General features: G+C 33.9%; 6 protein-coding genes across 11 annotated transcripts; 4 read left to right on the plus strand and 2 right to left on the minus strand.

Moving 5' to 3' along the window:
* Positions 1 to 343: 343 nt before the first annotated feature.
* Positions 344 to 6,296, plus strand: Herc4 (HECT and RLD domain containing E3 ubiquitin ligase 4). Of its 4 annotated transcripts, none has more exons than XM_035090538.1 (11): positions 344 to 667; positions 1,158 to 1,291; positions 1,554 to 1,995; positions 2,242 to 2,517; positions 2,784 to 2,935; positions 3,109 to 3,492; positions 3,568 to 3,695; positions 3,940 to 4,108; positions 4,186 to 4,482; positions 4,762 to 6,021; positions 6,092 to 6,296. In XM_035090538.1, the coding sequence occupies exons 2-11, from the start codon at positions 1,283 to 1,285 to the stop codon at positions 6,242 to 6,244; spliced, it is 3,270 nt and encodes a 1,089-aa protein (XP_034946429.1). In that variant the 5' UTR covers positions 344 to 667; positions 1,158 to 1,282; the 3' UTR covers positions 6,245 to 6,296. The 4 variants fall into 4 exon arrangements, with proteins under 4 accessions (XP_034946429.1, XP_034946431.1, XP_034946432.1 ...); XM_035090539.1 differs by lacking the exon at positions 344 to 667 and adding an exon at positions 849 to 867; XM_035090540.1 differs by lacking the exon at positions 1,158 to 1,291.
* Positions 6,297 to 7,048: 752 nt separating this feature from the next.
* LOC118071400 (uncharacterized) lies at positions 7,049 to 11,773 on the minus strand. Of its 3 annotated transcripts, XM_035090543.1 has the most exons (7): positions 11,663 to 11,773; positions 10,262 to 10,448; positions 9,482 to 9,585; positions 8,411 to 8,493; positions 8,023 to 8,223; positions 7,738 to 7,827; positions 7,049 to 7,485 (listed from the first exon to the last, which is right to left on the minus strand). In XM_035090543.1, the coding sequence occupies exons 2-7, from the start codon at positions 10,387 to 10,389 to the stop codon at positions 7,207 to 7,209; spliced, it is 885 nt and encodes a 294-aa protein (XP_034946434.1). In that variant the 5' UTR covers positions 10,390 to 10,448; positions 11,663 to 11,773; the 3' UTR covers positions 7,049 to 7,206. The 3 variants fall into 3 exon arrangements, with proteins under 3 accessions (XP_034946434.1, XP_034946436.1, XP_034946435.1); XM_035090545.1 differs by lacking the exons at positions 10,262 to 10,448; positions 11,663 to 11,773 and adding an exon at positions 9,668 to 9,815; XM_035090544.1 differs by lacking the exons at positions 7,738 to 7,827; positions 11,663 to 11,773 and having other exon boundaries at positions 10,262 to 10,538.
* An 898-nt stretch (positions 11,774 to 12,671) lies between these two features.
* On the plus strand, positions 12,672 to 14,944 carry LOC118071396 (zinc finger protein 543-like). The gene is given in 4 exon segments (XM_035090536.1): positions 12,672 to 13,019; positions 13,649 to 13,927; positions 13,929 to 14,430; positions 14,516 to 14,944. Coding segments are annotated over 4 exon segments (1,311 nt in total). The 5' UTR covers positions 12,672 to 12,854; the 3' UTR covers positions 14,881 to 14,944.
* Positions 14,945 to 15,931: 987 nt separating this feature from the next.
* Positions 15,932 to 20,423, minus strand: LOC118071397 (S-adenosylmethionine synthase-like). The gene is given in 9 exon segments (XM_035090537.1): positions 15,932 to 16,515; positions 16,587 to 16,903; positions 16,983 to 17,201; positions 17,294 to 17,437; positions 17,993 to 18,105; positions 19,082 to 19,204; positions 19,287 to 19,364; positions 19,899 to 19,932; positions 19,934 to 20,423. Coding segments are annotated over 9 exon segments (1,221 nt in total). The 5' UTR covers positions 20,021 to 20,423; the 3' UTR covers positions 15,932 to 16,409.
* A 36,040-nt stretch (positions 20,424 to 56,463) lies between these two features.
* LOC118071401 (uncharacterized) lies at positions 56,464 to 57,492 on the plus strand. The gene has a single exon (XM_035090546.1). The coding sequence runs from the start codon at positions 56,464 to 56,466 to the stop codon at positions 57,490 to 57,492; it is 1,029 nt and encodes a 342-aa protein (XP_034946437.1).
* A 123-nt stretch (positions 57,493 to 57,615) lies between these two features.
* Positions 57,616 to 58,878, plus strand: LOC118071402 (uncharacterized). The gene has a single exon (XM_035090547.1). It carries the CDS (start codon positions 57,616 to 57,618, stop codon positions 58,876 to 58,878), a length of 1,263 nt encoding a protein of 420 aa, XP_034946438.1.
* Positions 58,879 to 60,559: the final 1,681 nt, after the last annotated feature.

Raw genomic sequence — 60,559 nt, forward strand, 5'->3', positions numbered from 1 at the left:
TTACGTTTAGATATCGTAAGCTTCAGGCTTAGTAACAGAGGGTGGGGGAATGTGCTTGCTCGTCAACTGTTCGAACTCGCAGTCTTCTCTGAAAAATAAGACGGAGATAGATAGACATATTTTGTGCTCTGTCTTGCTCGGAACAGATTATTCTGAAATTTGTAAATTTCTTGGTACCCTAAGGCTCCCTTTTTGTAGTGCATCCCTGAAAATTATCATTTTTCGAACGATTTCCCTGTTACCTACTCAATTTCAGTTGACGTCAAGCTTCGGCCTTTTGCCGCACAACACGAGGGCGTAAAGTCAACTCCGGGAAACTTTCTGACTTCAGCCCAGCCTTAATGAAGCCGAGTATATATCAGCTTTACGGACTTTGTAAGAGTGATAAAATTGAGTGTCATTGTCTTTAATGAATGATTCATTTTACAATTAAGATTTTACTTTTGTTTTATCAATATAAGTAAACTAAAAGTTAAAGTACTTATTTGTAACATCAAAAATCACCTAATGTGAATTAAAGTAAAATCTGTGTAATTATAAATATTCAAGAACTCATATGAATTTAGATAAAAAGTTTCAGATACTTTAGCTTCATGATTAATAGAAATACCCAGAAAAAGGGAGAAATAAAGAGTATAATATATTTGTGAACATAAATATAAAAGATGTAAGTGATCGATAGAATAGGTTAGAATTCGTTATCTCAATTTAAGATAAATATAAAACACACATACGTGTTTAAATTGATCATTCTTGAGAAGTTTCATACCTTATGATAGTAAATATGCATAAATATTCCTATAGTTGAAACATTTTTACTATTTTTTTTCGTTTCAATAGTTTGTTTTCCGAAATTTGTGTAAAATTGTAAGCTATTTTTCACTTTATATATGCAATTTCAATTTAAATTATTATCAACTAAATTGAGCAAGTTCTTGAAATTTGAAATAATTAATTAATATAGTATACGTTTTAATTATTCTCATTTTTATAAACAATTTTTTTTTTTTTAATTTATGGAATTGAATATTCAACTTGGAATTTCTATGTTTTACTTCTGGTGAATGTATCAAATTTTCATTCATTTATATTATAATTATTATATTGTCTTATTGTTGTTTTTAATTTGCAATCACTAGTTACTCATTATTCTCTAGGTTATTCCGAAAGAAAATTCCGTGGGATGTAAAATTGAATTAAATACTCAATTAAATATCAAATACAAATACATAGTAAGCTAAAATAAAATTAGTATTTAAAAAAAACTATTTATGGATCTGCTATGAATATGGTAATTTCTACTTTTAAAAATTTTGAAAACGTTGAATAATTTCTATTTTTTGTTGAGCATGTTTTGTCATTTTCATATTAGTAATGTCGTATTTAAATAGAATACAGATGTTAAAATATTGCTCTTTATATTAAAAAAGAAAACACACTGATATGACAATTTTTAGAAAAATTTTCTAGAATCATTAAAGAGCATTATCCAAAATTTGTGTTTACATGGGCAATCTGTATAAGTTGTAATTGTGATTCTGTAATATTTTCAGGACACTTTGACACAAAAACGTTTCTTACACAGAAACAACGATTTGGAAACACTGGAACCACCTATAAAGAAAATTACTCTAGAATTCATTGACATGTTTTGTTGGGGAAGTACAGCTCATGGAGAATTAAGTTTAGGTGGTATTGAGGAAGAGTCCATTCTTGTACCTCGTGAAGTTGACTTTCAAAAAGCAACAAAAATCAAAGAAATTGCGTGTGGAAATAATTATACTATAGTTATAACTGAAGATGGTGAAATTTTTTCTTGTGGGAATAATGATTATGGACAATTAGGTCATGACAAACCTCGGAAAAAATTACAACTAATATTAGGACTCGAAGCTTTTGTCTTCAGAAAAGCTGCTTGTGGTGCTTGTCATACATTAGCTGTGAATGAATGGGGACAATTATTCAGTTGGGGTTGTAATTCTGATGGCCAATTAGGTATTTATTATGCTTTTTCATAATAATAAGCTAATTTTTGCAATTAATTCGAATGATTAATTTTTTTTTTATCATAAAATATCAATAATTAGATGTTATAAAGACATCAATCTACAAATTTTATATTTTTATGCTGATTGGCTGTTTAATTTATAAGTGAAAATGTCAACTTTTTTCACAAAGACAATTCCAAATCGTGCTATTGATATCTAATGATTTAACAAACGTTGGTTATGAATATTTTAGGATTAAACTCATACGTACAAATAGAAACAACGCCAAAAATGGTTAAAGCTCTTGGTACAAATGTAGTGATTCAAGTAGCTTGTGGATATAAGCATGCCATAGCACTCACAAATAATGGAGAACTGTATGCATGGGGCTCTAATGATGAAGGCCAGTTGGGAATTGGTCCAGAAGTAAAAGCTGAACTAAAACCAAAATTAGTTTCTAGTCTTGCAGCTATGCCTATTGCATTTATTGCTTGTGGAGGATCTCATACGATTGTTGTATCCAAGTCAGGTAAATATCGGTAAAATCAATTATTACTGTGTTATTTGTAATTGGCTTTCGTCATATCTGTTAAAAAATTTATTTTATAACTTTGCTTCGTAAAATTTAACTTGATCATGTAATATCACTACGTTCGTAAAACAAGCATCCTAAGTTTTTAATTTTAAAAACATGTATTGCTATTCTATCATATTTTGTTTAAGTGATTACATTCAAAAAATTTATTTCAAAACTTTTATATAAATCATAATTGTAATTGTGAAATATATTGACAGGAGCAATTTATGTATGGGGTAAAAATACATTTGGCCAATTAGGAATTAATAGTACGCAAAATCTTAGTTATCCTTTTCAACTAAGAACACTAAGAAATTCTAAAGTACGGCATGTTTCCTGTGGTGAAGATTTTTCAGCCTTTCTTACAGCGGTAACTGTTAATAATTCACTATTTTATTAAAATATATTTCCTGGCTATTGATATAAAATAATTATATTTTTTTTTGTTAAATATATTTTTCAAATGCCAATAATAATACTTGTCAATAGTTGAAATTCTTAGGTAATAATGGAATGTAATAAATGATGTAATTTAAAAAATAGGATGGCGGTGTATTTACATGTGGTGCAGGTATGTATGGACAACTTGGTCACGGAACCACAAGTAACGAAATACTTCCACGTCAAATCATCGAACTAATGGGGAGTGTAGTAACGCAAATTTCTTGTGGAAAGCGACATATGCTAGCGTTAATACCTTCAAGAGGTCGAGTGTATGCTTGGGGATTAGGTGGAGCTGGCCAGTTAGGAATTCGAGTCGTACGAACTGTTGCTACTCCTCAAGTTGTTCTGGGACCATGGGTATCACCAAATGGAACATCAATATATCAAAGCGATATCCCTCCTAGTGAGCATGGTAAAAATGGTGTAGTTAAGCATATTTTTACTGGCGGTGATCATTGTTTTGCCACTGTTACTAAACGAGAGGTAAAAATGCAATTTACTTAATTAATGAAAAATAATGAATTATTTGAATAATTATGTCTTCATCATGTTATTTAGAACAATATTCCTCCAGATGATTGTAGAGTATTTGAACCATCATCTCAAATATTAGCAGTGACCGAAGAACAACTATTGGTTTGCCAAAAAATACCAATGGGTGTTTCATTAGATCATGATTTAATGATGTAAGTGTAATAGTATATTTCACACCTAGGAAGGAAAAGTAGACTAGCTTAAACCACGTGTAAAATTACAACCCAAGCTGAAGACATAATTGTCTTCCCTAGAGCTGAATATGATTTTTCGTCATACCTGTGTGGAAGGTTCAACTCCTCTCCGAATGGAAAAGTGAACTTTTCGCGCGGGTATGACGAAAAATTAATTTCAAATCCGTAAGAAATAATTTCTTATTATAATTTTCCTTAATAGGTACTTAGAAACAGTTTTTCGCAGCCAGGCATGCGTTAATGCATCATTTTTACTATCAAATGATGCCCATTATGGTTGCTCAAGTAAACATTCTGGTGTTGACGGTGAATTAGCATCTCGGCTTTTTGGAATTATTTCAGATTTACACAACAATACAATTCAAGAATTAGTAAGTTATTAGGTTGTAATTTTTATTTAATTTGATATCATCAATATAATCAATTAATAAATTATTTCCCTCTTTAGATTTTTACTTCTATCACAGAAGGACTATTGCCAACGCTTACTTTATCACCACCAGATATAGAAACTTTGCGAGTTTATATTACTCTTCCATTATATCACGAATTCATCGATCCAAGAAATTGTGAAAAACTTCAATATCCATTTGCAAAAGCTTTAAATAATTTAAAACCTGAAGCCAAAAAAGTTGTCGGGATTTGGTTGAATCGATCACCAGTTCAAATATTTTATCGGCTAATTAGATCGTATAAAGCTGTCGTGTTATTTATTATGAAGAATACTAAGAATATCGATAATATGGTAAATATTATATTCTAATATATATTTAATAACAATATTAGTCTGTATATTTCATCCATGGGGAGAAAAGAAACTAGTTCAATGCAAGTATAAAATGATCACCTGTGCCGAATGCTAATTTTCCTCCCTAGGACTGAACATAATTTTTCGTTATACCCGTGCGGAAAATTCGACCTCTCAATTAGAAAAGTGAAGTTTACGCACGGATATGACGAAATAGTAATATATTTTAATTTTATTATTACAAAAGTACTAATGCATATAATAAAATGTTAACAGCGATTCCTAACAAATTCAAATCTAGAACAAAGCTTAGAACTCTTAAAATACATCAACAAGCTAAACCAAACTGATGACGGTTTACGAGTACCTTATGAAATTTTTCATTTATCTGAGTTAACATCAATAATAAATATTCGAGGAGATTATGTAAAATGGTTGCGTAATTCAGATGCTAGTAGTGTTGGAGTTGCATTAATTTGTAATTATCCATTTATTTTTGATGCTCAAGCAAAGCTACAACTACTTGAAACTGATCAAGCTATTCAAATGCATTCAGCAATGAACGAAGCCGCAACAATAGCAATAACAAATGTAATGTTTAATCCATTTTTACGTAATGGAAATCATCAAGCATCACAATTTTTGATATTGACTGTTTCTAGAGAAAATATTGTTACCGATACATTAAGAGAATTATCTGAATATGACTCTAATGATTTAAAAAAACCATTAAGAGTGAAATTTCATGGAGAAGAAGCAGAAGATGCTGGAGGAGTTCAGAAAGAATTCTTCCTTTTATTATTAAAAGAAATACTTGATCCTAAATACGGAATGTTCAAACAATATGAAGAAACTCATAATATTTGGTTTAGTGAAGATTCTTTTGAAGACGAGATGATGTATTTTCTTATTGGAGTTTTATGTGGATTAGTGATTTATAATTTTATAATAATCAATTTGCCATTTCCATTAGCATTATATAAAAAATTGTTACATGAGCCAATAAGCTTAAATGACTTGAAAGATTTATCACCAGTTACTGCAAAAAGTTTACAAAGTTTATTAGATTATAATGGAAATGATTGTGAAGAAGTTTTTGGATTAAATTTTGAAGTAACTCGACAAGTATTCGGAGAACAACGAGTTTATGAATTGATTCCTGGTGGTAGTAAAATTCCTGTTACTTTAGACAACAAAAAGGAATTTGTTAATTTATACGTTGATTATATATTTAATAAATCTGTTGAGTCACATTTTAATGCATTTTATAAGGGATTCCATAAAGTATGTGGAGGAAGAATATTAAAACTATTTCATAGTCACGAATTGATGGCCGTTGTTGTAGGTCATGAAAATTATGATTGGAAAGAGCTAGAAGAAAATGCTGCGTACAAAGAAGGATATCATAAAGATGATCCTACAATCGTGTTATTTTGGAAGATATTCCATGAACTTTCATTGGATGAAAAAAAGAAATTTTTATTATTTCTAACTGGAAGCGATCGAATACCTATTCAAGGAATGAAAGCTATCAAGGTAAACATTGTATTTATCTAGAAAAAATTATTTTGAATAAATTATTTTAACAACCAATTCACGTTTATAGATCACAATACAGCCAATGTCAGATGAAAAGTTTTTGCCTGTTGCTCATACTTGCTTTAATTTATTGGATTTACCTCGTTACAAAACAAAAGAAAAATTAAAATATAAGTTATTACAAGCTATACAACAAACTCAAGGATTTTCATTAGTGTAAATATAATCAACTCACAGATAATGAAATAAAGGAGAAAATTATTTTGCTAAAATGATGTTCTTTTTAATTTTGAATTATTTTTAATTAAAATTTTTTTTAATTTTTAAGACATTAATTATATTAATTCCTGGTAGCTAATACTTTATTTGATATTATTAACTTGTAATAGTAAAAATAACAGATAAATAAAATAACTTACTTCTATACACTTACGAAACTTAATCTAATTACTATACAAAGTTTTATAATCTTATTTATTTATTTATTATTATTGTTGTCTATTACTAAAGAACACTTATTGATTGTAGCATGTGCCTTTGTTATTGCAGTAATGTATTTTAAAAATGAAAGAGAGTATGTGTATTTATGCCGATTACTTGTAAGTAATATATTGTAAATGATATGTTAATATTTAAACATGATAAATAAAATTTATAAATTCGAATATTACATATATATATATAGTTAAATTAGTTTTTATGAAATAATTCAAACTATCCAATATGCATAAAATATTTATTTATTCAAAATAGCAGTACTTTTAACAACTAATAAATTTGATAATAATTTAATTTATTTTATTTATCAATAATCAAGTAAAAAAATACATTTATTCTTGATAATTGTTTAAATTAAATAATGTGAATTAAAACATAGCCATTTTTATGATTAAATTGAATTTTTTGTTCGAATAAAATTAAAAAAAAAAGTTATTCAATAACTGAGCATATTAATGAATGAAAATTTATTAATATTTTTCTGTCATTAAATGTATATAATGATCTATTTTAGTTATGCCGGATATTTCGTTATTTCGTTTATTCGTTTAATTTATTTTCTTTCGTAGTTATATTAATCACTGAATTTCATATAAACGATCGATAAATTAATGATACAAAGTTTTACATTTTAAAATAAATTTTTCAATAAAAAATTATAATTGTAGCTGATCGAAAATAAAATTAACGTTGATATGATGGAGTAAAATATTGAGTTCCAGGTGGTGCTCTATAACCAGGATAAGAACTATTAAGCGCATGTTGAGCGAAAAATCCACTGTAATCCTTATGAACTCGTCGTGGTCGGAAAGTAGGTCCTTTTGCCAATTCCATTCTTGCACGATTTTCTGCCTCAGTTTGTTGTTTTACTGACTCTGGAGGCCATTTCATATCTCCTCGCATGACTCCACTTGTTGGTGCCATTGTAGCAGCAGGTTGAGCTTGATAAACTGGCGCGGGTTGCTGAAAAAATGTTTTTGTTAATTCAGTATTATTTTTAGTTATTCAAGGATTTTTATTAATATTTTAAGTTTTCTCTCGTCAAGTTTCCTTGACAGTTTTAAACTTGAAATCACTGCAAATTTATAAATAAATTTTTGTATTTCCAGCTTAACATTTTGATAAAATGCCAAACTTTAATATTTACAATGAATTTGTAACAAATCTTTATTTATATTTATGATAATGATAATGATGATGTTAAAATATTGTTACCTGATTTATTGGTGCTTGTGATCTAAGAGTTATAGTTGTTGGTGGAGGTTCAAAATGACTTTGAGGATAATAATTTGACGATGATCGTTGCTAAAAAATGACCATGGAAATGTTTAGTAAATACATGATAATATTTTTACTGAGTATTAGAAAGCATAATAATATTTGAGAAATTGTAAAGATTATTAATTACAAATTTGTAATTAATAAAGGTTTATATTAATATAAACCTTTACCTCCCTTTTAAGTAATAAAGAATTTTTATGTTTAGAGTCAATGATTTACCTGTAAATTTAATTGTTGTTCTGAAGGAGGTAAAGGTGAAGTTGAAGGAGATGGTGTGATAGGAGCCCAAGATTTAGAACTTGATTGTTGTTGGAAATGCTTGGGTTGTCTCAACGTTCCACCGGGACTAATCGGTTGTGGTGATGGTCCCAATGAAGAATTACTGCTTTGATATGAAACGAAGTCGCCAATCCCTCGAGTCTTTTAAAAAGTATACCACATTATAAAAGACAATTTTTTTATTCGTTTCATTTTTTTCGTTGAGCATTTCCGGCTTTAATGTGATAGCCGTTGTGGGGAACCACAATAGCTGGATAGTCACAATCATTGGATCAACCACAAGCTTCAACTACTAAATTTTTAAATTATGAATAAAATTAAAATTTACCTTTGCTTGAACTGGACTTTGTTCAATGTAATCAACTTCGTCGTGATCTTCAGGAGGAGGTGGCCAAGTCACTCTTTTTGAACCTGAATTCAAATTTCAACTATCACAATTTGAAGTTTTAAAAAGTTACAAAATGTTATACTTGGCACATGTTAATTTCAACAAAGTTTGCAGTACACAATATAAAAAAGAAAAAAGGAATAATAAAAAATATTGAAGAATTTTTTAAAATAACATTTATTTTTATTTTCACTAATTAGAAAGAAACAATTTATTATTTAAATAATTCACTATTGAAAAATTATTATGGAAATTAAAATAATTATTCGTGATGAAATTAATCAAATGAATGTACAAAAATGTCGTTTGATAAATGAGAAAAAGATATAATTGGCTAATAATGTAAATCGACCAATTAACCAATTGTTCTATGAAATAAAAAATTATCATCAATAACGTTTGGTGTTAAGTGACCGACTTTGCCAACAACTAATGCTAACCCTAAGTCTAGATCCCAGCTTGTTACCCTGGACTGATGAATAATCATTGTAAAGATTCAGTAGCAAACGATTTTAGAGTTTGCACGGTATGTCGTGCCAAAATAGTGGGGGATTAAAACATTCATATATATTGGAAAATTTATGCATGATGTGATTAAACATTCCCAGGCGATCTCAAAATTAATCATTATCTAATAAAATGTTCATTAAGATATTTTAATAATCATAAAATTTCTAAAATTATCTGCGATTCAATGAAAAATTGGACTACTTATACAAAATGATCAATCTGTAAAATAATTATCAAGACATTGAATTTTTCATGAAGTTGATGATTCTAATTGTTTATAGCTTTTTTCTTCTTTTTATTATTACCTTTCATAGAAGTTATTTGCAACGTACATTGTTGACCATTGTGAATATAAAATAACGACCAATATTTACGAACAGGATTTTTGGATTTTACTATTTGTTGAAATTCTGTTGATGATTTTATAAAAATTTTTTTTCTATCACCTTTGCAGATTGCAGAAGATGCGAAGAAAAAGCAAAAATTTTAGATTATAGTTACCAGGTTGTCCACCGTTTCGAATCCTTGCTTCTTCCTCTTCAAGCATTCGTAGAACTGCACTGTTTTGGAGATTAGCAGGCTTGGCTATCTGATTGAAATCAATTCTATTGAATAATTCAAAATGTTAGTAACAATTCTAATTTCTTTATATAAAAAAGATATAATTAATATTTCGTAATAAAAAACCTTAAATCTTTGACAATCATTTTCTTTTTTAACAAGTTGTCGTGTCCAAAAAACCAATCTTTCTATGAATGCTTTTAATAACGAAGCTAGTATTGAATTAATTAGAACAATGAAGCATACTGTTATTAAAAGTTTCAAGTCAAGTACAGAATGACTTTGATGCAATTTTCGAATGAACCTTGCCGATTTATTTATGCTATAAGTGATTCTCTTAGCTTAAAATAATTCGGTGAATCACTAGCGTGTCGCCAATTAACAATCTCGCGGATACACTTTACGAAGAAAGTCTTTGACGCAAGGTGGTTACATTGCTTTCTTGCCAACAGCTCCATTAATCGTTTATTGATTATTATTGATATTTAAAATAATTTTTTTTTTTTTTTAATTTTATTGAAGCAAACTCAATTTTATAAATAGATTTGATTTTTTTTTCTCGTAAATATTATAAGTCCTTCAAGAAACAGTTTTCTCTCAAAGAAAATTAATGATACGTCAAAAAATTGAAAAGACAAAAAAATTGATTGATATGTATACATTTATTTCTATTGATTGAACAATTGATTTTTGTTATTATTGCTAGTGAAGAAAACTTACCCAACTGCACCATTGGCCAATACTTTAGTCTGTTTTTCCAAAGTTTCCTGAATAGCTTGAGGAGAATACAAATTAATTGGAGAATTAAATTGTTTATTTACAAACTTTGGTCCTTGACCCGTCAGCATTTTCTTTATTTCTGTTTTATATTACTTGTCAATAATTTACCAATAAAATATTCCAGTCACTAAAAAAAAAAAAAATACGAAAATAAGCGTTTGAAAAATTCGATGTTTCTTATTCGATGTCACAAGTGTTTATGGCAACATTCTAGCGTTACGAGTTGATTTTAGCTTCATATTACTGCAGTTATAGTTATACATACATATAGATTATATGTCGACCAAGTATATCTAAGAACGTGGCCTACTGCCTCTCTGGTTATTTTAAAATCAAAATTCCTCCCAATATATCTCCAACATCCAGCGCAAAATTTACTTTCCCCTTGCCCCGGTTTATACTTTTTTTAAATTTGCACTTTCTTTCTTTTCCGGTATAATACACGAATAAAAATTAACTTTACATTCTGATCTATTCAACATTACGTAAAAATAATGACATTGAAAATTCTGATGGTAAAACTAGAATTCGGTAAGTAAGTTTTTCTAAATTTTGTTAAGTTGTCTTCATTTTCATTTTTTACTATAAAATCAGTAAAAATTATCCATTTTTCTTTCGTGTATTATTTTACACTCAATTTAAACTGTTATACTAGTATGTGAAGGATTTAACAGTATTTGTCTAAATGGGACAATCAATCACTTTTTAAAATAAAAAAGACATTCATTGAATGTTTTAATCAAGCGTTGGAGAAGTGAAAAAATTGATGAAAAAAATAAAAATTGGCATTCATTCTATGAAAATAATTGATGAAAGTATGTAGATGAATTAATGTTTTGGTAATGAGTAACAGAAAAAAAATATTAAAAGTTTACATCATAATGTGCAATTATTTATTGGCTGTATTCTACACTATAAAAAGTCTTATTTTTACGGAGAGAAAAGAATTGTAAATTTTCCTCTCAAAAATAGTAGTCTCTCGCTTCGGGTACAAAAATAGCAATAAGCAATTGTTTCATTAGTATACATTACAATTTTTTCTTGTAAAAATTTTATTACACACTCCAATTGTAATATTTCATATTTATTTTTATATAATTTACAATTTTGATTCCCAATAAATTTATACAAGAAAAAATTGTAATGTATACTAATGAAACAATTGCTTATTGCCATTTTTGTACCCGAAACGACAGACTACTTTTGGAGTAAAATTTACAATTCCTTTCTCTCCGTGTTCATTCAATTAAATTGATTCCACAATGTTACGGTTTTAATCAGTGTTATTACTGTCATTATGAAAAGATTGAATGTTATTGGATAAAATTATTAAAAACTTACAGTGAGTTTAATGAAATATCAAGTATGCTAAAGGGAGAGAGAAAAAATTCAACTAATGTGAATTTTGATGTAAAAGCCTGAAAGTTTAAGTTCTTACGTATAAGTTTTCTCCGCCCACTTTAGAGTGGCTACTTATGTTTCCTACTCAAGTTATTTTTGTAATAAGCCAATAAATGTCTTCTTCCTAATTTCAGATAGTTTAAAACAATAGTAATTACTCATTTTTAGATTTCAACAAAATTGTTCAGTCCAAATATATTGAATATTGAATTTAATAAAGATTCTTATTTACAAAAATAAATTTTTAATAAAATAATAGAAGTAAAAAATAATATAAAATACAAGTAAATTCAAATCAACTTTCAACTTCTGCTCAACTCAGAATGTTTCATTATTTATTTATGACTGATAACTGATATCAGTTAAGTTGTTATATAAAGTGTTTGTAAAAATTTAGTCTTAAAAAGTGTTACAAAAATATATTTATTTACTGATAGAGTTATGATTAATTTTAATAATATTTTCGCTTACAGTGTTCTTTTTTTTCTAATAAACAATTTTTATTTTAAACTTAAACTCTCATGTTAAGATACCGATTTTATTGAATCTAACATTTTTTTCAGGATATGGATTAGATTTTGTGTTTTTTTTTACCATCGGACGTTATTTTCCTATCAACCGATTGTATTATTCTGTAAAATGTAGAAAATGTATATATATATTTTTTGTTTATTTCATGTATTTAATTAAATTAACATTTCTTATCAATAACAAATGCTTAATTTTATTAAAAAAAAATAGGATGATTCATTAATAAAGATTTTAAAATAAGATGAAATGAAAAAAATGATAGTTATATTTAAAAATTCCCGCAAAAAAGTGAAAAAATGACTGTTTTTATCGATAACACAAGTAGCGCTGGTGTCGACCATGTTGCCACATTGAAACGAAATCTGCCATTTTCTCGCTTTTGCCACTGTGTTTCTACCAGAAAAAGAGGACGCTGGCGCCATTTTGGGAACGTAAGTGGCTACCCTTGCGTCTGTCCACTACGGCTGCCATTATAGATTCCGTTGTGACCGAGTTGCTGTTACGTTTAGAGTAATTTCTCGTATAATAATTGAGTAAAAGTTACATTATTATTGAAAAAATTCCTAAAAATAGTATCAGTGTCACCTAAACTATCTAAAAAATGAAAACCTATAGTAGAAAAAAGAGTGATAGTCCAAGTAACGTGATAATTCATGTAAATGAGCTGTGCCGACTGTGCTTGGCCAAGGAGGAAGAGATGGTGCCGATTTACGATGATGACGCCGTTCCTATGCCACTTAGAATAATGGCTTGCGTGAATTTGGAGGTAATTAAAATGAATAAAGTTTATCATATATTTACAAAATGACAGTTAGTGGTGTAAAATTTTAACGAAAAATGAATCCATCATTAATATTCGCTGTAATTAATTTAAAAAAAAGGAATCTAGTTTATCGCAATTTGATTTGACCTTCCCCCTTTCTCCCGCATATGAGCAGCTTCTGAGTATGGATATCGACGTTCCAGCTTTCTCTCTTGCCTTTACCTATACATGTAAAAGGCCTGGAAAATAACATGTGTTAATATCATACCATACAACTGATATTAAAGATTGTATGCGTAAATAAAATATATGTTTAAGTAACCGTCTTTACCGAGTTATCGACTTTCCACCAAGCACTGATCGATTTTGATATTTAGATATCTTACAGGAATCTTTAGTTAGAAACATTGATGCAGAAAACATAGGAAATTTTTTCTATTTCTCTGAATGCATATGCATACATTATTTTGATTATTTTATTAATGAGCTTCAAACTGATATCGATTATCTTTATCAATAACAACTTTTAAAATTGTGTTGTTCAAAGTATTTGCAGGCTCTTTTTTACAACATACACTATTAACAATTTTATGCATTGAAATTATTTTTAAATCTTAATTTTTTTTTTCTAGGTTTTTGAGGAAGATGGATTACCTAATATGATATGTCGCCCGTGTAAATACCAACTCGAAAAATCTTATCAATTTAAGAAAAAATGTGAAGCAGCTGATGCTAAATTACGAAACCATTTAAAAATGATTCAAAAATTAAGTGGACACGGTGAAGATTCAGAGAATCAAGAGGGTAATGAAGACTCTGAAGGAACCACTTCCGGAAAATCACGACAAGTAAAACAGCTTTTAGCAGATTTGGTTTCTACAAAAGGTGAAAGTGGTCAAGGTGATGGCGACCCCAATTGAAGTTACAGAAGAAGAATTGGTTGGAGGTTATATTTTAGGAATGTCAGCGGAAAATATGGAAGCTGAAGAAAGCATTCCCGAAGGACCCTCCAACATTACCTTAGTTCCTTCTGAAGAAAAAACTGCAAAAGCTCGTTGCACAATTCGTGCAACAAGAATCAAGCAAGAACATGAATCTGATGATGAAGGAGACGAAGTTCAAAGAGCTATTGCTAATTCTGAAAGAAAAAATGTTTACATGATGGAAGTGACTAGTCATTCATCAGGACAAACAGAATCGATGAAATTACAGCCTATTGAAGAAACAATGGTTGATGGTAATGAAGAATTGAAGGTGTTCAAGTGCGATAAATGTCCAAAAGCATTTACTAGACGAATTATGTTGAAAAGTCATCAATCGGTGCATTCAACACAAAGAGGTTTTACTTGTCAAGCATGCGAAAAGTGGTTCCCAACTCGTTCTGCATTAATTCGTCATGAGAGAACTCATACTGGTAAATATATAAATATATATTTTTTACTTTTTCTCTACAAAAATTGATTTATTTAAAGAATATTAATTTAATCATTTTTTTTTAGGCGAAAAACCATTTGGATGTAACATTTGTCATCGTGCATTTGCTCAAAAAGAAATTCTACTCCGACATTTAATGACACACTCCGGACAAAAACCTTTCCAATGTCAAGACTGTGACAAAAGTTTTACCCAACGAGAAGCTTTGAGAGTTCATATGAGACGTCATCAAAAGCTTGATCCTAATGATATTCAGTTGCATCATTGTCAGTTATGCCCTAAAGCTTTCTGTCATGCGTCTGGTCTTTCAAGGCATTTAGTAACTCACACCGGACGAACTTATAAGTGTGTTGAATGCGAAAAATCATTCACCGATAAAAGTTCTCTGTTAAGACACAGCCGAATTCATGCGCCTAAGAAATTACCATAAAGTTGATTATAAAATAATGCTTATTAAATATATACATACAAATAAATATTAATTTTTTTATGTACATTTCAAGTTTTCAGAGTACTATTAACTATTTATAATCTTATCAAGTATACTATACTTATAACTTATAAACTGAAAATGAAAAAATCAAATTCGTCGTAAAGGACAAATTAATTTTTGTTTTGATTTTAACAGATGACATTAAAATTATTTTATATAGTAAGTGTATATAAATCGAAAAAATGAATATTTTTTTTATTGGAAAAAAGAAAAAATTTTAGTTCAAAATTATTTTAAAAAAATTAGATATATCATAAAATTGATAATTACCTCTAGTATTCAAACAATGTCATTAAGGAATAATTTGTAATCTCATGCAATCAATATGATTTAACTCATATAATATCGTAGAAATTATGATTTTTTTGAAGTACTTTAAATAAAGAAGAACTTGATCATAAATCATTGATGATAAATTTTGTTACATTTAATTTAATAATATTTTCTTTTTCGAGTAAATATTTATAATCATGTAGAATAATGGTATATGACAAGAATAGAGGGAAGCAGAGATTTTTTGAAACTTTTATATTTTATAATCATATGAATGTTTAAATCATTATATAATAACAATTGGTCAAAACTACAGTCAATAGTTATTTATCAATAGACGTTCAATGAATTTCGATAATTAGGATTGATATAATAGCCAACTATTCACTGTTTTGTTTGAAGTAAAAATTTCGTTCACTATTATACTCAATCTTTTTTTAATTTATAAGTTTGTGTATAAATGGGTCTTACTTCATTAATAATAAAAACTAAGTATTAATGATGTTCACTCAATTAACTAATCAATTATTTTACTTTACCCTTATTAGTAAAGTAAACTTCATTTTTATTAAAAAATATTTGTTTTGTATCTAAGTTATCTTGCATGCCTTTACTGCTTTAGTACAATAAAACATATTAACGCAAGGGGAAATAAATCTTAAAATACTTTTTTTTATATTTTAAATATGTTATTAATTTACTGATAAAAAAAAAGTTTCTTGAAAATTTTTCATTTATTTATTAACAGCAAAGATGATTTAAATCGTATTTTTAACAGTCACATCCTCTCCGGAAAATAAAAAACAATGCACTAATGTGCGTATTATTTCATTAATTTTGCAAGAAAACGGTCGATTTTTATATTTTCATTTAATTTACATCAAATGCTACACAATTCACTATGAATATATATACAATCATCACTATTTTTTTATAAGGAAATTGATAAAATAGTGAGTAATAAAGAAATATTGAATTTTCATATAGATCTATTTTTCGTCGTTTAGAAAATATGCTATTTACGTGGAAATCAATAATTTAATGATTTGTTATTTTTTTCATGATTAATGTGAATAATTGTAGAACTTTTGTTTGCAAATAATGAAAGTCAAGGTGACAATTATATCTATATGTATATATTTTTATTCTTATCATTTTTTAATTTCGTGGTTTTTTAGTTGATAGTTTTCTCATCAATCGAGAATTAACTGTTTCGGCTTTTCCCAGGTAAAACAATCTCTACCAAAATGTCCATATGTACTTGTTTGTTGATAAATTGGCTGCCGTAAATTTAATTCCCTGCAATGAAAATGTATAATTTATATAAAAAACAACAAAAACAGTTAACACGATTATCAAAATAAGCTTACTTGACAATTTTTCCAGGTCTCAAGTCAAAATTTTTATTGATAATTCCCAGAAGTTCATTTTGAGATAATTTTGAAGTACCATAGTCAAAAACAGTAATAGAAAGAGGTTCTGCTACTCCAATAGCATATGAAACTTGTACTAAACAACGTCTACATAGTCCAGCTTTTACTAAAGATTTAGCAACCCATCTTGCTGCATAGGCTGCCGATCTGTCAACTTTTGTGAAATCTTTGCCTGAAAAAGCACCACCACCGTGTGCTCCCCAGCCTCCATATGTATCTACAATTATTTTTCTACCAGTTAAGCCAGCATCGCTCTGAAAATGTTTTTCTTTTAGACATTTGTTTATTTCAACAGATTTTTGTCTAGTAAATTATTTTTTGAAGAATTAATACCTGTGGGCCACCAATAATAAAATTACCACAAGGGTTAACATGGAATACAGTTTTCTCGTCGAGATATTTAGCTGGAATAACTTTTCTAATAACGTCTTTCATAATTGCTTCCCGCAATTTATCAAGTGTGATTTTTTCATTATGTTGAACCGAGACTACGACTGTGTGAACACGAACAGGAACACAAGCACCATTCTCCATCATATATTCACAAGTCACCTGATAAATCAATCATAAGTAAATCCATGTAAAACATTATTTGCATTAGATAAAAAACATATGTGATTATTTTCGAAAAAAAAAATTTTTACTTGTGTCTTTGAATCAGGACGTGCCCACCATAATTCACCACTTCGTCGCAGTTCCGCAATTTTTTGATTCAATTTGTGCGCTAAAACGACAGTCAATGGCATACATTCGTCAGTTTCATCAGTTGCATAGCCAAACATCAATCCCTATATTTCAAAATCATAGAATGTTAAAACAATGTCACCCTTATATTTTCCTTACAAATAGATTAAAGATATACATTCTACTCTACTAACATTAAATTCAATACATGATTTTAAAAATTAAACAAAAATACACAAGCATTTTTACTACAAATCAGTATAGGTTTTAAAATACCTCGAGTAATTATTTACGAAGCTGAAATTTAAATTAATGCACTAAATAATATTCATGCATAAATTGGTCGATTCATACTCATGCAAATCCTTTTTGACATAAATTGTATGAGAAAGTATTAAGGTTTATGACGAATAAAATTATAAACTTAATATGAAGTTTAGAAATGATTATTTGATTTATAGTGTCAATAGTTACAACTATATCGCTAAGCCATAAAACTATCATCATTAGTTGCAAAATAAAAGAAAAGTGATTTATACTATTCAAGTAGTGTAATTTACAATAGCATTCGAATACTATAGAATAATGAAAATTTAGTATTTATTTACAAAAGAAAAACAAATATAATGTTTTTTTTGGAAATTTAATTTATAATTGACCTGATCTCCTGCACCAACTTCCTCATCGCTACGATTTACATGAACTCCCGCAGCAATATCTGGCGATTGTGCATCAATTGCCAATAAGACGTTGCAAGTTTTATAGTCAAAACCTGTGAAATAATTTGTTTAACAAAAAACGCAAGAATATAACAACAATTGAAATTAATTATTAATCTACCATTTAAATGTGGTTTTGAATGAAAAAATTTTTTAAGCATTCTTTGATAGTTTTTTATAATTTTAGTTGAATTCCGATGATTTAAATGAAAATGAATGTTAGAAATGAAATTGTATTTATTAGTAAGAAAACATCCCTTTAAAAATTTTTTATCTCATTCAATTATTCATCGCAGGGGGCCCCTAATGCATGAATTTATTAATTGATGAATATTGTAGACTTAATCATTTTAATTTCATTCATACATCAATGATTACTAATAAATAATCTAGAAATCCTTTTTGTGAAACTGTTTTTCTCAATGTTGAAATTTTTGATAAATATTATTATACAGTCTTAAAAAATTTATTTAGTAATTCTTTTGCTCTGTGGCACAGGCTGAGAATGGATTATGTACCTGATCACCGGCACCCAAGTCCTTCTCTTCCCTGTCCACATGAACCCCTTCTGCGATATTCGGTGATTGTTGTTCGATCGCCACCAAAAGGTTCAACGTACGCCAATCAAATCCTGCCACCACCATTGATACTCTTACGTTAATAATGAATTAACTCATTTATAGCGTATCTAGTTTTTAGTCAACTTAAGTTTTTAAGAATTTTTCAAAAATATATTCTATTAAAAATCAATCAATTTTTAGTTACTATTTTTTATCTCTTCAATTTTTGATAACTACTTTTTGAAAATAAAAGTATAAACCGATGTTTGGCAAAAAATTTTAATAATGAATAAATAATTTTAAGTCACTTTCAGTGTGTTTTTTTTTACATCATGGCAATCATGAGTAGCAAATACTTAATCGCATCATTAAGTGACTAATACAAGTTTTTTAACTTGAAATTTTTTTTAATTTATTGTAATAAAATATTGATAAATTTCTTAATAATGATAAAAATAATATTATTTACCTTTCGAAGAATCATCGTAACCAATGTGATTTACAGTGTCTCTTACAATTTTTTGATAGTCAACAACTGCTTTAGATGTGATTTCCCCGCACAATAAAATCATTCCAGTTTTGGTAACAGTCTCTATTTTTAATAAAATTATTGCTTAATAACAAATTCAAAATAGTGAACTTGCTTTTTCGTAATGTAACAAAAATTCACTTACCACAGGCTACTTTGGCATCCGGATCTTGTTCTAAATGTGCATCAAGAATAGCATCACTGATTTGATCACACATTTTATCTAAAATAATTTAAAAACGTATTTATTTTTATAATTTAACAAAGTTCTTTTCAATGACAAATTCAATAATTTTTTCGAATTAATATCATAAAAAAAAATAGATAAAAGTTATTTGTAAAAAAAATGAATGAACTTTTTATCAATGGAAATGTATTGTCGTAATTGATAGTAATAATTTATAAATCATAATTTTTTAGCTGTACAGAAGAAATTTCATAGTAAAGAGGGTGGCCGGAAATCAAGAGCACATGGTGTATGATGCCGGAGGTTGTTCCAAACTGAGTAAAAAAAGTAAATTTCCGAAACATTTTAAAAACCCGCGAAAACAAGCGGCTTCAGTAGAATCGATAATTTATACATAATTAGTTTAAGATTGAGATATAAATAGAAAACTAAGGGATAATGAATTTTTTTTGTTACAAATAAGAGCACGCGCAGAAGTCACGACGCGATGGCGGCACGAGGATAATGGCGTATGGAAAGGGTTTGTAGTATTGAGAGAATCATAATAAAAGAATGAATTAAGAAATATACCAGGATGTCCTTCACCAACAGATTCTGAAGTAAAAGAGAAAAGTCCCATCTTGTTGAAGTTCTGGAGGAGCATGTCCATTTGCGTATCCATTAATATGATGTGATGGTGTAGTTTCCGGCATTTTAGTGAGACCTTTTCCTTTTCTAGCCAGTAATATGAGTCGATTTGTATAAGTTAATATTAATTGTTGATGACTGACACAATTTTTTATGGACACTGATAAAATCTGATGATTTTTATAATTTGATTCAGCTAAACACGTTGTGAAAATATTTAAGCACTTAATTGTACGTTTATTTGCTGAAAACTTCGAATTCGCCGTCAAACGAGACACTACTTGACCCACCGACGACACTCGCACCAATGAATTCACTATGCCAACGTTTTAGATCGAAAAGAGACTCCCCGCCACTTAACATCAAGTATTTATAACCTCGGCTACTTACCGACAAACTTCATTCGACTATCATCGACTTTCCTCGGCTATCACGTGATTTTTTACATCTTGTCATAATAAAGCGGGAAAATTAGAATTTTTTTCATTTTCTATTTTTATTTTTAGTAATTTTAAGAGTTTCTAGCATGACTAAGTAAACGACAATTAGAATATTTCATAATTTTACGAAATCAATAGCAAAAAATTTCAGTTGAACAACAAAGTGACTCATTATGATGAGAAGTAAAAAAAGATGATGAAACTTATTATCAACATGCGTAAATCAATTGGTTATCAAATAATTAAAACTTACTAAATATTTAGACAACCAACTTGAATTAATAAAAAACTTAAATAACTTATTATCTTGATACTTTTCAACAATCCATGACTTTATAGGTTAAAATAATCATACTGAAATATTATCTTTTTTATATTATTATTACATTATGATTACTAATAAACGATAGCATTGAACAACATAGTTTATCATTAGCAAAAACGAAGAAAGTCACCAATATAAAAAAAGGACAATTATTTACCATTCATTCTTAGAATATAAACAGTAACAGCGTAAGTAATTGCTGGAACTATGATTTGTCTATTTTCAATATGATAATGACTGAGCAAAAACTTTATTTATTTAGCTGTCAACTAATAATTCGATAATATAAAAATAAGTACTATTGTTTTTAAAAAAATATACATAACTAGTAATATATTCCTTGTTGTCACAGTAACAAGTGTTTTTTTTTGTTAGACTTGATTATAGATATCAGACACGTGGACTTTTACGAGTCGACTTGCAGTTGGCGCTGTAATATTATTCACACTAAAATTAATATTTGCTTCAATTGTATTACGATTGGTATGGCGCCTTTTTATGAACTTATGGTTATTTATTATCACGTATGAAGCTATAAAAACACTGATAAGCGTAGTTCATGATCCTTCAAAAGCTGATGAAATACCACTTATTCTCAAAATTACTGACGAAATGAATGGTATAGCACAAAAATGTCACAACCTTAACTACGTAACAAACGTAACTACTTACACTAAAAAATCAACATTTTTATGTATATTACGATTATTATTAAATTTATGTTAAATAATTTCAATAAATATTAAACTAAATAAGAGAAATTTTTTGTGTAACTAAACAACTTCTTTCTCCATTGAATATAATTAAATTAAACATTATTTTTGTAAATAATTAGTCTTTATTACTCATTATGGCAATATTTGAAAGATTATTTCTTCCTAGTTTCAATCTATAATCAACTCGTATGATTACTCATTATTAATACATAATAAAACAAGAGATAATATAAATAAAATTTAAATTCCATTTACACAATAAATCGAACTTTCTTTATTTAATATGCTGTGATAGCAATTTTAATACGATTATATTACTATCAATTTTTATGTCAATTATTAATGTATATTAATTAATGGTAAATTACAACCAGCTATTAATCAAGAAATAAAATTATATCTGCGGATATAGGAAATAAAATTTCGTAAAAAACTTGTAAAAGAAAAAAAAATTTCTACAATATATTCGTTCAACTTTACATTATTGCTGATAATTTCCAGAATTAAACGATTGTTGTCCGTTTATATTTTACCGATTTACTTGATTTATTATCGCTTCTTTTACTGCTCCTTTCCCCACAATTTAGAAGTCTAGAAAACCACGGGTCGAAAGGTCATTCTTTCATAAGTGTTATTAATATTACAATGTGAGTCATTTGAATTTATTGTCTTTTTCTGTTTCAAAATAAAAAATAAAAAATATAGGTATAAAAGTAATTTAAATCAGTTCAGTCGATCCAATGATGTAATAATTAATAAAACACAGTATAACATTATATTAATTATTAACTCTTCTTGCTCTGATATCAGCGTTATTAAGAATAACAATAACGATCGATAAACGTCTTTCGTAACCTTTAACACGTTTCATATGATGCTGTCACAAACAATATTGATATGTATCGATGTATCAAAATTTTATTTATATTCGTTGATTTCATACACAACATTGACCTCCGGAAAAAAATCACGAGAGTTTGTTTTTTTTAACGGCTTTTTTTTATGTATAATCAGCTTTTTTTATGTGATAAAATACTTCTGAATTTTCCTTTTTATTTTCAAACTCATAAATTGCAAATACTCAGGTAGTAATCCTTTTGTATTCTATTATAGAAGATAAGTATTTTTAAGAAAAACATCTGTTTTTATCTATAAATTACAAATATTTTTTCCATGTAAATTAATAGAAACTTTCAACATTAAGATTATATCTTTAAATTAAGTTATCGGGAATTTTTAAAAAATCTTCATTTTCTTACAAATCAATTAAATCCGTATTTGACCTCAATAAATAAGTTTTAACATTATAGTTAAATTAAATACGTTACGTCTTATCTAAACTTAAAATTTTTATGTAAATGCTTAATATTACGTGAATTAATATATATGTATTAACTTACTCACATGATTGTTACTAATACTAATTATCTATATCGCAGTGATAATGGTTATATTGTTATATTACAACAAGATAACACGAGACTAACATGCACTTTGTTATTTCCCATTGAACAATAACATTGTTATGCTTCTGATATACAAGTATAACGAAAATACATCAGTTGCATTATGACTGTATTGTGCAAGTATAACAAAAAATATAATATAACAAATATAACGAAATCTTAAAGTTTTATGATATTGTTATTACAATAACCAAAAATAAATTTATTTAATACGTACATCCGTATGGTCATACATATTTAGGGTTTTTTTTTGTTAACCAAATCACAAGACTGGATGAAAATATCAACTTCATACTGTTAACTTCAGAATAAGTGATAAACAAATTAAAGTTATTCCCTATCTATCTATATATTATTATTTTCATCTTGCGATTCGTCAGAGGTGCCTTGCCAGGGATCCCAGGGCTCCGACCCACCTGGGGCCTGACCAGACGGGATTATCCTGCAGACACCCGACTCCCTCAGGTTTGAGGGTGAGCCGGGGCTGCAGCCATTCAGTCATTATTTACAGTCGTCTCAGGATCCGGAGAGACCTGAGGATGACCGTTTTCTGCATATAAGTCGCGAGAATCTCAGCCTGAATACGGCAGACTGGTATTGTTCACAGCTCTGTTAGAAAACGGTCCCTCATCCCTCCGACGGCCCCAATCACCAGGACTATCACTAGCGCTGTATTATTATTTCATTTTGCGAAACGTCAAAAGTGTCTGGCCAGGGGTTATTATTATTATTATTATCTTTACTATTATTATTAATGCTAAATGAGTCATCAATATAATATTATCGTAAAAAAATATATGTATCTTTTAGCAATTGAGTATTGTTTATAAATATTGCAATTTGTTGAAAACAATTAAGGGTAGTATCTTAGATTTTAATATTTTTCGGCGATATCAAGAGAATTCTAATGGGAAATTCATTGTATGCTTTCTAAAAAGAGATATAATTTCAAACGAGTATTTACTATTTGTACCATTGCTTAGCAACACAATGTATAGTAGAACCAAGAAAAGAGTGGTCTCGATTTGGTGTCTAATATCACGTCCCCATAAGATTTTATTAGGAGGCGGGAGATTAGACACCAAATCGAGACCACTCTTTTCTTGGTTCTACAATAGTCTGGTATGGATGCAATTCAAAACAAAGGGAATAAAAAATCTAACCTCCCGTTTTGAACCGAGGTTTTTTTAAGGTAAAATTATATGAGGATTCCGAAAAAAAACCATTCGTGGGCAAAATAATGTACTTGTCGTTGTGTTTCTTTGTTATAAATAACTTTAGCCTACTTCAGCCCGTACATTTTAATCAATAACTTTTTAAATATTCCAAAATCGATAATATTTTATAGGCTATTTGTTATTCTTTACAGTACAACGGAGATTTCTGTGACCTCACTTTTCTTATTTTCAACCTATTTTTTGAGTTACTACGCCAATTTGTCGTCAATTGAAGCCTTTTAATTATAATTATATTCAGAATTTATCAATACTATTCTAAGAAATCGTTTTAAGGCTGGGCTGAAGTCACGGAGGCGACTGATTCCCCTTATCTAAATACATTGGATCGTAGGTTTCTAATTTCTCCGCAAATTTATATTTTTACTTGAAAGTTTTGGTCCCAAATTAAAGCTTGTTTTATGATGTAGTGCGCTAAATAGCAATTTCGATTATCCAAGTGATTTTTTTAATTAAAAAATGAAAAAGAAAATTGAATAATTATGAATTGATTTTGCCGCGCTTCAATTCCAAAATGGCTGCTACAAGGTTATAAAAATAAATCGTGAATTATTTATTTTCTATCTAATTTTAGCTCCTAAATGTGGTCCAATGTTGTACCTAAGTATTGGTTTACATTCATCTGTTGATACTTTTATTACTTTCATGATGATTGTACCAGCACATGAGTCTATGATCGACGCATAATCAGGACAAAGAAAGAGATGTTTGGTTTTCAATCAAAGATATCTTAAAGAAAAATGAGTCAGTCTTTCAAAAGGTTCCAACGAGTGCACTGTGTCGTTTCGTTATAATTAAATACATTTCTGGTGTGGTCAATCCAAATTTTGGAATTAAGCCTCTGATTTTCTTTATCATTGGTATTTGGTTAATTACAATAAGTCATATTGCTGGATTCAATCTTCAACTAAGTTGTGAGTCAAGTTCATTATTGTTTGGATCAAGCCCAGCCTTGATTCTTCTTATGTCACTAGATCAATTGCGTATAAGTCACATTCTTGAGGAAGTTAAGATGGTCTTCCACGAAATTATACACGATTTCTGCTGACTTATACCTTGATCTATATCTACAATTGATTAAAAATGAGACATATCAACTACGTAAACAGCCACATTTTCAAGTGCTGAGATTTTCTCAAATCTCAATGATTTCCAGTTAGGAACATCTGCTGGCTAAACTGGTTGATATGAGACATTCTAGAAGATCAAGTTTTGTTATTGAATTCCACTGACAGAACCACTTGATTCAATTCTAATAAAGTTTGATTAAAAATGTTGATTCAATGTTGTGTCTAATTACGGGCATACGTTTCACTCTCTGAGAAAATACCAATTCATATTTTCTTTCAGGATTCAACAGCTTCAACCTCTTAATTATCGTTCAACACTGGTCTGCGATCACCTCGACGTGTAACCAGCTCTCTACATTCTACGTTATTTTAGATCAGCTATTTTAATTCCAGTTACACCTAATTCAAAATTTGCTAATAAATAATTTTAATTAAAATTTCTCTTATCCTTTTTTTTTCCATTTGATTAATTAACTTTCAAACATATTAAGCAATTTAAACCATATTGATTCTGTTTTAATCAAAAACAATGTGGTAGTAAACAATGTTTTACTCCAATTGATATAAAAAAAAATTTTGTTATTTAGAATAATTATTAAACTGATAAATTTTTGTTGCTTATTTATTTTAAAACATTTTATTTTTTTCATTACATTCACAATTCTTCCACTTCAATTAAAGTTTTTATCTACCACGAGCGTTTCATGTATTACATCTTCAGATGATACAGAGAAAATGATATATCACTCTACTCGTAAATGAGTACCCGCAATTGAATTTTACAACAAGCATACACAAAATTATATTTCAACATAAATTAAAAATACTCAATTAAACTAATTACATTTACTCAACTAAATAAAAAATACTTATAATAATAGAAATCATATTTTCTTTCTCATTATCGTTATACAATAAAATTTGATATTTTTACTGATCAAGTGAAATTAATTAATGAATTAATTTTTTAACACCAAATTACTTTTTCTGAATAAAAATGAACTATTGCGTCATCTTTCCACCTTCATGAAGAATGATAGTTCTACATTACTATATCAAAGGTTTCAGGCAACCGACCTGACAAAAAAAAATACTATCTAGTTTTTTGCATAATGTCGCCGACCCGTTAAGGTTGGGCTGAAGCAGAGAAGAGAGACCACCATAGAAGTCCAATGCTGTGTTAAAAATCCGGACGAAGTTTCGGTCAACATGTCGGTATTTTGGGTCAACATGTCGGTAATCTCAGGTCACAACATAGCAGCTTCTGTGAACCCAACACATGATGGCGCTGCTCCGAATTATTTGAGCCACGCCTCTCGATCTAAGAGAGAGACAAGATTTGTGTTCTCCTTTACTCTCATTGTGAATATCCCAATGCAGTTAAATTCCTAACACAAGCTCACGTCCCTCAAATAAAAAGAAAATCGGACTCAGATTGAGTGACTGTATTTATAGCCACTCATTTGTAGAGAATTGAATCCTCTATTAAATAAATTATATTTTTGTTTGCATTTTTTTTTTTTTTATTGTTTATAACAAAAAAAAAAAGCAAATTAAATTTATTAATGAGAACGAAGATAATTCAATCCTCGCTAATGAGTGGCGACATTTGCTATCATAGTAGTTTTAAAAAATCATTTTTTTTAATATTAAAGAATGATAAAAAGTTCAATAAAGGACCCGCATTTATGCTATTTGAATTTTTATCTGGGAAATAAATACACTGAATTCTTTCTTTTCCTATTTGTTAGCCTTGATAATTAGTATTTCCGCAATGCTTTAGTCATTTCTATTTTCGACTGATATTTTAAAAAACAACGGAAAAATAACGAAAATTTTAATAAAGCAGAAGACTTATGTGTTCGCGTTTATAATATAAACGAGAGTTTTATTGTGTGATCCGTCTGCAGACATTTTTTACGCGTTACAGTTTGCCGGCTTAAAATGTATTCTTATCGTCTGTCATCATCTTCTCTGGCTCTTGCTTTAAAAATTTGTAAAAAAAAAAATGTTTCTCAGAGAACTGTGCATCTACTTGTAAAGAGGATTAGAATATTTCGCAGCTTATTATCGTTTATGACATGTCCTTAAATAGGTTGTATGTTCTCCCAACGAAATTCGGCCGTCAAATACATTTTACAAATGATGTAATGATTCATATTCGCATAATACACTAGAAGGATTAGTTTACGTGATAAGTAAAAAATTATTAATCATGAAAACAAGTAAATGCAACTTACTCACAGTAATAAAAAAATTCCAATAGGTCGTAAACAATTAATCCCTCGGTGCTTGGAAAGAGCTCACGAACAGTAAACATTTTCAGAGGGATTTATCATCCCAGATAGTTTATTACTAGAAAGTATTCATGACGTAAACATCATGACAAATTGTGAACTAAAAATCTAGTTTATTCCTCATAATTTCTACTTTCATGCGCGAGAAATAAAATTAGTTTCGGATCTCGTTAGATACGATGAAAAACAATGAATCTTTTCCCGACCTTACAGGCATATAAAAAAACCAGTAAATAGCTTTTTTTTTAATATGAAAGTAGCATGAAAAATTGAATGAAGGACCCGCACTTATGCCAGTGGAACTTTTTTTTAAGTCTTCGATCCCTCAAATGTGAGGCAAATCGGACTCAGATTGAGTGACCGTTTTTATAGCCACTCATTTGTAGGGAATTGAATTCTCTATTAAATGAAATATATATTTTTTTGCAAGTATTGTTTATAACAAAAAAAAAAGCAAAAAAAAATTGAATTACAAAAACAAAGAGCATTTTATCCTCGCTAATGAGTGGCTATATTTGCTTTCATAGTAGTTCTATAAAACATTTCTTTCAAAATAAAAGTGGCATAAAAAATTGAATGAAGGACCCGCACTTATGCCAGTGGAACTTTTTTCTAAGTTCTCTATCCCCCGAATGTGGCAGTGGAAGTTCCAGTGGCATAAATGCGGGTCCTTCATTCAATTTTTTATGTTACTTTTATTTTGAAAGAAATGTTTTATAGAACTACTATGAAAGCAAATATAGCCACTCATTAGCGAGGATAAAATGCTCTTTGTTTTTGTAATTCAATTTTTTTTTGCTTTTTTTTTTTGTTATAAACAATAACTTGCAAAAAAATATATAATTTATTTAATAGAGAATTCAATTCTCTACAAATGAGTGGCTATAAAAACGCTCACTCAATCTGAGTCCGATTTCCCTCACATTCGGGGGATTGAGGACTTAGAAAAAGTTTTTTTCTATCGAAGAGATGCTATTTCTTTCATCTCTATGTTTTTTTTTACAATTTCGCTTGAAACCTTATATCATATGATCTCTGGGCTGCGGAAATTGTTTCCTGTGGTTTTCTTCGTTCCCTACTACCGTAGAACCAAACGAAGCTCCGCCCTTCATATTATCTCGGCTAGATGCCGGGTTAGCGTGCCATCTTTGCGGTTCCGTTCATAAATGCTGACTGCATTTTTTACCTCCCATAAGGACTGGACTTCTATACTGGTCTCTCTTCTCTGGCTGAAGTCAGAAAGTTTCCCGGAGTTGACTTTACGCCCTCGTGTTGTGCGGCAAAAGGCCGAAGCTTGACATCAATTGAAATTGAGTAGGTAACAATGAAATCGTTCGAAAAATGATAATTTTCAGGGATGCACTACAAAAAGGGAGCCTTAGGGCACCAAGAAATTTACAAATTTTAGAATAATCTGTTCCGAGCAAGATAGAGCACAGAATATATCTATCTATCTCCGTCTTATTTTTCAGAGAAAACTGCGAGTTCGAACAGTTGACGAGCAAGCACATCCCCCACTCTCTGTTACCAAGCCTGAAGCTTATGATATCTAAACGTAAACAAAGCAAATGAAAATATGTTGGCTCTGTAGTCAGAAGATTCGACATATATTTTACCGAACGGTGTTCGATTCCAATTGCGGAAAATTTTTTTTTTTTAATTCAAATTGCATGTAATTGCAATTTTATTATGCCAAAAATGAGTTTTAAATTTCAATTTTTATGTGAAATTATTTTTCAATTAATCGATGACAAATGAGAAAATATTTGAACAGGGTCATTAACCTTTTTTTGTACAAATACATTGATAATAGCCTTTTTTAACAACTTATTAACAATAAAAAGTAGTTTAAACAATCTGTGGCGAGTTCCGGCACTTCCCCGGCAAGCTCTACCCACACTCTCTGTGCCCAAGCCTGCAGCTTATAATTTTTAAGCATCGTTAATATTGTTGGAATCATAATAGCTCAGTGGTTAGAGCACCATTCTTTTTTTTTGCTAGGCAGGGTTCGATCCCAGTCATAGGCAATTGTTTTTTCTTTTTTTTGCTGAAGTGACTTCATATACTTATAAATTAATTCATATATTTTATTAAATTATTCTTCCAATTAATTGCAGAAAAAAACTTGTTTTTCTGAAAATAAGCTGAGGGTGACGAACGAGTTACTATAAATTCTCTTTTTTCAAAAGTGTTGTCTTTAATAGAGATCGAATCCTAATCGGTAAAATGAAAGCTTGGTGTTCTACTCACAGAGCTAACACATCATATCTGACATTACGTTTATGTTTATAAATTGTGTAATGCAGGCTTGAGTACGAAGGGTAGGGATAGAGTTTGCCGGCGAAGTGCCGGAAATCCCCGTGGATTATTTCAACTACTTCTAAATATTTCTAAATTGCTTAAAAAAAAACTACGTTCATATAGCTATAGTAAAAAAAGTGTTTATAACCCTGTTCATATGTTTTCCAACTCGGCGTCGATAAATTACATAAATAATTAAGAAGAAAAAATCAAATCGTTAGTAAGAATTCATTTTAGCATGTCAATATTATAATTACATGCAAATCTAACAAATGAAAAAGAAAAAAAGTGATTATGACTGGGATCGAACCCTGCCCGGCAAAATAGAACTCTGACGCTCTAACCACATGGCCAGCATAATCTCACTATTGAGTTTATGTGTATTTGTTTTTATACTACATGCTTGGATACGCCGACTTGGAATTGAGCTTTTTGATTAACATTTATACCTAATAAAAATGATGATAATGGATGAATATTTGTTGAAGTTATTTTCAGGTATTATATTGATTAATGTTAAATGAGTATCATCATTTTCATTTATTCTAACTGCAATAGTCATCAAAGTGTAGGGCATTGTAAAGTAATACACTATGTTTACATCACATACATATATTACCCGTACACACATACACAAATTACTCGCCAAAATGCAGGGCACTATCAGTTCTGGATACGGATTGCGCATTTTTTCAATATGGATGACTGAGGTCATCTGCGAGCATAATGCTATCACCTATCGAAATTTTTTCAAACTAATTTTCCGGAGAATATCATCTGGAATACAATATTTCTAATTATTTCTAAATTATTCAATTTTATACTATGAATTGATTCTTTTGACATTCAGACAGGTGGCAAGGACTGACGCAAACACGAATTTTGGGCGAAAAACGTATAAAAATAGAATAATTCGTGATTTTTCATCTGAATGATGTGGCCGCCATCTTGGAATTTAAGCGCGGCAAGTCAATTCATAATTTTTTCATTATTCTTTCTAATTTTTTTAATAAAAATATTCACTATATACAAAAAATTGTTGTTTACGTCAGTCCGGCATTAATTCCTCTGTAATTTGGTACCTAATTTTATAAAAATAATAGTAAATTGGCGAAGAAATTAGAAATATCCCGATCCCATGTATTTGGATAGGGGGAATCAGTCGCCTCTCTGACTTCAGCCCAGCCATAATGCCTGGTCTATCAAAAACTTTGATACCATCCGAGCAATTATCGATGGAATAGTTTTTTTTCAAACAGAGATTCCACATCTAAATGAGGGCTGGGCTATACCTAAGAACAGTTCTGAAGTTGACTTTGCGCTCTCGCGCTGGGCGGCAGAAGGCCGAAGCTCGATTTCAATTGAAATTGAGTAGGTAACAGGGAAATTTCTCAAAAAATTACAATTTTCAGGAATACACTAAAAAAAGGGCGCCTAAGGGCACCAAAAAATTTACAAATTCTTTTGTACATTTATTTAAACTTACTTCTTCAGTCATCATGGAATAATCGTGCACATTAATTGTCATGACTATTAATGTTAGTTAAATTATAGTAATTATAAACTTAAGTATATAATTAAATTATAATTATCATTATTTAAATTTTCTTGTTATTATGTAAATTAAGGTTTAAAATTTTTTAGTCGGGATATTTTATTGTTATAGGGACTATCTAAATGGGTATTTAATCATGAACTTTCTAAATTAATTTAGATGTTGAATCTCTATTTGAAAAAAAAATTACTCCATCGGTAATTGCTCGGATGGTATCAATGTTTGTGATGGACCAGGCATTAAGGACGCCGAGTGTACATCCATTTCCGTTTTATTCATCAGAAAGAAGACTGCGAGTTCTGGCGCTTCACCGGCAAGCTCTATCCTCTCCCTTTGTACTTAAGCAAGTAGCTTATAAGTTATAAATCTAAACACTAGAAAAGTTAATGTATTAGCTCTGCAGCCAGAGCACTAGATTTTTAATTTGCCGAGCCGGGTTCAAACCCAGTTACAGCCAACTTTTTTAACTTCCCAGTGGGAAGTTATAGTAATGGGTCCGATTTTGCGAATCGCTAATTTTGACATATCTCCACGTTTTAAGGTCCCCAGAGTTGAATACGATAGTTTTTACGTGGACGTCTGTGTATGTACGTATGTGCGTATGTTAATATGTTCGTACGTGCGTTCGGAATTATTTTTCGCCTCGATTATCTCGAGAACAAAAAATGATATCGACGTGGGACCAACTGCATTCGACGCGTGATTACGTAACTTAGAACTGATTAGATTTTCAGCAAAATCGGTCCAGCCATTTTTTATGCAGAATCAAAAAACTGAAAAAATAGTGAACAACCTAAATTCTGCAATTTATAAATTATACCATTTTTTAGACAAAACTTCGAAATCTTTAAAAAAAAAAGAATATTAAATGATTAGAATACTTGTATGAAAATATGGTGACAATGTTTCATCGAAAAAAAAAATTTTGAAAAACAAAATCAGCAATGAAAGAATTTTAAACTCGTGTCAGGATTGAGAAAACAGCATTAAAGACGCTATAATAGTCAATAATAATTGTTAATAATATGGAATTGTGTTCATAACAATTGAACATTGTTACTAACAAATGATTATTGATCATGGTAATATTTGAATAATAAGATTTAAATTGTTATAAACAATAAAAATAGGGACCCTTTCTATATTTATGAGTACTTTCAACGCATAATTTTTTCGTTCACTAAAAAAATGTTACCAACCGTATGCCATAAATGAAAACATACTTTTTTCGTGTATAACAATGAAATTCGTTGTAAATAATGAAAAAAAGGATCTATGAGGTACATTCGAATTCTTCTAACGCACAATTTTTTCTTTTACTGAAATAAAGTAACTAACCGTATCAAATGAATAAAAACAGACTCATTTCGTTTATAACAATTCCATTTGTTATAAAAAATGGAAACGGGTTCTATTCAAATTGTTTTTTTATTTTTTCCACTGGGAAGTTGGTCGTGTGGACCTTTCGGGTCGCACCCAGACCACTGCAGAGCACTGATATTTTTTGTTTGACATGTAAAATTTTAGATTACATTTCATCATCAACTATGAATTTAAAAGAATGGTTAGCTCTACCATGGTACAACAATGATAATCCGTTGTCAACGGCCAACTCAACCAATTTTTCAAATTCTTTATGATTTTCCAAAATTTTCACCGTTATTGGAGGTAAAAATATCATGTAGCTATTTTTAACTGTTGCCACAACTTTTGTTCCATACACAGCTTCAAGTTCTTTAAAACCAGTAATTTTATACGTTTTAGACGGTTTTAATGTATCCATCTTTTTGGTTGGTAAGTACGTCTCACACTCGGCAATTTTATTTAATCTTGATAGATCCATTTTTACTGTTTTGAATTATGTATAACAATGTATTTCTCACAGTTTTAATTGATCAGTGATTTTAAACATGAGTTGCATGGGTATAAATACAATTCATCCCCTCCAAAACAAAGATTTCAGAATGTTTCAATTTTTGATGCAATCATAAATTAAAACATGCATAAAAAAACGTTTGCATAATGTTTCATCCATCATCCCCCGCTGAAAACTTCCAGAACATGTCAAGGCTGTGAATCATCCCTGAGATCATTTAAATTTTTGCTTGATTTTTCAAGAAAAAATCTTGAGGGGTTGGCGTGATGTTTCATCATCGTTCTTGCTGAAAATTTCAGACTATCGAAAATTACATGTAATGAAAAAAAATATAATTTTATAGACAATCGTTGTAGTGATCAAACAATAAAATTAGATGTTATAATTTTAAAGTGGGGATAAACATATAAATAGATGATTTACCAAAAAACTTTTCAGTTGGGTTTTACATTTTGGCATGTATACAAATTTTTGAGCGCATAATGGAAATGATATTGGATATTCAAGGTTTCAAGCAGCCAAATAATCAGTTTTTAGTGAAAGAATTGGCGACTATTACAATCCAAGATAATAGTGATGGTATGGAAGACATTGCAGTGATAATTTTTAAACCGCTATATCAGTGGGAATATTCACCTGACAAATATGAATGCATAAATTCGTGGTTGATACGTAATTATCATGGCATTCCATGGAAATCTGGAACAATACCATATGATAAACTTCCATACATTCTTCGTGTACTTGTTAAAGATCGAGACTGTATTTACGTGAAAGGAGATGAAAAGAAAAAATGGTTAGAAAGTTTAATTGACAACTCAAAAGTTGTAATTAATTTGGATGAGCTTGGATGTCCTTCGCTACATGTTCTGGATATCAATCATCTAAGAGATTGTGGGGTGCATAATGGAGAAAATAAAAAATGTGCAGAAAAGAATGTAAAAATTCTAAAAGCATGGTATATGGTGAATTTTCATGAAAAAACCCCATTTGAGAAGTCATTCAAATTGTATTGTTTATTAAAAAATATAACAAAAATGTCAAGTGAAGATTTTGCTTGTCTTCCAAAGTATTTTTCTTGAAGATTGTTCCAGAATACATCGACGATATTTGGGATAAATTACCGGAACATTTACAACTCGATAGAGATATCTTATTGCATCGTAAATGTTACAAACATTACATGTCATTAGATCATACAAGAACATTGAGAATTAATTGTATTGATTGTAAAAAAGAAGAATTCATTCATTCAAATACATAAAATGAAAATGTATAATTTTTATTTCTTAAATAAAAATTCTTTCTCAAGATAAAAATCTTATTATTATTGTTAAAGAAGTCATTTAACGTAAATAATTATAAATCATAGTTCAGAAAATATAAAATGAAAAAAGATAATAATTTTTCGTTTCAATCATTTTTTTACATTTAAAATACGTTTAGTTATGATTACTCATACAGTAAATAAAATATTTCAATTGATTATTCATAATATGTATTCTGTCTTACTTCAATAAGTAACAGAGAATGAGAGCATAAACAAAGTGAAAAAGAGATAAGGGTGAGGAAAATATGATGCAGTCGACCGACTGAGTCAAACGTTAACGTTTCTAAATGAAATAAAATAAGTCGATTATTTTTCGACACATGGCCCTTTCAACTCTTGCATGAATCACAGCTTCTTAGCGGAGAATAAAAGTATAGACAAAGTGAGGAAGCGGTGGCGGAGCGAGGAAAAGAAGATAGCAGAGGCATGAGCGACAAAGAAAACACGTTTAATTAAAAATCCAATCGAAAAAATATGTGTCTAAAATTATTTATCCATAGTAGAGATCGTTTACAAACTATTTCAATAATTAAAAAGAAAAAAAATGTCATTTATAAATTTTTTTTAGTGAAAATTTTTTCTTGTTGTCAAATTCTTTTCTTTATCTGTAATTTAATGCTGAGTGATGTGATCAAGGCCTCTCTATATATTTGAATCAATATCGTTCAATGATTTTTTCACCATTGGCCTCTTTGAATAATATAAACATTTAGCGATGGTGTATGATGCATAGGACAAAATATTTAGTTCATTTTCGACAGTCAAACTGATCAAACCATACCAAGTAAGTAGTGACTTTTGCATCATTCAAGTATAAAAAGTGTGTTTTTTTTTTAATTTTTATGCATTAATATAATTATTTATTGAGTGTAATTGTGAATTTTATGAATTGTTAAATGATAATTTATCAAGTGGGAGAATTTTTCTTTTTTCAAGTTTGAAAGCAATCTATCATAATCGTTATTACTTTTCAAAAAAAGATGTGCACTTTTATTTTTCCGGAGGCCTCGTTCGATCTACCGATCACCCTCCTAGAAATTATTATTCTAATGACACTTGAAGATCATTGGGAAGAGACGGGAGGGATAGAAGGCGCTACCCTTACACTTCGTGGCGTAACGGCTACCTGCCTAACGTTCCCCGGTAACGTCATATGGTTCCGGATAGAAGGAGACATCTCCGTCGTACCACCACCTCTAAGCCAAGAAATTATCACTGTCGAAGACAGTGATAGTGAGGTAGAAGTTCTACCTCCTTCACCTCCAACAATTGATGACGATGATTATTATGATGATGATTCCACTGACTATGATGATGGTTATGATACTGTAAGTCTTGTTTTATGATTAGTTTTTCTAGTTTTACTTGTATGAAAAAAGTTATTGAAGCAAATAATTTTGATTCTTACAGGTAGATTAATGCTACTTGGGAACCATCATTCAAAGGATCATTATTTTTTTATAAAAAAGAAAAAATATATTATAATTTTTTTTTAATAAAAAAAAATTGACTTGAAAGAGAAATTGATTTTACTCTGAAACCTTTTCCCAATCATCTAACATCCTTGAGACACATCACCGCCATTTTTTTCTACGGTTATTTTGCTGATAATTATAATATTATCGCTGAAGATAATTTATCACCAATCAGGATCGGTAAAAAAATCGCTGCCGATAATTTATCAGTGTCGATAACTTATCGCGGTCAGTAACTTATCGTCAAAGTTATCGCGGTCGGTAATTAGTGCGGATCAGAACCCACTTTTTTGACTTGGCCGGTATTGCAGAGTGATCCAGAACCGGCCCTGCTTATCTACTGACTACGTTTTTCAGGCGTCTTTTCAGGCTTAACTCAGGATTGACAGGTGTTCGTCTGCCCTGAGTAAACCCTCGAGCCACATCATGGACTGTATTGTTGAGTGCAAAAAGGTCTGCACTATCTGGTACCCGGTGGTCGAGATCTTGGTTAGTGCTAGCTAGGTGTTCTGCAGAGAGCGTAATTTTCCGGAGAAAATTACCCTCTCTGCTGGTGAAGTCCTGCTGATTGGTGCCCTCAGGGGAAGGAGATGGGGGTTCTGCAGTGAGAGAAGGGTGGAACGGGAGTATGCTCCACCTCGGTGCGGCTGTCTCGGGTGTCAGTGAGACTTCGTCCTCAGTCTCTGAAGCGTTTGATATTGAAGAGTCAGAGTCTGACTCCTCTTCTATCCGCCGTCGAGATTGAGTATACCGCACCTGCGATGCGAGCGCCGCCTACGTTAGATGTTGTAACTCTGGGTGCATTTCGCACCACAGAGTATGCAGGCGCCTGGCATAGCCTAAGGTCTGTGGCTCGCATCTTTCCCAACACTGCATAAAATCCCGTCTCAGCTCCTCCGTCCACCTGAGACGCTGTAGGGGTGCCAAATTATTATTATTATTGTTAGTAATAAGATTTCTCATCTCTCTGAATAAATCTTGAGTTTCTCTTCGACCTTCCTCGACATGTTCCTCCAAACGAATTTGATCTCTGTTCAGACTTTCTTCTATCCAATTTAACCTCATCTCTAAAGCTAGAAGTACTCCATTAGTACCCTCTTCAACACAATCGGCATATTGAGTTCTCCTTCTAGCTCGAGTTTACCGACGACTTGGACTCTTCGGCGTGATTTTTTTTTTTAATATTCTCCAAAATTCACTAACACAAACATTCACGGCAAAATCATAATCGACCATTGGACTACGTTTATTGGGATGATCCCGATGAGCTCGTTGATCGATTGCGTTTACTTGTTTCATCACGTGCTGCTGGTAATTCCAGTCATAACAATGCAATGATGTCAATTATTGAAGAACTACGTAAAGCTGGAATCATATATTAATTAGATGTTCAATATAATTATTTATTCTTCTATTGATTCTTGGAAAGAGAGGATGAGTGTAGACATTTTGGAACGTCAGTTCGACGAAGATTTGCAAAAAAGTGCTATCCGTGGTCCACCTGATAATGAATTCAAATTAACAATTGATAAACAATATGATATGGATAATAAAAGATTGTGCAACCTTGCTGATCCAGTAGATCTAAATGATGCTGTGTAATTGAAAGTTGTTAAATCTAAGAAAAAATTCAAAGGAAGACCTGAAGTCCAGTTACTACGAATAAAGAAAAAAGGCAAATTGTTGAAGAACTTCATAGGCCAGTGAAAAAAAATTATCAACGACGACATGTGGATGTACGAGGTCTAGATGAGACTCGGCAAGCTGATCTTGTTGATATGTCAGCATATAAATCTTAAAATAAAGGATATGAATATTTATTAACCATTATTGACATTTTCTGTAAATATGCTTGGGCTATACCAACTAAATCTAAGAGTAGTAAAGATGTCACTGCAGCAATGATGGTCATTTTAGATAAAAAAAAGAGTTCCTAAACGTTTACATGTTGATAGAGGAAAAGAGAGAAAGAAAAAATGTGGAAGAAAATTACTTTACATGGAAATTATGAATGGATTAATTTTTCACTTGAATTATTAACATCACATAATAATAGTGAACATTGTACCATTAAAATGAAGCCTGTCGATGTGTCTTCCGCTAATGAAGAATAATTGTTCGATGATATTTATAGATACTTAAAAGTTGTAAAGATAAAGAAGAAAAATAAGTTCAAAGTTGGTGATAAAGTTCGCATTAGCAAATATAAACATATATTCGACAAGGGGTACACTCCTAACTGGATCACTGGAATCTTTACTGTCAGTGAAGTAAAAAATACACACCCAGTAACTTATAAATTAACAGATTATCAAAATCAATCGATAGAAGGAAGTTTTAATGAAGAAGAATTAACTAAAGTGTTATATCCTGATGTATATTTAGTTGAAAAAGTACTAAAAAAACGTGGAAATCGAGCATATGTTAAGTGGCTAAGATTTAGTAATGAACATAATAGTTCTCCGGAAAATTACGCTCTCTGCAGAACACCTAGCTAGCACTAACCAAGATCTCGACCACCGGGTACCAGATAGTGCAGACCTTTTTGCACTCAACAATACAGTCCATGATGTGGCTCGAGGGTTTACTCAGGGCAGACGAACACCTGTCAATCCTGAGTTAAGCCTGAAAAGACGCATCGAACATACTGCAAATAAGATCAAAAAGGCTCGACAGGGTGCATCTCGTATTTAAGGTGTGATGAATCACTTAAATACTCACAGGCCTTATACGCCAAAGATTCGGCGTATCGTGGCGAGTATCAGACGTAAACATCACACTTTGAATACGGCCGTGTTACTGATTCTAAAGGAGAGGTACACAGGCAAAAAAGATCGCTAATGGCCGTTAAAAAGTCATTAGCAAAGCGGTACAAGCGACGAAAAGACAACAGATTGTTCCAATCTGACCCTTATGGAATAGACGAGACACCAGTACTGCCCTATGCGCCTGGTGAAATTGAGTCAGTCGTTGAGAACGGGAGAGCAAAAATTCTTTGGAATTACCCGCTCTCTACGCCTCAACGCATTGAACACAATAAGCCGGATATTACTCTTTTCTCTGGTGATTGGCGCCCTCCGAGGGATGAGGGACCGTTTTCTGACAGAGCTGTGAACAATACCAATCTGCCGTAGTCAGGCTGAGATTCTTGCGGCTCGTATGCAGAAAGCGGTCATCCTTAGTTTTCTCCGAATCCTGAGACGACTGTAACAAGTGACTGAACGGCTGCAGCCCCGGCTCACCCTCAAACCTGAGGGAGTCGGGTGCCTGCAGGATAATCCCGTCGGGTCAGGCCCCAGGTGGGTCGGAGCCCCGGGATTTCTGGCCAGACACCTCTGACGAATCGCAAGATAAGAATAATAATTTGGAAATTCATAGTTTAGAAAATTATTCTGATAATTTGGTTGAATCGGTCTCAACTTCGTCGGCTAATAATAGTTCGTTAGCTTTCGCGATTATTTTAAATTAAATTCATAGATTTAACTTAATTTTTCATTACACTGACAGAAAAAATGTGATAGCTAGAAAGTATACTAGCGGCAAACACAAAATATACTCAATTTGAGTATAATTATTTTTTGATGCAAGTACATTTTATATCAAAATGAAGTTTAAAGTGTACTGTACAATCATAATAACATTAACTTGATTTCAAATTTTTCATCACTCAATCCTAATATAATATTAATTTATACCAAGAATAGTGATTACTGCATTTTTGTAAATATTTTGCTTATCTCAAGTACATAGATAATAAAAGAAGATTACAAAGTTACTAATTTAAATTGACCAATACCAATGGGTATAACAGTAACTTTTTTATTATTAATATGATTATTTATATTTTGAAATTTTTAAATTTAATAAGAAAAAAATTTTAGCATGAGTACTTCGTATACTTAATTTAAGTATATAATATACTTGCAGTGAAGAATTGATATACTTGAATCAAGTAACAAGTATTTTCTTACTAATAAAAAAGGATTTATAATGTGAGAACATGGTTTTTGAAGTGTAAAACAGCATTATACTTAGCATAAGTACGCTTTATACGGGATCTCCGTATAAAATACACTTGTGGTAAGTAAGGAAGATCCTCAGTGTAAGAAAACTATATTATCAACTGAAGTAAACTTTGTAATCTTCTTTTATTATCTACCTACTTGAGATAAACAAAATACATTGGCTCACATTATACTGATTCCAAGTAGAAAGACTACTTAAATACAAGTACTTTATTTTCATAAAACTTGTATACTTATTACTTCTTCAACCGCTTGTAGTCTACTCAGGAGTGGTATATTCTGTATTTAGACTCAGTATTTTTTTTATTCATTTTAAAACGAAGTTTTACTGATTCCAGGTACTTTCTTTACCTGCCTTCCGAAACTTTTTTACCTATCACTTTTATACTGGGGACAAGTAAATTCTATAATTCGCCACCGGAAAAAATTTCTGTCAGTGTAAAGTGAAGGAAATGGCCTGAAGTTTTAGTTATTTTTGGAAGGTCTTCATGCATCTGAAATGTACTTAAAGATGTTGTGTTTCGAATTTTCAGGAAATCTTGAATAGTCGTTTTTAAGTGATTGAATGATTAGACTCGCTCCGTATGATGATAATGAATCATTGTTGACTCTTTCTGGATTCCTAATTTCTGTTGAATTCAGGGTTTTTGTAACTTGCAGTCTGAGAATGTTGGCTCTTATTGATCATTTGATTGTTGATTTAAACTCATAATGTCTGTCCTGGAGCGTTCTCGTGGAGTTACTGTAGGATATACACGGTTGGAATCATTGTACCGGAATCCTTTTCTTCATTTATTGGCCAAAGTGAAGCAAAGTAGGGTATTAGATGTCCATGGTATCCTATTATTTTTGTTCGGATAGTATGCGTAACTGTGAGCCCAATTTTTAATAATTTAGTTTGCACAGTGAGCAGAAGTTATTGAACTTATTTTTGAAAATTCCTTGCGCAAGGTGGAATTGAATTGATTGTTTTAATGATGTTGAATCATTTATTTGAGAGTCGGATTTTATTTAAAAAGGATGTGAAGTTGGAGTTCATTTGGAGAATTGACTCCATGAAATGTTACCATTCAACCTAATTATTAATTGAACATTGAATTTATGATTAAAAATGAAATTTTTAAAGAACTTTGATTCTGTGAGGAACTTTTATTTTGTTTAGTTCCATGACCTTCTAGTTCTTGGCATGCCCTATTCTTTGGGTTCTTATGGTTCTTCCCAATGGTTCCTCCTGATGAAAAAGAAGGATGGAAAGGGAATTGAAGATGGAAATTTTAATTTTTAATTTTTAATTTGACAAACGGAGATTAGTTTTTTAAGAAATCTTTCATTGTATAGAATGACGTTATTAGTTTAATTTAGATTATTTTGGTCTGTTTGGAGGTTTTTACCCGCCGCAGGATTTTTCCTTTCCAATTATTTGTTTTATTCATTTTAAAGCAGACAGAGTTGGGAAGCGGCAATATTGGAATCTAGGCAGAATGATTATTAATTTGATTTTCATAATTTCGAATGAGAAATTCAATTTTAGATTTTTCATGTTATTTATTTCAGCCTAATCCAATATTTTCACCCACCTAAAAGGAATTGCCAGGTGTCAATTTTTAGAAGATCGGGAGAAGTGTAAAATATTTGTATGTCGCCATCTAATGACTATTAGACTAACGACAGTTTGTTAGTTAACAACGATTGCTTGACGATTAGATTGTTTATAGCAACGAGGAGAGAGTTTTTTTATCTCCAGTTTTTGACTGTGACTTGAGTTGACCGCACGGATTCTTTCTTTTAATTAATTGCTGTCAATCATTAATAAACTTTTTTCTTTATTTACTAATTTTCCGAAGTTGTTATTGAGTCTTATTTTACAATATGTAACAAAAACTATGTCAAGGATATATAACTACAATATACCAGTGTTTACTGGGTAGTTAACGTTATTCAGCAGCAAACGTTCTCTGTTATGATACGATCACTAATCATTTTCAAAACATAAAAGTTTATTAGTCAACTATTTAGAGACTAGTATACAATAATTTTTTACATATATATAATCATGAAATCATGTTAAAATATCAGTGCTCTGTATTCATTTGATATGATTAGTTACTTTATTTCAGTAAAAGAAAACATTGTGCGTTAGAAAAATTCGAATGTACCTCATAGATCCTTTTTTTCATTATTTACAACGAATTTCATTGTTATACACGAAAAAAGTATGTTTTCATTTATGGCATACGGTTGGTAACATTTTTTTAGTGAACGAAAAAATTATGCGTTGAAAGTACTCATATACATAGGAAGGGTCCCTATTTTTATTGTTTATAACAATTAAAAACTTATTATTTAAATATTACTATGATCAATAATCACTTCTTAGTAACAATGTTCAATTGTTATGAACACAATTCTATATTATTGACAATTATTATGAACTATTATAGCGTCTTAAATGCTGTTTTCTCAATCCTGACACGAGTTTAAAATTCTTTCATTGCTGATTTTTTAAAAAATTTTTTTTTCGATGAAATATTGTCATCATATATCCATACAAGTATTCCAATCATTTAATATTCATATTTCTGCAATGATCTTGAAATTTTGTCTAAAAAATAGTATAATTTATAAATCGCAAAATTCAAGTAATTTCCTTTTTTCCAGTTTTTTGATTCTCCCAAACAATAGCTTGACTGATTTTCCTAAAAACTTTTTCAGTTCTAAGTTACGCAATTACGCGTCGAATGCAATTGGTCCCAGATCGATATCATTTTTTGTTCCCGAGATAATCGAGGCGAAAAATAATTCCGAACGTACGTACGCACATATGCACATACGCACAAACGCACATACGCACATACGTACATACACACACACAGACGTCCACGTAAAAACTATCGTATTCAACTCTGGGGACCTTAAAACGTGGAGATATGTCAAAATTAGCGATTCGCAAAATCGGACCCATTACTATAACTTCCCACTGGGAAGTTAAAAAGGTTTCATATTTATATTCAATATGATTGATTTTTTTTGAATAAAAATATCATTAAATGTATATTTCTTTCGTTGATTTCTTAATCCAATTAACCCATTTGCTGTCGTTAATTTTAATCAATACGTATCAGAAGTTTCAACTAATTGGTTTCTTCAAGATGAAGATGGGAGTTTTAAAAATTGCTGGTGGCCCCCTACATTAGTTAAAAAATACTTCTTCATACATTACACCAAATAAAGATATCTGGGACCGCGAAAAGATCTGTAATATTAGATTTTTTGGTAACTTAATTAATGTGTTGCGAAAGGTTAATCGCAACCTGTCAGTTGGACTCGCTTTCGTCCCAGCTCGTGCTCAATCGATCCGCTCGCCCTATCCTAGCTCTTGTTTCAGCGCTCGGCGATTCCTCCTCTTCTTCTTCAACCTAGCCAATGACAGTTGCTCTATCATTGTGCTAGGTCTACCAACACCGGCTACAACGTGGTTGCAGCCACTAACGCTCAAGCGACGCTCAAGTACACGTGCTCGATTATCGCTCATTTTAATTTTGTAAAACGTAATCGTTCCAAGCTCTTGATAGATTCTAGTAAGTCTCAATAAAGTTCAGTTAAGCTCGGACATTTTGAATGAGTCATTGTTAACGTGAAAAATACTTTATTCTTATAATAAAACTGCTAATTAAGCTCAAGAAAAGTGTCTTTAGTGTGTGCGCACCTCTCCTGACCACATCCTACGGCGTAGCTCAATCGCTATCGATCTTTTAGCTCTAACTAATAACAATAAATCAACTGAATCAATAATTTTCTGTTCTCTCAAAATACAAATTGGTCCTTCGAGCCGGATGTGGTCAGCAGTGAAGTGAAAAGTGCTCGTAAAAAAGACATTTTCTTTTTTCTGGCGTTTGCGCGCTCACACGAAGTATCGCTCTCTCGCTCGCGCTCATTAACTTTAGAAGTTCTCTCGCTTACACTCATTGGTCGTGAATTTAGTTCAGTGCGGTGCTTAGAAGTGACTAACTTTAGGACTTCACATAAACACAGTGAACTTATTTACATTTTTTGTGTCGGTTTTTGGTGCTAGTGAACAGAAAAGTGAGTTTTTGTGCTAGTGCTCGAAGATTCTAAGCTCGTCATTAATAATGATCAACGTATCAATGCTCGAGGCCGACGTCGAGCTTCACTTCACAGCTCAACTAGCTCTTCAAGACGAAAGAAGGGAATTTCTTTTCAGAGCTCTTGATGTTTGTCGCTCAGAAGATGTGAACAAGCTCTCTCTCTCTCAGCTCGAATTTAAGCTCTCTGTTCTTGAGGAGACGTGGCAGTTGTTTAGTTAACTGAACAATGACCTCGCTACAAAATTCTCTCAGCTCAATCTTAACTCCTCGTACAAGAAGAAGAAGGTTTATCTTGTAACGTTGGAGGTACGACGAAGCTCGGTCAATCCTGACCAACCTCATTAGCTCTCTTCGCTCAAGCTCGTACAACTAGCTCACCTGGTGTTCATTTCTTTGAGACAATTAAGATCAAACCCTTCAGTGGGAAATACCAGGATTGGAAGGAGTTTGAGGACTTGTTCCAGGCCATGGTTGGCAACAACGCTGAGCTCACCGACGTCCACAAAATGACGCTATTGAAAAATGCAGTTCAGGGTGATGCAGCTTGGTTTCTTCAAAACTTGAGGACCACCAATGACAGCTACGCCATCGCGTGGAACCTGCTCACGTCTCGCTACGAGAACAAAAGGCTCTTGATCTCAACTCAGCTCGATAAGCTCTTCGGCGATAGCTCAGTGGTAGAACCAACATCTAAGGGTCTCCACGACTTGCTCAATCGGGTTCGAGAAGCTCTCGATTCGTTAAAAGCTCTAGATGCCGAAGTTAACAAGTGGGACATGCCACTTGTCTACCACTTAGTTCGTCGGCTCGATCCTTCCATCAGGAGAGAATGGGAGCGAACGCTCGGCTCTAACACCGCTTATCCATCGCTCAGCTCGCTTTAGGAGTTTCTGACTTCTGAAGCCATTTCTCTTGAGAGTATTGAGCTCACCTCAGAGAAACCATCAAAGCTCAAGTCACCATCGAAGTCCAGCTCTGCTCAACCTAAAAAACCAACAGCTAGGTTACCGCTCAAGCTCAATCTCCAGCTCCTGCATCTCAAGCTTTATCCGATCAAACTCAACGTCAAATAAGTTGGCTCGTCAACTCCAGCTCCCAAAACAACGATCATCAATCCTTCTCACTGGTATTGGCAACGCTGCTGCTGGTCGTACACGGGGTCTAAGCATCATTACGCTTAAATTCCTCTACTCAGACGACCAAATACAAGTTCCTGTTCACGTGCTCAGCAAGTGCAACGCTACCGCGATCAGGGCAAGTTGCCTTAATCCCTGACCGTGTAGGTGCCAATCTACCCAACAAATTTACTTATTTAATGGTTCTTACCTGTGGACGCCACTCGTTTTTTAGGCCAGAAAACGAGAAACCTGGGAAAGCTGGCTAGCTCTGGTTTACCTGAAAACCGCGAAAGGTACTCGCGAACACAAATAATCTTTACACCAATTGTATATGTTTAATCAAGGACTTTTATTAACGTAAAATTAAATTTATTTGAATTAATTAATGCAAAGAAAATTAATATCTCGATTAACAATTTCGTTAACGCGAAAATCTATATATTTAATTGATTCACAAAATTATACAAATATCAAAATAATCGATTCAATTTAATAATAATAATAATTGGAATTTAATTGAACTTAATCGTGAATGAAATCAATTATAATAACCTACGATACCTATTAATGTGACTAAATAATAGTAATAATCACGCGAGAACGTTCTCGAAAGCATTTATTTCTCGGAACAAAGAAATTCCTCAGCGAGGAACAAGGACAGATGGTCCTAGACGAAATTACTGGTACCGGATCGCAAAGCACATACTCTCTCTCTCTCACACTTGCACACAGGGAGTATAGAAAGGAAAGAGATAGTAGATAGATGTAGATGGTTTCAGCTTACGGAAGCTCCTCGTCGTCTAAGTATCCCAGACCCCTGGTCCAACGGGGCTTACTTCCTCGGCGAGACATCCACAAATTAATTGCGACTGGTACACGAAACAATAACTGGTCCTCTGAACAGGTGGTAAAGTACACCAACCAACAACGAACTAACTTCACCTCGCAACGTCGAGGGCTTTTTCGATAAATACAGCCTAACTGGCACTTCACTATTGCTCTCGCAACGTCGAGAGACTCGTTTTCACAATTTTTACTTTAATTATTACTCCGCAACGTCGGAGAAAAGATGATTGCAGAGAATCAGTGAAGAGAACTTGACACCACGTGCTTACTCTTTCGACAACAACTCCACAATGGCGTCTTTATGTAAAATTTCTAGCCGGCTGACCACGTGGTGATGATAGCGCCGCCAAAAATAAACTATTTTGACCTAATTGGTAAATTAGGTCAATCAATGATCGACAGGTCGATAACGTATCGACCTGCTGAAGGGCTGGGTGACACTCGATTCACCCATCTCGTTACAGCTGCCCCCCTCTAGAGTGGAAGTCAGCCCTGTCCAAATAGAAATCTGGTGCAGCTCACAGTATGGTTCTGGTTTGACGTGGATATTTGGTTCAATTTGATGTAGAATCTGGTTCGATATATGTTGCAGTCAGGTTTGGTTCCTTCGTAGAGTACTGCTCCTGTTCCAGGTAAGGAAAGGCTAGAGAAAGGGATAATTCAATCATGCCTCGCATTCACAGTTAGTTTAAATTGGTTACAGAGACGATGGCCTAATGTCCTGGTTCTTCGACAGCTTATTTGTGTTCGTCTAATCGGAATTATGGAAGGTCTGGTCCTGTTAAATAAATTTTCTCAAAATTTTTTCAAAAAAAACTAAACTTTTATTTCTGAGTCAGGTACTCCACAGGTACGAGTCAACTACTTAATCGAACAGAAAAGAACGTAAAGGGGTAAGGATCATGATAAGGAATAATAGTCCCCATACGTGATAGCTTTTAAAACAAAACAAAAGTACACTAATGTCAAAATAAAATAAATAACCAGCGTTTGGCTGTAGTTTCGGCCTCTATGGCTCAGTTTCTTCCTTTTATATCCTTTTACTTAGGTCTAGTAAGTCTTTAAAATTCCAATAATACTTAGAAAAAGAGAAGAAAAAAAACAGAGATAACAATGAAGACAGAAGTTTCAAAAATAAAGAACGGGAGAAATACTAAATTAATTATGTAGAAAAATAAATAGCAAAAAGGGTAGATGACGGTTTCAGTCAATGTTCTCAAGAGTCCACTGGTCCGTTGGGCTACTTGAGTCCGGTTGATGTTCCTGGTACTGGTAGGTTGATAATCTTACCAGAGGATAATACCAACTGGTTTGGGTTGGCCACTGGTTCTTGCATAACTGGTGCGGAAGCTTTGTTGAACTGCTTTTTGTTCTTGTTGATGTTGATTTGTGGCGGGGCATGATCTGGGATGCGATCCCTACAAAATTTACAGAGCGGGTTCAACAGCTCCTCGGGCCCACCACACCCATCACAACGCCTGGTTCTCGGTTTGTCATGACAATCCCGGAACGGGCAACTCTCTGTAGTCGTGCCGTCATAAAAACAGGCTCGGCAAAACCCAGACCTTAGCGGGATACGACAGTTCTTAAACACATGCCCAGCTTGATGGCAATTTATGCAACCGGTACTAGCTTGCGGCCGCATCATCCAGAGGGTTGTCTGAGTTTCCACTGAGTTGGTTTTGGTGCTGGTACGGCTTTTGAGACGTTGGTAGTCTTCCGCGAGCATAGAGAGATCCGATTCCCGGTCCCTCAACTGGTTCTCTAAGGAGATGAGTTTCTTCTCCAGGTCCAGGCTTTTGGTTCGGTGCCGAGACGATAACTGGTGCTCTAATTCGGCGATCCGTTTGCGCAAACTTTGGTTATTCAGAAGCGCCTGTCGATACTCGTTCTCGTGAGTGGCAGCCTCCTTTCTCAATTGCTGGCGCATTCTATCCAGGTTCGCTCTCATCTCACCAAGGGCCTGGTCATATGATCGCCGTTCGTGTTTCAGGTCTTCCTGGTTCCTGACATCTTGAAGTAGCTGCTGGTTCACTATCTCAAGGCGGGATACCTCCTCTCGTAGGCGTGAGATCTCGGCCTCGGCCTCAATTTTATATTTATCCTGGTCGCTTAGACCGGGCGGCACAGCTGGATAGTGCTCGTAGTTCCGTAGAGGCCTAAAACAACGAAAATTTTATCACATTTTGGTCATGCTATTGTTAATAAAGCAGTAGAAAAGAAGTATAGAAGAGAAAGATAGAAGCAGAGTAGAAGAGAAGCGTGGGTAGGTATCAGGCATTCAATCATTCGAGTTCTTTTAAACGAGTACTTCGCCTAGGTATCTTCAGATCAGTGACATAGTATTTCCCCACGAATTTCCCATTTAAATCCTCCAATTCTACAACTAATTTCGATAGAGCTCGTTTCACTTTAACTGGTCCGGCGAAACGTGGAGCTAGTTTAGCGGAAAACCCCTTTTCTGCGTTGCTGAGCACTCGATTACGATAATAAACGAGAGTTCCTGGTTCTAGATCTCTCTCAGCGTCAAACTCTGGGTCTTTAGAGCTGGTTGGTGGATCTTCTTGGTTCCTTTTCCGATCCTTAAGTACTTTGGCAGCTATAAAGTCGTGGAATTCTACTATGCGATTAATTCGATCTAACCATTCCTTTTGTGAAGACTGTAGTTCTCTTAGGTCTTCGATTTTATAGTCGCTTTCAGAGTTCAATTTGCCATAAGGACGTAAATGTCGACCAGCATTTGCGTAGGCTGGTGAGACTCCTAAGGCAGCATGCTTCGAAGTGTTATACGCGAAGACGAGTTCAGGTAATTTCTGGTCCCAATCTTTATGTCTTTCTCCAACATACATTGCTAGAGCGTTCTTTAAGTTTCTGTTAATCCGTTCTACTGGATTTGACTGAGGATGGTACACTGGTGTTGTGAGTTGTTGAACACCAGCCTCTTTCAACAGCTTTGCAATATCCTTATTCACAAATTCTGTGCCATTGTCCGAGACTATTACTTTAGGAGTTCCCCAACGGTTAAATACCTCCGTTAGACAATGAGAAACTCGTTTGGCGTCCAATTTTGATACTGGGAAACATTCCAAGTATTTAGTGAATATATCCATAATCACTACCATGCCTGTTTTTCCAGAGACGCTTCTTGGTAATGGTCCCTACACAGTCCACTGAAATACAGTCCCATGGTCCTGCAATTGGTCTGTTGCCAGTGGGTAGATTAAGAGCGTAAGACATTGGCTTCTGGGCTCTGCAGACCTCACAGGTACTGACATACTCTTTTATGTCTTTAAACATTCCTGGCCAATAGAAACTTTGAGCTACACGCCCATATGTTTTCTGCGTTCCCAGATGTCCAGCTTGGGGTGGTACATGGTTCTGTTCGATGATACCAGGTATTTCTTCGTTCTTCGGTATTGTTTTCCAAGCTGTATCATCCCCCAAAATCTCTAATATTGGGGTAGGACGATAACGCTGAAGCTTGTTATCTACTATTCTCCAGTCAGGATTCTGTTTCGGGTATTCCTTAACCTGGTTCCACTTGTAAGTATACCAGTCAGCATCTGGTTCTATACATGATAATTGAGGGTCGGACTGGTACTCGTAAGCACGACTGAGCGCATCTGCTGCTTCATTCAGGGTGCCTCTTCGATGTTCTATCTTCACGTCGTAGGCTAACAGTTCCATAGCCCATCGTGCAAGTCGTCCAGTAGGATCCTTCAAATTACAAAGCCATCTAAGGCTGGCATGGTCAGTAATGACGGTGAAAGCCATGTGCTCTAGGTAACACCGCCACTTACGGACTGCAAATATGACCGCTAAGCACTCCTTCTCAGTGGTGGGATAGTTCAGCTCCGCACCCCGGAGTGGTCGGCTCAAACAACAAACCAAATATTCTTTCTCGTCTATCTTCTGAGTCAAAATAGCTGCTATTCCTGTATCAGATGCATCAGTGTAGACATAGAAGCGAGTACCTGGGTGTGGTACACAGAGAGATGGTGCTTTGGCTAGTAGTTGTTTTACTTTCTCGAATGCTTCTTCACATTCTCTGGTCCATTTCCATTCAACTACGGGGCTGCACAGCTTGTTCAACGGTGTTTGAACTGCTGCTATGTCGATCAAGTGGCGTCTGTACCAGTTGACCATCCCATTGAATCGTCTTAGTTCTTTACGATTCCTGGGTGTAGGATACTGCAGGATAGGTTGTATCTTACCGGGATTCGGTCTGAGCCCATGCTGGTCCACCAAGAAGCCCAAAAACTCTACTCGTTCTTTAGCAAAGTGTGACTTCTCAAAGTTAATAATCATATTAGCTGCGAATAGTTCGTCGAAAACCAACTGTAATTGTTGTATGTGCTCGTCTAGGCTTGTAGAAACGATGATCCAGTCGTCTAGATAGGCGAAGATTCTATCAGCCCATACTGCTGGTTTTTTCTCTAGACATATTCGTGTGGTTATCTTAGTTTTCAGAATGTCCATGAGTTTCTGAAAAGTACTTGGTGCTCCTGTCAATCCGAAAGGCATTCTTTTGTATTCATGAAGTCCTCTGCCTTCTACCACAAATGCTGTAATCGGTTGGCTTTCAGGGTCCATCGGTATCTGGTGAAATGCCTCGCTCAAGTCAATGGTGCTGATAAACTTGGCGCTATGTAAGGCATCTAGTATTCGTTGTAAATTAGGGAGTGGCCAAGCAGGTTTGATTGTCTTGTGATTTACCTTCCTGTAATCTACACAAAACCGATGGTCGCCGGTCTTCTTCAAGACTAACACTGTTGGACTGGCCCAAGGGCTGCTACTGACAATAATATATTCGATGTACGTTAGCCTATCCATCTCTTGATATATGATTTTGTTCACAGCTTCACTCCGACGGTAAGGTTTTTGTCTGATTGGTTCTGGATCAGAGAGTTCGATGACGTGTGTGATCAGCGTCGTTGGGACTGGTTTCTTATTTTGAAATTTTGCTTTCTGTGCAGGTAGGAACTGCTCGAGTTTCTGAGTAACTTGTTCTGACTTAAGAGCGAGTCCTACTGGTTCTTTTTCTACTGGTGCTTCTCTATTCTCAGCATCAGTTCTGGTACTTTCTTCAACTGGTTCGAGATGGTTGCTACTGGGTTTTTTCCTTGAAGAAGTGAAGGGATACTCTTTTCCAGTGCCTTGAAAAGACCAACACTTGCTCTTGGTGTTGATAGTCACCCACCAATCCATCATGAAGTGTTGACCCAAGATCAAATCACAAGAAAGGTTCTCCATAATGTAGATATAAGCATAACCTTCCCATCCTTCCACATGAATTTTAAAACGAGCCGCGAACAGCGGTTTGCAGATGGTTACGCCATCAGCTAGTCTGGTTCCACCACATGGTACTGGATCACTGCCTTCGGGCGGGATTTGTGAGTCTTTAACGAACTTATGTAGCCTCTTTGACATGTAGTTTCGATCACTTCCAGTGTCTAATAGTGCTCGTATGGTGACACCACCGAATTTAACCGATGCCGTTGCTCTGGTGAGGTTATCTGAAGGTTTTTCTCCAACAGCTCGGTCTGGTTCATCGAAAATATTTGCGGATTGAAGATTTCTTGAAATCCAATCGCACTGGTTCAATTCGAGGTACTTATTATCAATAAGAGTGTTCAACTCTGGTTCTTCTTCTTCAGAGTATTCGTTCTCACTATCAGAAAATTCCGTAGTCGAACCTGCTTCTTCCTCTGGTGCACAATTCGATGATTCATTGTCAATTGGTTCGCCATTGCTGGCCATTGCCGTAATTACGGGTTCAATTTTCTTGTCGGGTTCCACCTTAGGCTCTTCTTGTACAATGGCAGGACTAGGTGGATCTACCTCAGACAGATTGTTGGTGTTAAGTTCATTTTCTGTTGAGTTACTATCAGAATTGGGTTCATCATTTCCCGTGGTGGTCGCTACGATGGTTTCTTCAGTACCGCCTGGTTTTAAAATTTGCCTCGGAGAATTGTCTGGTGGCCCTGGTGGCTCCGAGGCGACTACTCGTTTTTTGAAGTGCTTTTCTTTTGAGCACAGGGGCAGTTGTCTTGTCTAACCCCAGTTCTCCAGCAACGAGTGCAATAGTCGACTCTCTCATTTTTGCACTCGAACACTGTGTGCCCCTGTTGAGCACACAGGAAACATCTGAGGGGTCGTTTTCTCTCAGGTGACTTCCTCGGATCTTTGTTAGTCGGCCGACGGGAGTCTCTACCTTTCTTTGGACTATTACTTCCCTTCTGGCTCCTGGGCTTGTCCTCAATAGCGAGTAACTCGACAGGATCTTCTTCCTGATCCTCTTCCATTGTGTCGGAGCTGTCACCGCTGAGGACTGCTATCTGGTTCTTGTTTTGATTCGCTCTCCAATCGGTCCTTTCTTGAGCTCGTTTAGTTTTGATAAGGCTGACCGTCTTCTCGGCTTTTAAAACAGCTGCCACATATTTACTGTAGCGCGTATACATGGTAGGCTGTTGTATGTATTGCAGTAACTCGGACCTAAGGCCACGATGAGTAACCGCTATTTTATCCTGATCGGATATAACTCCATCTCTCATTAAAAAGTAGCTTTCCATAGCCTGAATATACGTGCTAGCATCTTCGTTCTGTCGCTGGTTCCTTTGCCACATCTCGGCTTGGATTTGATAGTCTGCCTGTTCAGCTATGAAATAATCAGCGAACTCGGCTCTGAACTCTGCCCAGTTCCTCCAGGATTTGCAGCGTGATTCGTACCAAGTACGAGCGGAGTCTTGGAACACCCATGATAGGGCTGACACAATCTCATAAAAGTTGGCTTCTTCAGCAAAAACATTTCTCTCCAAAGCTTGTAGGAATACCTTAGCTGGTAGTGTGCTGGGAAATTTGATATTCCAGTCTTTGGCCATCTGAGCTATGGTGCGGTGACCGTTTCGTCCACCATCACAGGTAGTTCTGTTTCTATGAGGTGACGAAGCTTGGTTCTCTCGGATACCCTGTTCAAACCTTGTTTGATCAACTGGCACCGGTACAGTGTGCTGGTTCATTGGCGATGAACAATTGTTCGCAGATTCTAATGGTTGGTTCACAGGTTCTGGTTCTCGATGGATAGGGGCATGAGGTCTTGATTCTTGTACCAGACCAGACAGTCGGCCTAGTCCCGAGGATTCCGCTGGTTCTATATCAGGAATAATGGATATCCTAGGGTTTGGTCGGGGCGGAGGTGTAGGACTGCTTCTGACTGGTTCGTTAATCCTAGCCCGTTGCCTTGATTCTTGCAAGTGCTCCTTTATTTGAGCTACGGCCTCGTTCAACTTCTCGTAATTATCGCTGAGGTTCTTAAGGATTTGATTATGGTAGTTCATCTCCAATCGGTGTTCCTTTAATTCATTCATCAGGATCTCCATTGACTCAGCCCATCGGTGATCCATGTGTTGTAGGTACCGCTTCATAGTCTGAGTGGAATCATCCATTGACTGTGCTAACTCCCTGAGGATATGGTCTGTAGGATGAGGACCCCTTTCCAGGATGCTCTCACTACCAGAGGCTTTTGCGGGCTTCTTTTTCTTTTTAGTTGCCCCCGCGGGTACTTCCAACTGGTACACTTTGTTCCTGGTACGTCGAGTAGAGTGATCTGAGTGTGGAGCTTCACTCTCTGTACCTGCTTCTTGAATATTGGCTGGTTCTCCAGCCATTATCTCCTCTTCTGCTCCATCCGATAGAGCAGCTGCACCTTCTAGCTGTTTACTCATGATTTCTGGTCCTATTTACTATCGATCTAAGCTAATAACTTGTTAAAACGCGAAAGTTTTACTCTGATTTTAACTTTTACAATATTTAAGTAACAATATTATAATGATATTTATTTTATTTAGTTAAATTATTCGTTAATTTATCAATTTATTCAGATTGTTAAAATATTTACTCCGATTGACTATTATTTATTTGAGCTACCACGTACTAAGGCAGCAGGAGTAGGGAATAATAGGGATAATTTTATCCTAGAGACTATAGAAGGCGTTCGTTCCCCCAAAAATCTCAAAACAATCGAAAAAATCAAAAATAGTATATAATCTCCCAAAACGCGGGAAAACAATTACTCACCAATTAGAAATTTTATTGTCTCGAAAAATATCTTTAATTACCAAATTTTACTTAGTAAGTTCAAAAAGAACCCGGATTTACAACAAAAAGAACAATTAGATTCAGGAGATAACCCAAAATAAAATAAAGTTTAATCAATAAAAAGAACAATAAAATCAGATTTATTTCGTATACTCCGAAAAAAAATATTTTATTTAAATTTTAGTGAGTCTTAATATTTCAATTTAAGTCGACCTTCAATAGTCTCATGTAGATAATTTCCTGAAAGAAAATACACAAACAACCGAAAAAATGGTACAAGAAATAATAATTTTCACTGGTACAAAACAAAGAAATTATTTACTCACAAGAGTGAGGAAAACAACAATTTAATTTAGGCAAGGGAAAACGTTCTTTTCTGTTTTGAAACTCTCAATCTCAGGCTCACGGGTTCGAGCAAAAAAAATAATAATAAAAATTTTAATCAACAAGTTGGCAACTTCGGGCCCCACGTCGGGCGCCAAAAATGCAACGCTACCGCGATCAGGGCAAGTTGCCTTAATCCCTGACCGTGTAGGTGCCAATCTACCCAACAAATTTACTTATTTAATGATTCTTACCTGTGGACGCCACTCGTTTTTTAGGCCAGAAAACGAGAAACCTGGGAAAGCTGGCTAGCTCTGGTTTACCTGAAAACCGCGAAAAATACTCGCGAACACAAATAGTCTTTACACCAATTGTATATGTTTAATCAAGGACTTTTATTAACGTAAAATTAAATTTATTTGAATTAATTAATGCAAAGAAAATTAATATCTCGATTAACAATTTCGTTAACGCGAAAATCTATATATTTAATTGATTCACAAAATTATACAAATATCAAAAATAATCGATTCAATTTAATAATAATAATAATTGGAATTTAATTGAACTTAATCGTGAATGAAATCAATTATAATAACCTACGATACCTATTAATGTGACTAAATAATAGTAATAATCACGCGAGAACGTTCTCGAAAGCATTTATTTCTCGGAACAAAGAAATTCCTCAGCGAGGAACAAGGACAGATGGTCCTAGACGAAATTACTGGTACCGGATCGCAAAGCACATACTCTCTCTCTCTCACACTTGCACACAGGGAGTATAGAAAGGAAAGAGATAGTAGATAGATGTAGATGGTTTCAGCTTACGGAAGCTCCTCGTCGTCTAAGTATCCCAGACCCCTGGTCCAACGGGGCTTACTTCCTCGGCGAGACATCCACAAATTAATTGCGACTGGTACACGAAACAATAACTGGTCCTCTGAACAGGTGGTAAAGTACACCAACCAACAACGAACTAACTTCACCTCGCAACGTCGAGGGCTTTTTCGATAAATACAGCCTAACTGGCACTTCACTATTGCTCTCGCAACGTCGAGAGACTCGTTTTCACAATTTTTACTTTAATTATTACTCCGCAACGTCGGAGAAAAGATGATTGCAGAGAATCAGTGAAGAGAACTTGACACCACGTGCTTACTCTTTCGACAACAACTCCACAATGGCGTCTTTATGTAAAATTTCTAGCCGGCTGACCACGTGGTGATGATAGCGCCGCCAAAAATAAACTATTTTGACCTAATTGGTAAATTAGGTCAATCAATGATCGACAGGTCGATAACGTATCGACCTGCTGAAGGGCTGGGTGACACTCGATTCACCCATCTCGTTACACAAGATAACAACAGTCTTACCTACCTACAACATCGACAGCTCATCGTGGTCTCATCTTAAGGGCTTACAGCTCGCAGATCCTCAGTATAGAACGTCAGGTAACATTGATGTTTCTCTGGGCTCTATACCATTAGCTCAAGTCATTCGCTCGGAGCTCAGACGAGGTCAAGCCTCAGATCCCATAGCTCTCAAGACTATTTTTGGTTGGATCGTCTTCGGTGCAACTAAGTCAAGCTCATCATCTCTAACAAGTCCAGCTCTTCACGTGAAACAGGATCACGATCTTCATGAACTACTATCCAAGTTTTGGGTTCAAGAAGAGACAGCTCGAGCTCATTTCTCTAAGCTCACTCCAGACGAAGAACACTGTAAAGCTCATTTCATCAAAACTCACCTCAGGGATGCAGCCGGAAGATATGTTGTGAGACTTCCAATAGTTCCATCACCACCAGCTCCTGGAGAATCCAAAACCCTTGCTCTCAAGTGTCTTCGATCAATGCTCAAGCGACTCTCAAATGACTCTAAGCTCAATCAGCTCTACACATAATTTATGAACGAATATCAAGCTCTAGGACATATGAGGCGTGCTCCAGACGTTCAATTAAGCTCAAGAGGAAGTCCAGGTATTGTATCTAGTGATCGCTCGAATGAGATGACCTTGGCACATAATACTTCGGTATCAGGAGGGTTGAGGGTCTCGGTAGAGGGGTCATCGGTGCAACCCAATGGTCTGCCTCATTTTTATATGCCTCATCATGGAGTTCTACGTGAGCAGAGTCTCACTACAAAGTTGAGAGTCGTCTTCTATGGATCAGCTCAGACAAGCTCTAGTTTCTCGCTCAATGATGTTCTTCATACTGGTGCCAAGCTCCAAGTCGACATCTTCGACGTCTTGTTATGGATTAGACGACACAAAATGATCCTTAGCTCTGATATAACGAAGATGTTTCGACAGATAAACGTTCATCCAGCCGATTGGGATCTCCAGAGGATTCTTTGGCTTGATGAACATAACAATATAGTTCCATATCAGCTCACCACGGTTACCTATGGTACCAGGCCAGCTCCATTTCTTGCTGTACGAGTTCTACTTCAACTAATAGAAGATGAAGGCATAAAATATCCTCGTGCAATAGCTCCTATGACGAAGGTTCGTTATGTTAACAACATTTTCGGTGGCTCAGATACTTTGCACGAAGCTCAGCTCATAGCTCAAGATCTAATAAAGCTCTGCATGGCGGGGAGCATCCCTCTAGCAAAGTGGTCAAGCAATAGTCCTGCTCTTCTCCAAGCTCTAGCTCTACAAAGTCTCTCAACTGCTCTTACTCAAGCTCTAGATGATACAGAACTAAAAGTGCTTGGACTATCTTGGAGTCCTGCATCTGATCAATTCATATTCTCACCGAAAAGCTCAACGCTCAAGAAACTCACGAAACGCTCAATGCTCTCTGAAGTAGCTCAGCTCTTTGATCCGCTCGGATTCTTAGCTCCAGTAATAGATCGAGCAGAAATGTTCATTCAAGAGCTCTGGTTAAACAAATCAGGATGGGATGATGAACTTCCTGCTCAGCTCTCTTAAGGGTGGACGCACCTACGAGACGAGTTACCATATCTCGCTCATGTTCACATCCCTAGATGGCTCAACACGATCTCCAGCTCATACATAGAAATACATGGCTTCTTAGATGCATCGCAGTTAGCCATGGCTGCATGCATTCATGTCAAAGTTCAAAACTCAGACGAATCAGCTCAGATCCAGCTTTTGTGTGCTAAAACTAAGGTAGCACCATTAAAACCAGTTACAATTCCTCGGCTCCAACTAACTGCTGCTTGGATGCTCTTAAAGCTCGTGAAACATGCTCAAGAAGTGCTCGAATTAGCTCAAGCTCCTATCTATCTATGGACTGATTCATCTGTAGCACTAACATGGATTCTTAGTCATCCATCTAAGTGGAAAGAATTCGTGCGAAACAGAGTTTCATCCAGTCAAGAGCTAAATCCAACCACTAAATGGCTCTACATCCCTGGAAAACACAATCCAGCGGATTTTGCCTCTCGTGGCCTTACTCCAACCCAACTAACTGACTTCAAGCTCTGGTGGAAAGGACCTGAATGGCTTAAAGGCTCATTTTCTTCTTGGCCAGCTAAACAGTTCAAACCTTCAGCTCTTGCTCACAAAGAAGAAAGATCAGGCGTCTTATTGCACGCAGCTAAAGCTCCATCTGAAGAAGATCATCCATTGTGGTCCCTTCTATCAAGATACTCATTGCTCTCCAAGCTCTCACGCATTACTGCTCTCTGTCTACGCTTCGTCGCCTTGCTTAGAGGAAAAACCACCAGCTCGTTAGTTCACAATCCTATAGCTCCACAAGAACAGCTCGATGCTAAGCTCATTTGGGTGAAGATCATACAACGACTTCACTTCCCATTTGAATTAAAAACTCTGCGAGATGGGCTTCAATTACCATCATCGCACTTTGTCTCTAAGCTCGCAGCTTTCGCTGATCAAGAAGGTATACGTCGTGTTGGTGGTCGCCTAATAAACTCTGAGCTCGAAGAAGATGAAATCCATCCGATTATACTCCCAGGAAAATCCTACTTTTCACAGCTCGTTATTGATCAAGCTCATCGACGAACGCTCCATGGAGGAACTCAAGTTACTTTCATTCATGTTCGGGAAAAGTTTTGGATCCTAGAAGGAAGAGCTCCTATTCGTTCATTTATACTGAGATGCGTGATCTGTGCTCGACGTGCTCAACAGCTCATGGGCCAGCTCCCAGCTGATCGTGTAGTACCGGTTCGACCATTTCACACTACTCGGGTAGACTATGCTGGTCCCTTCACGCTCAAGACTTTCCAGGGAAGAGGCGCAAAAACATACAAAGGCTGGACAGCTGTTTTTGTCTGCTTCGAGACCTCAGCTGTTCACTTGGAGCTGGTGTCAGACTACTCCACAGAAACCTGATTCCTTTTTGTATTGAGATTCTGAGCTTTGTAATTTTCCAGCTCTGTCATAAGCTTGGACGCTATCAGCTGGATTAAGCAGAAATGGAACCTGTTGTTCTTCATACATTTTTTTACAGTTATCACAAGTACAAAGCAATGATCCCCATCCTTCGGACCAGAAACGAGAACCAGTACATTGTTAAGAAGGTTTTTAAGACAGTTTAGTACATCTCGTCTTATACCATCAAGTTAGATGCAGATGACCAAATGTGTGACCAAAAAATTCCTGACGGTAAATTGGCATTTTAAAACCGGCAGTCATTTGAGACAGTCAGTCACATGACGGTCGTATGACTGTTCGGTGACTATAATCATAAATGACGGTCATCCTGCATCGCTATACGTATATACGAATTTATGTAATCTTATTGATGGCTCAAAAATAAATTCTAATAAAAGTTAAATAAACTTTGATTCTTCACTTATAGCTCTCTCCTCACAAAAATTTTTTATTTTTTATTAAATCATTAAATTATTTATTTATAATAAAATTAGTTAAAAAAATAGAACATGAATGATAATAATAATAATAATAATTGTCTGGCCGAGGGGTGCTCCTCTCGCTACGGTAATGGAATAAGTCCGTACAGCCAGTTTTTCCTCCTCACTGGTGATGGCCTTCTGGGCGTGAGGAACGAAACTATCCATCTCGGTTTCGTTAAACATCACCACCTTTGCAGTGGGCTAACCACCCCTGCAAAGAATCTCAACAGGTTACTAACGATAGACCTGCACCGGCCCCCCACAACCAGCCCTCTTCGTATGAGGGCCATGGACCACTTGGGAGGGGCCTTATGACACGTTCCAACATGGATATCGACCACGGACCACCCCTACAGCGTCTCAGGTGGACGGAGGAGCTGAGACGGGATTTTATGCAGTGTTGGGAAAGATGCGAGCCACAGACCTTAGGCTATGCCAGGCGCCTGCATACTCTGTGGTGCGAAATGCACCCAGAGTTACAACATCTAACGTAGGCGGCGCTCGCATCGCAGGTGCGGTATACTCAATCTCGACGGCGGATAGAAGAGGAGTCAGACTCTGACTCTTCAATATCAAACGCTTCAGAGACTGAGGACGAAGTCTCACTGACACCCGAGACAGCCGCACCGAGGTAGAGCATACTCCCGTTCCACCCTTCTCTCACTGCAGAACCCCCATCTCCTTCCCCTGAGGGCACCAATCAGCAGGACTTCACCAGCAGAGAGGGTAATTTTCTCCGGAAAATTACGCTCTCTGCAGAACACCTAGCTAGCACTAACCAAGATCTCGACCACCGGGTACCAGATAGTGCAGACCTTTTTGCACTCAACAATACAGTCCATGATGTGGCTCGAGGGTTTACTCAGGGCAGACGAACACCTGTCAATCCTGAGTTAAGCCTGAAAAGACGCATCGAACATACTGCAAATAAGATCAAAAAGGCTCGACAGGGTGCATCTCGTATTTAAGGTGTGATGAATCACTTAAATACTCACAGGCCTTATACGCCAAAGATTCGGCGTATCGTGGCGAGTATCAGACGTAAACATCACACTTTGAATACGGCCGTGTTACTGATCCTAAAGGAGAGGTACACAGGCAAAAAAGATCGCTAATGGCCGTTAAAAAGTCATTAGCAAAGCGGTACAAGCGACGAA

This window comes from Chelonus insularis, unplaced genomic scaffold (assembly GCF_013357705.1).
Source record: "Chelonus insularis isolate UGA/USDA-ARS -01 unplaced genomic scaffold, ASM1335770v1 contig_81_pilon, whole genome shotgun sequence".
NCBI classification, from domain to species: Eukaryota; Metazoa; Arthropoda; class Insecta; order Hymenoptera; family Braconidae; genus Chelonus; species Chelonus insularis.

Bases quoted from the DNA above. Each gene is read 5' to 3' on its own strand.
- LOC118071400 (XM_035090543.1), bottom strand. From the start codon at position 10,389: ATGCTGACGGGTCAAGGACCAAAGTTTGTAAATAAACAATTTAATTCT. The intron at 9,586-10,261 runs GTAAGTTTTCTT...ATTATTCAATAG, and splicing joins TTGGCCAATGGTGCAGTTGG to AATTGATTTCAATCAGATAG. The intron at 8,224-8,410 runs GTAAATTTTAAT...ACTTTTTAAAAG, and splicing joins AAAGTCCAGTTCAAGCAAAG to ACTCGAGGGATTGGCGACTT.
- Herc4 (XM_035090538.1), top strand. The intron at 1,996-2,241 runs GTATTTATTATG...TGAATATTTTAG, and splicing joins TAATTCTGATGGCCAATTAG to GATTAAACTCATACGTACAA. The intron at 4,483-4,761 runs GTAAATATTATA...AAATGTTAACAG, and splicing joins CTAAGAATATCGATAATATG to CGATTCCTAACAAATTCAAA.
- LOC118071402 (XM_035090547.1), top strand. From the start codon at position 57,616: ATGGCTGCATGCATTCATGTCAAAGTTCAAAACTCAGACGAATCAGCT.
- LOC118071401 (XM_035090546.1), top strand. From the start codon at position 56,464: ATGAACGAATATCAAGCTCTAGGACATATGAGGCGTGCTCCAGACGTT.